This window comes from Anopheles ziemanni, chromosome X (assembly GCF_943734765.1).
Source record: "Anopheles ziemanni chromosome X, idAnoZiCoDA_A2_x.2, whole genome shotgun sequence".
Lineage (NCBI taxonomy): Eukaryota > Metazoa > Arthropoda > Insecta > Diptera > Culicidae > Anopheles > Anopheles ziemanni.
The window spans coordinates 11,285,538-11,336,768 of record NC_080707.1 but is presented as its reverse complement, the minus strand read 5'-3'; the positions used below and the strand labels follow the sequence as shown (position 1 = coordinate 11,336,768).

Sequence of the window (51,231 nt, the reverse complement as noted above, 5' to 3'; positions counted from 1 at the left end):
GGCACTACTGACAGGGGCGAGGCTGACCTTGCAAAGATATTTACCGTTAGATTCTGTAATACTTACGCCCATCGTGTACCAACCGCTCACGAAATTGAAAGTGCAAGTTTGTTTACCTCGTTGAATGTTTTGTCAATATTCATAATATCGTTGTTGATATGGATGCCTTACGTGCATCGTTACGAAATCTTAAAATGTCATACTATCCAGGACCTGATAAAATTCTGAAATACTAGTCACGCAAGGCAGCAACCTGGGATTCTCTTATTCTTATTTTACGTCAATAATATAGCCTCAGTACTACCTTGTGATAACTTGGTAGTTAAATGTATGCTGGCGACTTGAACATTGTCATCCCAGTGAGTACTGGTGATATTTTACAACATAAGGTTGTATGACGAATGGGGCGATCCTATCTTCCTGATCATCAGTGTTGAGAGCTGTGTTAGTATATTTCTCCCGCCCAAGACATCCGCTGCAGAGTTTAAACTACAAAAATGGCTCAAAAATACAACGTTTTAATGGGATTTGTGATGTAGGAGTTTGTTTGAACGATAAGTTTACTTTTTGACATCATTATGACGATTCGATTAGAAGAGTAAATAGGACTTTCAGTTTAGTCCGTACGATGTCGTTCGACATTGTCAGCCTAGTTTAATCCATCTTAGAATTAGGGTTGGTTGTGTGGTGCCCATCCTCATACCGTTGTGTCAAACGAATCGGGAAAGTTCAAAGAGATAGAACTAGGGTTGCTACTATTATTTTCAGGTGACCACATTGCTGCAAGATACCGTTTTGGATAAGGTGCCTCTTACTAGGACTCAGAACTGTAGATAATCGTCGAGTGTAAGCTAAAGTGATGCTTATAGTTTGTAGTAATGGTACTAAAAGGAAGGATCAATGCACCTCAACTCTTAACGTCAACATAAACAGAGCTTGTTTTATGCGTACTTCTTTTCTTGTGAAGCCTAAAGAGGTGGAATAGTATAAACAAAAAAAAATTAAAGTGAATGGAGACGCCTAGTGTATCGTAAGTGAGATCTAAAGTGAATGGAGACGCCTGGTGTCCCGTAAATGTGGTTCGGGCCTTATGACGACGTCTGGAAAAAATCTGCAATGCTAAAACCTTATCTAATTCAGCCCGTTTTTGACTTGCTTCGTCCAAATAGTAGTAGTATTTTTTATTTTCCTCAAGGAACCCCAACAAACGAAATAGCACACGACAGGAGCGATTCATCGAAATTAATCACTTGCATTTTAATCATTAGAGCACACCGGAGTGAAGCAACCGAATCGACCACCTCGATGGTACTTGTCATTCCCACTCGCTCAAGTAGCTACACAAACAAAATAAGCGGAACCGGGAAATCCTCCCGGAAGAGGAATCGATGGTGGAGAGGGTGGTGGGAGAGGTGTGAAGAATTATGATGCTGACCCACGTCCCGTCGGAATGCCGCCTTGTTATTACTAGTATTTAGGACGAAAAAGCTAACCTGGGAGGAGGGATACGGAATGATGATGGTAAATTCCTACGTTCCACAATCCATTCCATAAACCATATAAGCCGTAGCATACACACAACACCCACACAAAACCCGAACGCGAGTCCAAGTGACGTCCAAAAACGCACACATATGTTCGTGTCGACGGGTCGACGAATTTCTTTCTCCGATCCAACGGGCGAGAAACCTCGCACCCCTCGCTGTCCCTGTTCGTTGGATAGGAGCTACGTCCCGTACCCGAGAATCACACAATCCCAAACGGAGAGCTATACCGCCACGTTGTGCTACGGTGAAATATTAATTAGGCGTCCAATGCCAAACAGGGAACGTTGAGCGCGAGGCACCGCTTGACCGTTATTGGATTATTCTCCCTCCAAACACTTACCACTCCTTAAATTCCTGTTTCCTCTTTACGGTGTGTGTGTGTGTGTGGGTTTTGTTGTTTGTATACTCCCCTCCTCCTTCACCTTCTCGCGTTAAATGTACATGTAAAAGCGTGAACCACTGCCATGTTTCCCACGTTTTCCGTTTGTGCTACGCCATTTTCATGGGACACAGCATGGATTACTCTACTCTACTCCGCATTTAGGGTTCGTTTTAAAACGAAACGGCCCAGCAGGACGGTCAACTTATTTGCGGAACCGAAATTGAATCAACCTGCCGCCATTACGAAATTCGGGAACGCGCCCCGGCCTGATTGGGTCCTAATTACGGGGAAGAGATTTGAACACCGGACGCCGCCCGATCGGGGCTCCCCAGGTAGCACAAGCGCCATTTTCACAACAGAACATCTAAAATCAGAATAGGCGAAAAACTGTTGTCCACTTTCCCTACGGCAGATATTCTTAACCCATAAAATAGAAAAAGACTATAGACTATATAAAACCCCGAAATCCAGAGTCCATTGAGAACCACTGCTGTGAGCACTGGAGTGAGGAAACTGGGCGATAAATGTGCCCCTCGAATGATCACCCTCGTGGAAAAACCACCATACCGGTTCAGTTTGATGTTAATTGGCCCGGTTGGGTTGACCTTTTCGAACCATTTCGGTTGGAAAATGGACAAAACTCAGGTAGAGCAGGAAGAACGAAAAACGAAAACTTTCCAAGTGACTCAAAAGAATTCCTAAATAAATTTCTTTTAGCACCTTGATTATCAAGAAATTTCATCACAATGATTTGTCGATCAGATTTATTTGCAAAACAAATATTAATACTTTTTTATACCAAAAGGAAGAAATAAAATAAGCTAGCTAAAGAATATATTTGCCGTTTAGCAATTTTTGTAGCTTACTATTAAATTTATTTAGTGACAAGATTCTTCGCATCTCTTTTAGATCAAAATTTTGATTTTCACAATTTACTCAAACGATTTAACGCATGTCTGCTTTTTTCAAAAACTTCTCCTTTCAGTAATGTTCATTTATTAACATTGAAGAAGTAAATATATTGAACGCTTTGAAAATCTACAAGTAACAAATAAATGTAAAACAAATATGAAACAATTGTGACGCCTGAACCCTAATGTGAAAAGTGTGGCGAGGGAAACCGAAGAGAGACAGGGAGTGAGCCGGGACGCTCGGGGTTAACCGACGTCGCCCGAGTTCGAGGTTTTGGACGTTGCTTTGTTGATTTTACCATTTTAACGCTCAATTTAATTCAAATTCAAACCCACCGCAACGAAACGCTCCAACGAAACCGGGTTCAACGAGCGCAAGGGTGACGATGGGCCGTTTGTTGCTGTCGCTCCAACACCGACAACTTCTGTCAACCCCTTTGCGCACACCACTGCAGGGCAGCGATTGTTTATGACGAACCCGCAAATGCAACCTGGCCAACGTCGGTTGCTGATATTGCGAAACGCGCGTGGCTTTTCCCGACCATCGAACGTCAGGGTAATTGTGCAAACGATGATGATGATGGCGATGGTGATGGCGATGATGCTGACCACGCGGTGGTGAGGTTGTTTGTGGCTGGAACCAGGGTTTATTCTCTGGGCAGCCCAGGAAACGTTCGGGAACGTCCAGGTTGGGAAAAACTGAAACATCGGAGGGCGATGCTCACCTACACCACCACACAGTGGAAACATTACGTTGCAAAAGTTCGCCTGGTAGAAATAAAATCAAATAAATTCAGCCACAAATTAAGAAACACTTTAGGCAACAAAAATGAAATAATTTTATAGATAAACACAATAAGGTTTAGGAAATCAATTTAGGGATATTTCATACTTTTCAATTATATATTACTTTTTATGCTCTAATAGAAATATAAAAATTCATTATTTGCTCCACGACAAAATAATACAAACCAACACTGGTTAAAACCCAAAGGTACATTTAAAACAAACAAATCTGATTCCATATGACCAGTTCCGAGGACCAAGTTGACAACCCCTGTCATGCTTTTCAAACGCTATAGCTTGCCTATTTTTGAAGATTTTTTCAATCTATAAACGATTTCTTTTGATTACATTTGAAGATTATCTTTTGGCGTTTGTGGTTTTTTTATGCACCTCTCCATCATTCTGCAAGCACGGTGTAAAGCAAAACAGAGCAAGTCCTATTCAATGTTTATATTTGTGTAATGACGTAAAAAAGTAACTTCAAAGATCAAAAAACGAACATTTTCATAGTAACGCATTCTGCATACTCGGAAACTCGGAGTAAAACACGGAAACAGCAAAAAATCTACAATTTCCAGGTCAATCAGTGGCGTCATTTGTGGTTTTAAAGATGTTAAATTATGTTTAATAGATGGCTTAGTATATTACGCAAGTATTTCTAACGCTCACTTTACCTCAAACTCACATTTTTAATTTTGAAACAATATAAGGTCAAAAGGATTCAAACTCCGTTCAAATAGATTTCTTTTGCTAAACATTGAGCGAACGAAATGATAAAGATGTGCATAAACCAAAAAACGCTAAAAGACAGTTAATAAATAAACTAAAACGAAGCCATTGACAGATTATAAAAGTTTACCAAAATAGAGAAGTTATAACGTCTTAAAAGAGATATTAAAAGATCGTTAGAAAGCATTATCACAAGATTCCAAAGCAATGTATTCTAGTGTTAAGAAATTAAATACCCCCGTGGCTCCATCACCTTATCCTTCTGTGAAACGAGCGAAACTGTTCGCTTTTAAAAATACTCATAATGAATAAGAACGCTGTAAAACGGTTCGTCAAACTCTGGTCACTTTGAATTTGTGGAAATAGAAAACCCAGGAAATTCTAAAAGAACCAAAAATAATTCGTTTCTTTCATGTGCCATTATCATTTCGATTGACTTTTGCAGACTTGTTTCATGTTTAATGACAAACCGTTTCAGCACACTTCGGTACCTAAGCTCATTCTCTCGAAGAAATTCGCAAGCCCGGGAAAGTGCGTCACAGCCGGGCGTTTACTTTCCAACCCAACTCTGTAGAAGCATCGATCGAGGAAACGAGGAATCGGCAACTTTTCAAAGCAAGAAAAAAGAAAACAACCAAAATGTAAATAGATAAATCGCACGGTCAAGTGGGCTTGTCCTGGTCCCTTTTAACTTCGGACAATTTTGCATAATGTTACGCCGAGAGTAAAAACTCGGGGACCTCATCCTCGCACACACACACACACATACACTCACATCGGCTCTATACGGATGATTTGGAATGAAACATTTTCCCTCTACAATAATTTTCCTCATAGCCGAACCGCCATCGTGGGACAACTATGAAGACTATCAAATTTTACAACCACGCACCCAAAGATAACCCACATCATCCAACCTTTCCCCCTCCACTAAGTTCCCCCTTATGCCCCTACATTATTCAAAACATCCCAGAACCGTTCCGATTCCTTCCCTATTTCTTCCCGTTGTTTTGTGTTTACGTCCGAACGGGGGAAAAAAAAGTTTAGGTTGCAAACCTTCAGAGGGCGGAAAACGCTTTTCCATAAAATCTATCATCGGTTTGCCTATGTGTGTGTGTGTGTGTGTGTACTGTTTTTTGTCCTTGCTTCCCGAGGATGGTCTTAAAGGATGGTTTCCTTTCGGTGTTGAAGGATGGTCCTCCACCCAAAAAAAAAAGCCGAATCCGAACGAAAGATAAACACACCGAGAGAGACTATCTGATTGCAAGCATACACACATTCACACATCCAGCCAAACACAAACACGAACCGGGACAGGGAAAGTTTAGGGATGAATTTGTTCGGCCCCATATCACCGGTCCTCTTCAGGCAAACACCGGCAAACTCTTACACCAAGCGCGGCACAGTCAATTTATCTCGAAGCGATCCGTAAACAGGTCCTTTGCTGGACCGTGGCGTCCCTCCCTCCAGCGCATCCTTCGCTCCCCATCCCCTACTGCCTACCGCTTTTGCCCGAGAAAAAGCAGGAAACGAGGGACGATTTGTAGTAATTCAATCAGAGAAATTCATCCTCCCAGCTCCAGCTCCATATAGACAAGGCCCACCACAGCCTACGAAAGTGAGTAAGAAACTGTTTGAGTGAGGTGGGTGTGTGTGTATTTTATGTTGTCTTCCTTGACTCGCGAAAATCGTACTCGGAACGCACTAATGGATCTGTAATAATTCCGGGCTGGGCAAGAGGCGGCCCGGATCCATCTATCATTCGGGTTGAACTGCGAAGCCCATCCACCATCGATCGATCAGCGATCGATCGGAATTCCTCATCAAATGCACCCGGAAAACCCCTCCATCAATCACCGGGAGAAATGTTAACGCCTACCGCCTTCCGAACGAAGATGGTATGTGGATGCGTCTTAGGTGTTTTATTTTTGCATTAAAACAAGTTGATCCAAATATATTCCAACCAAAGGCATGGGAGAGTATGGCATGATGCCCCGGTGGGGTAAAATGCACCAGCACTGATTAATCTGTTTAAAACGAAATAAACTAAATGTGTTCACATTAGAGTCTATCTTAAGTTAATTTAAATCTACAATACGAGTTGTGAGAGAAGTTAATTAAGCATAAAATCATATAAGATTTCCCTACGGTAGTTTAGCCTATAACAAGTGTGAAAAACAAATAGAGGGCAGAATGCACTGCTGTAAATGGTAGGCAAAGCACTCCAGCTTACCATACTTATTTAGCATGGCACTGTCCCAAATAAATTTACTCAAATTTGTACGTATTTTGCATCTGCAACACACACCCCTTCACAGTCCTGCCAAGTCAAGAAAATGGCTTAAAAAAAATGCCACACAATATCAGCAATTATTTGGCAATCATGTGTAAAGCATTGGTTCAGTATTAGTGCTAAATAATTGAAAATATATCTAAAAACACATTAGAACGTGTTTCCCAAGCAGATGCACTCGAACTCGTGCTACGAAAGTAGCAAGAAAACTAGGTACACAATGATAGTGTTTTGTAGACTTTTTGATATTTTTGTGGCAGAAGGAGGCAGGTTAAAAAAAATCGATCTTTGGAAATTTAAGGTATTTTCCGTAAATGGTTAACGAAAAGTTTAATATGTTCCTCATAAGGGGGGCATTTTACCTCGTATTTCCTTGATTGGGAGTGTGATGTAGTCAAAAGCAAACAAATAAAAACACGAGACCTCCTTTTAGTACTTGAAAGCAAATGAAAATTGTATCCGTTAACACGAAAAAAAGGTAATTTAATAATACACGGTATACAATAAAGTTGTTATGTTTATTGCCGATTAAGAGGACGAAACAAAAATGGAGTGCTACTATTTCAATTGCAAAACATGGTAAAACAATCCAATCTCTTGAATGAACGTTGGAAAATAATACATCTAAAAGCTAAATGATTCATTTAGCATACAAACAAAACATATAGTCAAGATGTAGTATGAATTCCAAGTTAAACTACAAATCTATAAACGGAAATCACAATCCTGCTTATCGTGCTCGTTAATGTTCTTGGGTAACTTCAGTCAACCGACGGTAAACGATACTTTAATCTCTGACATTTGGGAAGCGGTGGAGATTGAGAAAAAAAACCCACAACTGAGAGATAACAAGAGACTTGGTGTACAACAAAAAATAAAAACCTACTAAACCCGAACAGTCATCGGGAACCAAGAGGTTCCAGCCATCGCTTCACTGGTAGTTTCGTCGTGTGGAACTAGCGAAACCATACCCAACCAAGTACAAGGGAGGATGAGGCAAAAACAAGATAGTGCGAACGTCTGAAACCTGTAGTCGCGGTGAAAGTAGGCAAAACCGTAACACCACACATCGAAAGCACACAAAACATTGGTCGGTCGCTGCGTGACATGATACCGCAAAGCCATTAATCACGTCCTGAGCAAGTGGGGGAGGAGCGAGTCGATGCCAGGGAGCGGGTGAACAGATCACAAGGATCGTGGTTAGTTTGGTGTGCTTTTTTAATAGCAACACCTACCTTGCGTATCAAAGTGTGATTTAGATTAAGCAGCAAGTAGTCTTAGTTCACGACTCGAAACAGAAAGAGAGACAAAAAGGGAGAGAGAGAGAGAATTAAAAAGAAAGAGAAAGTGCCTAAGAGTTTTGAAAAAATTAGGTATACAAATATATCGTACAAATGGATCACATTTGAAGAAGCTACCGGCTCACTTAGTTCCATCCATGTTCTTCTTATATTACATTCTTTATTTATTTTTCTCACTCTCTCTTTCTCTCTCTCTCCATCTCTGCATCTCTCTTTTATTCTTCTTGTCTCTCTCACTATATTATCTATTATTTTTTATCTTACTATAGGCTACAACTCCTAAATAATGGCGTCTATTCTTCGAGTAACCTCCAGCATCGAACCAATAATCACGATATTCCCGTTTATGTTCCACGGGAGTCAAAAATAAAAATTTTCACACAAATCTGTTCAACTTCGCAACTTTGGAAGCTGTTAAACTTCACCATCTTACCAATCCACTGTGTCGGAAAGATGACGGACGCTCGGAGTTGATGCTGTTCTACGCGCGAAATGGTTCCAAAGGCCTTTCGCACGCGAAACAGAAGTAGTTCCACTTCACGAGCTGCGCGTGTCGTAGTCAAAGCGAACGGGAGCAAAATCGCACATCAATTTGGTGAAAGCAATTTTACATCTGCCCCAAACCGTAACGTTAAACCCATCAATTACGTGTAACCCAAGCAAGTGTCCACATGATACTGTTCTGTTCATACGATTTATTTATCCATGCATGTTCTGTCATTTCATTATACTGGATTTCACTAAATTTCTCCCGATCTGTTCTGTCGTTGAACGTGTTTTCAGTCAATCCAAATTACCCATGGCAAGTTTCTTTTCTCATCTAAAACCATATTTCCATTAAAACTATATTTTAGTTTCAACCATATTGAAGAATGCAGAAAGAAATTTTAACAAGCGAATACAAGGACTTGTTTAGTTTTCAAAAACAAATTTAAAAAGATTTATGAACCATCGCTAACTTTCATTGATGTTTATATCACTTTTACATACAAAAAGTAAGAAGAAAGAAAGAAGTCCACCTCGAACCGGATGAAGGAAAACCAATCGCTCATGTGCATCCACATTCAACCGGATTAACAACAAGTTGAACCACAGCTGCTAATCTAATTTGAGGTGACTGATAAGATTGTTTTTAAGAAGTGGTAAAGTTGGTTGTTTATACATTCTGGCCTCTGAGGGCGAATAACATCGGCTGATCGTGCGCATGACACCTGATAACCTTCTCGGTAGACTGAAACAAAACAGGTAATGAATCTAACAAGTAAACCGGATTTCAAACCGCTTATCGACTAACAAACGGTGTTGGATTTCTACAAAAAAATACATCAGAAGCAAAATAAAAAGTAAGACCGAAATCTAAAACGAAAGTAGTCGGAAGACATCATTATCGGACGTTGTAATTCCATCACATCAAGCGACACTCATACGCAACATCTTAGCACAGCTTTCATTGTGTTTACAGCTCTGTGCCGTCCCGTTTGGTTTTTTGATCTCTTTCTTTTTTGGATTCTTCTGCATCTCACAACTGAGGTAAAAATGGCATTTTTGGCCACAAATATTGGTATGGTAATGAAGAGTAACTATCTAAGCATGCATATCAGCTCACATTAGTAAGTTTATTTGATGCTTTTATTGAAAAATCATCAATTTCCGGATAAACTTTTGGTGAAATATGAAAACAAAAACAGATAGAGATAAAACAGCATTCTCTATTTGTTTTTGTTTTCATATGTCATCTTTCATATTTCATATTCCCTTTCAATTAACAATCCAAATTTCTAGTTGGCGAAATTTTGACAAAATAATTTAGAAACTGCTATTTGATTTATTTGATTGTTGAAAAATTCAAAATGTTAAACAAGTTGAGAGAAGATAAAATGCTTTTTCTGTTATTTTAATATCCATATTATTGCCCAAATATTACACTTTCGACTAATCAGCTGTTAGAATGGATGGAAATTTCGTATCAGACCCAATCAGATTTACTTGCATCTATTTGGGCTACTTTTTACATAAAGAAAAAAACAATTTTCGAGCTCTTAAGTTTCAACATTCTACTACTAAACATTATATATTGCAAGAAACATTGCTTCAGATATTTTCTTACCCAGAGGTTGCTTTTATTATGACATGCGGCAAACGTCTATAGATTAAATACCAAGCAATTTGACAGCATCGAAAATTTTAACAAATTTCTCGAAAAATTCTCCGCTTAACATGTCATTGAACTAGAAAAAATCGAAAAAGACACTTCAAAAAGGTTAAAGCGCGTGCTTATTATACAATTTGTGTGATAATTGATATTCGTTCCATTAGGACCAAAATAGCATGCATGGATAAAAAGCCCCATTGCTTGCCCAATTGAATTTGAATAAAAACACCATAATATGCACTGGTAGACAACACGTTGTTGTGTGTTTGTACATTTAAACTATGTACATTTCTAGACAGATTTGCACATTAGTCTGTACGTTGCGGTGTATTGTAATGTTTGACGTTAGAAAATATGGTTCGGTGCAACCTTAGAAAATAGGAAGCGAACCTCGCAAACTTAAATTTTATTTGCTCACAACCCAAGTTCGTCATATGCGCTTCCTTTCACTCGCTGTTCGGCAGGCGAAATCGGCATCTAAGCTTCTCAGCAGCGCCATGTAACGATTACGACCCAGGTTACGGGTGCCGCCGATTGTTATTATTATTTGCGCTATCGGTTTATTATCTTTTGTTTCGGTTTGTTTTATGTGTTACTCTTTTTACTCCTGTTTTGCGTAACTCACCGATCCGAATGGCGTCCGGGAGTGCCGCACCGGGCTCGGGCAGGCCGACGAGCAGGACGAGCAGTGCGAGCGCCTGGCACCAGGCACCCCATCGTCCAGCCTCGAACATCGTTCGCTCGTGGTGGTCACTCACTCTCCCACTCGCACGTCTAACTCACGCGTCCTGTGCGCCTTGCCAGCGTCCTGTTTACCACCAACACTGTCACGCACGCACACACACACCCGCCTCCCCTGCCGCAAGTCAGGTCTCTCTGCACAATGCGGCACTCTCGCTGTATCTGTGTGGGTGATTGGAAACAAGTGGTGTTATTGATGCACTACGCCAGCAAACTACCAGGAACGCGGCTAAGCACTCAAAGCCGTTTGAATGATGCTGACGATAAAGGTGATTGCGTTGTGGTTGATTGTTGTGCTGGTTGCGTGCTGCTGTCTACGCTGTAGATGGTTCGGGTGCTTCCAAGTACTTCACCTCCGCCTCAAAGCTCCCATAGTTCTTAACCTATTGGAGAGTTAACCGAGGTGTAGGATGCACACACACACATACACACACACGCACACTCTAGCAAACGCCAAAGAACGTGCGCCAGAACGAACTGCTTCCTCGTGTAGACGTTCCGCAAACTACTGATGAGTTGATGACGTTCGGTTGGTTCCAGCGTCCAGCGGTTTTTCTCAGAGAGTTCTTCTCGGCAAACCCCCACCCCTCTTATACCGCAAACCGTCGTCTCGAGTTGAGCTTGCGTGCTGTACTTCACGTTGTTTTACTTTCCGGTAGTCCCGCTCCCTGAGCCTCACCCCAAAAACAACATAGTACGAGAGTCCTTAGTACACAGTGGAAGATAAGGACTGCATGCCCGCAGGTGGACGGTAATCACCAGAGGAAAACAAAAAAAAACGACACGGTAGTCAACAAACGGTGTACACTCACTTATTCGCCTCCTTTCCCCGTCCTGTACAAGCAGTTCCTCCACTCAGAGAGATTGAAGAGCACGCGAAGTCTGAGCGTTCCGTTACAGTTTCTTTTTTTTCTCACACATCCTGACATCACACATACACGTAAAAACACACTCGCACACACATAGGTAGGGCCATACACACATAAAAAGCATGCGAGAAGATTTAGTCGAACTGTCAAATTCAATGTTCTTGCAGGAGGAGGCAATGACACTGGGCTGACGTAGCCCCGGGGGACTCCGGGAGCATTGCAGCACCAGTTGGCAAACAGGGAAAAGATGGACGCACCAAGGAGTGCGGGGAGGCGTAGTACGTCACGCACACCGGATGCTGCCCCTGTACAGTGCTGCCGACGGAGCACACGACTTTGGTGGGAAATGTTTCTGGTGGCGAAGTAAGCACACGTTAAAGGCTAGAAGCACTCGCCCGAAAAACCAACGGCACTACCTTAGTTTATGTTCCAAACACACTGACACACACGCACACACGGAAGCAAGGAAGTCCTCGGTAATGACTGCAGCACGGTATTCGCTCAGCCTCGACGGTCTTCGGGGTTCCCTGCCGAAGCTTCGATAGCTGCGGCAACTGGCTGCTGACTGACTGCTGGTCGCACGGTTCGGTTCGGTTTTAAAAGCCACTCTCCAGGACACACTTACCACCAGCATCTGTCATCTCTGGGCCATAGCGGATGAAGCCGACCGCACTGCTGTCAAAGGGCGCTCGAGCGGGCGAGCTTTCTCCGGACACTCAGGGGTCGCAAACGGATGCTGCAAACTTGAGCTTTATGCGAAGGGATGCTGCCAAACCACCTCGGTCTCTGTTTATGTTTCCCGTTCGCGTTCGGAGGAGGAGTGGCACTCACGCGGGGTGCGTCACATGCAGTGCGCATTAGGGTGTCCCACTCTACAGCGTCACCCACACAGCGCTGATAACGCAACCGGAGATGGGTGACCCCGGACGTGAGCCGTCGATGTTTACTTGGATGCTGTGAGATGGGCTGGACCACTCTCCAATAAGCTACTTCGACCCAGCAGAGCCACTCACAACGAAAAAGCACAACAATTGAAAGGAAATATTTCATACGGTAAAGTTCAAGGAAAGTGCAACAAACACCCTGTAAGTTTGGGAGTAGTGAAATGTTTCAACCTTAGAAAACATCCTTGCCAGGAAAATGAGTTAAAATCGAAACGGTTTATAACATTTTCAGTAAAACAGTATCATTTCAAGTCTATTACTAAACCAATACACCAACGCAGTACAAAAACGTCGTTAACTTTACAAAAAATAACTTAATCTGATTGAACAGACAAGAGAACAGCATTAATGACTCTGTTAAATGTAATACCTGCAAAGCAAACTATATCATTTTCGGTTTCTTTCAAACCAACAAGCTCGAACAACAATAGAGAAATAAGTTTACAATCGAATGTAATGCTTCGTATAAAAGCTACGTATGAAGTAATTGCAGATGAGAAAAGAGATAATAAAATACTCTGGTACTTCTAAAACAAGATGTATTTTAAAACATATTTATTTAATTACTCTTTTCTCTTTGCTTCTTCAATATTTTTTTGTTAACTTCAGGTCTAGTTATGAACTAGACAGTAAATATATAAACCAACCAGCTTTTTTTAACTTTGTTATAGTTAACAGTCCAAATTTGCCTTATCGTTTAAGCTGTTGTGCTTAAAAGTTAATGCTAATGGTGTCAATCTTTAAGGAGCATTTATCAAACACACTTTGGCTCTCCGTTCTCGTCAAAACCGTAAGTATTACTTTTCATTCTTGCAGAAATGCATTAGTATTGTCCATTTTGTCATTAGTGACGTCTGGCTGGTTTGGTTTTTTTTCCGCTAACCCCTTCCCAGTAGATTAAAAAAGCTTCCGTTCTGTCGTGATGGATGAGTCTGTCCCGGCACTCACATGCAGCGGGTCGTTAACGTTCGGTGGTTGAAGAATTTGTTACATTAGGAAACTTTCTGTTGTCGTTTCTGGTGACACAACTACCAGAATTGCTCAAGCGGGGAAAAACATCACATCCCGAATGCTGGCTTTGGTGAACTGAGAAACTTAAAGCTTGCGAAGAAGCCAAATAATCAAGCTTTGGTTAGAAGCAAGGCTTTGAATAAGCGGCGGGTTTGAATAAGCTTTGGATAACAAGAAGCAAAGACATGTTCAATTCAATCGTCCTGTTAAACCACAACTCTATATACGATTCTGGTGAATAAACCATCAACAAGCTATGTCACTTGCTCTAATTTAACATCGAATGTAGTACAATCATGGCGAGGAAACTACCTTTCCGATCGCTCTTCCAAACCCTGACCCCCTTAATGGTCATTTCCTAATTGAACGATAGTTTTCTTCTCGCAAACAAAAATTAATGTAATTTTAGAATACTTGAACATACTGTTGTGGAACAATGGGACCGTAGTGCATAGAAAGGGATAAATAAGAAAAAAAAGTTCGTTTAAGCAGTCAAAAGTAACATTTTTTTGGTTAGCACATTTTGCGTTTGAACTGAGGTTTTAAAATTTATTTGAATTCTATTATTTATTATTATTTACTTATTATTTAGTATGAATTCATCTGCTTTATTCTTCTGCGCTTTATCGTTCCATTACCTATTTCGCCTTTGAAAACGAAAAAAATAATTAGGTAAATCTAAGAGAGACGTCACAATATTTTGCTGATTCTAGAATGAAAGATTTAAGTTGTGTCATTAAAAGTACCTATAGCATAAACTAGATCGAGTTCAAGGATTCTAATACCATTTAGGGACCTTTTTTTCTACTTGCAAATAAATAGATTAGTAGAAATATACCTTGATTATCTCTATTGAGTTGACGATGAATACATTTAGCAAAACATTTATGGCTTCAAGAAGTCTTGATTGAACAGATGCTTTTTAATGTAAGTAGTAGAAACTTAATAACCAATTTTTTAATGTTCAAAATATTGTTTAGAACACGCATAGTAAATTGAAACATTTGATTAAAGTAATCAACCAGGCGTCTCCACCACACATACCTTCTCTGATAAAATTGATAAAGTTCTTAGACGTGGGCTCCAAAGACCGTCTTCCATCGATCCAAATTGAGAAGTAAGCATTTTTCACTCATTTCTCTTTACATAGTATCTATCTGTTTATGTTGATTCTATACAAACGTTACTTTGTTATGAAGAAAATATTCAATTCTTTTGAAATAGATATGTGATGAAAAAAAGATAAACAGCGCTATCAAAATAATTTATAAATTAGGCAAGCAAACTTTTGTCTGAGCGAATGCACTGATCTTCCCACTGTGAAGTGCTGTGGAAAACTAGCAACAGCACATACTTCCGCAAACGGTGTCCGGAAATTGCACTCCTATGCAACTGCATGCAGCGCCGGCATCGCTGGTGAATTGTCGGTAGGGAAATAAGCAGCTAATCTAACTAGTTGCCCTCCCACATTCGCTCCAGGTGTTGAGCCCTCGGGATGACCGTCAGAGTGTGATGCGTCGAAAATTCCCATTACGCCGAAAATCCCCCATTCCCGAGATGCTCGCACGGATTCCGCGCGACTAAAAATAGGGACACGGACGGAACTGTGTTGCTTCATCATCATCAGCATCATCATCCTCATTCGAGTTCATCTCGTCAGTCCGGCTCGGTATTTGGCGTCGACTCGCGGGAGGCTGTACGCAAGCCGAACGCTTCACTTGAAAACGTGCGGCGAACAGCTGCCGCGCTCTACAGCTCGAAAAGGGTCGTCCCGGCGTCGTGTCTCGTGCTCCGGCGCGCTGTTGGTGGTAGGTTTTTGCTGCTATTTTCAGCCAGACCTTTGCGAGAGGATGAAGGCTGCCCGGCTCGGTGGTGGACGCTAGCGGCGGGGGGCGGTTGGTTCGGTGCGGTGTCGGCGGTGTGTTGCGCCGCTGTGCGACGATCGCGAACTGATCGCGAACTGGTGTCGTGTCGCACCGGTGGCCACGCATATCACAGTGTTTGTGAGCGGCCGGCCGTGTACGGCTGGTTTGTGTTTTGAACGCTTCTGCTCGTGCGGAAAGTTTTTCTGGTCCAGGTTGTCACCCTGTCCACGGTCTACGGGTACATCGAACACACACACAAAATGCAGCCGTGGAGCTGCGGAACGTTCCTGCTGCTGCTCGTGCTCGTCACGCCCGCCTGGATCGTCCTGGGCAAGCGGGAGATTCCCATCGGTACGTGTTTGCGTGTCTCTTTTCTCTGCAGCATGCTTTTTTCTAGAGAATACTATTATTCACAAGTGACAGCTCCAAGGCAATCAAACAAGAGGTGCACAAAGGTGTTCCCACGGTCCACGATAAACAGCTCCACGAATCGACCAGCTCCTTATCAAACGATGTGTGCACGCACCATCCCCTTCAATTTGGACGCCATATTGCCGAGTCCAAACGTCGCCATCAACAGTCGGAGTGTCAAGTGTCCGAAGTGTCAACGCAGTCAACGCGGAATGTGGACAACAAACGAACCGCACACAATCAAAGCCGCAACAGGCGTGTTTTCTTGTCTACCTAAAGTTGTGTGTATGTTTTCCCAGGTGCCATATTCCACAGAGATCCGGACAGCCGGGAACGATCGTATGAGTCCGAGGTGGCGTTTCGCTATGCGATCGAGCGCGTCAACATGCACGAGAAGAATTTTGAGCTGGTGCCGATCGTGCGCTACGTCTGGCCGGAGGATAGCTTCAAGACGGAGCGGAAGACGTGCGAGCTGGCGGCCGAGGGCGTGACGGCCATCTTCGGGCCCTCGACGATACTGACGGCAGGCATCGTCGGGTCGGTGTGCAAGACGCTCGAGATCCCGCACATCATAACGCACTGGGATCCGGAGCCGCTCGGTGGCATCGAGCCGGAGCAGCAGGCGATGACGATCAACCTGTACCCGGAGGCGGACATGCTGTCGCGCGCCCTGGCCGACCTGATCGTCGACTACAGCTGGAAGAGCTTCACCATCATCTACGACACGGACGAGGGTCTGATGCGGCTGAAGGACATCCTGCAGATTCACGGCCCGAGCGATGCGCCGATCACGGTGCGCCAGATCGACGACGATCCGGACTATCGGCCGCTGCTGAAGGACATCCAGTCGTCCGGCGAATCGCACATCATCCTGGAGATACGGCCCGACCGCATCGTCGAGCTGCTGATGCAGGCGAAGGAGGTCAAGATGCTGGAGGAATACCAGAGCTACATCATCACCTCGCTCGATGCGCACACGCTCGACTTCAACGAGCTGCGCTACTCGCGCTCCAACATCACCGCGCTCCGGCTGATGGACACCAAGAGCTTCGACATCAAGAACGCCGTGCACGACTGGGAGCAGGGCGAGGCGCGCATGAAGCGCCCGTTCCGGCTCTCACCCGAGCACGTCCAGACCGAGTCGGCCCTCTACAACGACGCGGTCAAGATCTTCGCCACCGCTATCCGGGAGCTGGACGCGACGGAGGAGATCTCGTACTGGCGGTTGTCCTGCGGCAGCAAGAACCAGCGCCAGTGGAAACATGGCTTGCGCATCGTCAACTACATGAAGGTGGTAGGTACATTGTATAGCACGGCCTGTACTGCCTGCTAGTAACCTCCCAGCTCAACCGCAGAAAACCGAATACGGCATCACGGGCCCTATCATCTTCGACGACTTTGGGCGGCGCACGCACTTCCACCTCGACATCATCGAGCTCAGCAAGGACGACGGCTTCAAGAAGATTGCCACCTGGGACCCGACACACGGCGTCAACTACACGCGCAGCGAGGGCGAGGTGTACTCGCAGATCGTGGAGTCTTTGCAGAACAAAACCTTCATCGTCGCGTCCCGCATCGGTGCACCGTTTCTCACGTTCAAGTATGTTCGCACAACGTACCGTGTCAGGACCAGCTGAACCAGAACCGTTTTGCTCTGCCTTTGCAGGGAGAAGAAGGAAGGCGAAATACTGGAAGGTAACAACCGCTTCGAGGGATACTCGCTGGAGCTCATCGATGGGATCTCCAAGATCCTTGGCTTCCAGTATCGCATGGAGCTGGTGCCGGATGGAAAGTACGGTTCCTACAACAAGATCACTAAAAAGTGGGATGGACTCGTGAAGCATCTACTTGACCGGGTGGGTTTCTGCATTGCTGTGGCCACAGATCCGCTGGGACAACGTTTCACAAGCATCGTGTGTTCTTTTCCCATCATATTTTGTTTTGCAGAAAGCAGACCTGGCCGTTTGTGACCTCACGATAACGTACGAGAGACGAACAGCCGTTGATTTTACGATGCCCTTCATGACACTTGGTAGGTAGCGTAATACAAAGAAAGTACTACTTCCTCCTGTCTAATTGTTGATTAGCAACAAATTGCTTGCATCTAGGGCTATTCAAACACGTTAGTATATTCTTAACTACAAGGACGTAGACAAATTGGCGAGAAGGCCGGATAGAAGCTGCATTGAATATATCGAGTCAGTCAATTCATGAGCGAAATAGGGATAGGAAAGAAATGATACACCTCAGCAAGGAGGTGCATTAGCTGCAAGAAATGAATGAACGTCAAAGATAGGGAAGTTTAAATCAAAGTGGCCAGAACGAGCTTTGAAGAGATCGAGATATGCTTTAAGGAAGTGTTAACTAGCATGTGGCGTATAAGATCATATAGTAACTTTGCGTTTTGTTACGGGCCTTCTCACAGGAATCAGTATCCTGTACGCCAAGCCAGTCCAGCAGCCGAAGGAACTGTTCTCCTTCCTTTCGCCACTCTCGCTCGACGTCTGGATCTACATGGCGACGGCCTACCTGGGAGTGTCGGTGCTGCTGTTTGTGCTATCGCGCATGGCACCGGCGGACTGGGAGAACCCGCACCCTTGCAAGCAGGACAACGACGAGGTGGAGAACACCTGGGACATGCTGAACGCGCTCTGGCTGACGATGGGCTCCATAATGGGGCAGGGTTGCGACATCCTGCCGAAGGCGATATCGACGCGACTCGTTGCCGGCATGTGGTGGTTCTTCGCCCTCATCATGCTGTCGTCCTACACCGCCAACCTGGCTGCGTTCCTGACGATGGAGCGCATGGATGCGACCATCGAGTCGGCGGAGGACCTGGCGAAGCAGAGCAAGATCAAGTACGGTGCCGTTGTCGGCGGTAGTACGATGGCGTTCTTCCAAACGTCCAACTTCTCCACGTACCAGCGCATGTGGGCTGCGATGGAGTCGGCCCGCCCGTCCGTGTTCACCAAGAGCAACGACGAGGGTCGGGACCGCGTCCTCAAGGGCAAACGGCTCTACGCGTTCCTGATGGAGTCGACCTCGCTGGAATACATTACCGAGCGGCAATGCGATCTGACGCAGATCGGAGGTCTGCTCGACTCGAAGGGCTATGGTATCGCGATGCCAGTCAGTGAGTAGTCCGGATCGGAGTACACTGATCCTGCTGAGGAGGCTTACAGGCTTGCTTATGTCATTTTAGATTCACCGTATCGCACTGCCATCAGCGGGGCCGTGCTAAAGATGCAGGAGGAAGGCAAGCTGCACCAACTCAAGCAGCGCTGGTGGAAGGAGATGCACGGTGGTGGTCGGTGCAACGAGTCCTCCAGCATGGGCTCGGCAGACACGGCGGAACTGGGCATCGGGCATGTGGGTGGCGTGTTCGTCGTCCTGGCAATTGGGTGCCTGTGCGCCTTCATCATCGGCATCCTGGAGTTCCTCTGGAATGTGCGCAAGGTGGCAGTCGAGGAGAAGGTGACGCCGTGGGACGCGCTCAAGGCAGAGCTGAAGTTCGCTCTAAGCATCTCCGTCACCTCGAAGCCGGTGCACAACACGCTAAGCGAGTCGACGGCAAGCGGCAAGAGCTCGTTGCGCTCGAAGTCCGAGTCCCGGCGTGGCTCGGAATCGGCCAGCCGTATCAACAACGTGCGCTCTGCCGCGAGCCTCATGAACATCGACAAGATGGGATTCAGCTTCGGCAAAAACTAGGATGCCCTTCCACGGAAGTGGCCTCCCTTTGGAGCCTATTTGTAAATGAGTTATCGTGTGGCGGTGATTGACCCGTTGTGCTTACAATAAAACTAGAAACCAATCATCAACGTAGAGGTATCGCAAGTATAGACCTAACCACATGTTTAGCAAATGCACATTTTTATTTAAATTAGTAGCACATAAGCAAGCACAATAAAGAGTATTCTGAGGCGATCCAAGCGTGGACCAACCGTTACTCCACTACGCCGCTACCCGTTACCCGGGAGCGCTATATAAGATCGCACGTTCGCCATTCGGTCCTACTGGTTGAAGTATTTCTCCAGCTCGGCGCGCATCTCTAGTGGGCTCGTCGTCGGCCCATACCGGCCCACCGGCTGTCCGTTCTTGTCCACCAGGAACTTGGTGAAGTTCCACTTGATGGCGTCGACCAGCGTGCCGCCCTGGCGCTGCTTCAGGAACTGCCACAGCGGGTGCGCCTCATCGCCGTTCACGTACACCTTCGCAAACATGTCGAACTTCACGCCACGGCCCTCGGCGAACTGCTTGATCTCCGCATTGGTGCCCGGTTCCTGGCCTCCGAACTGGTCGCACGGGAACGCCAGAATGCGTAGGCCTGTAAGGGAGAAAGAGCGGAGTGCTTCTGAATTCCACAACATAGAAGTTACAAATGACGAACGTAAGTAACTATATTTTCTATCCAGGTACTTAACAAACTAAAATCTTTGAATCCTTAATTTGAAATCGAAGTAGCTTTTAATGATGACATGTATAAAAGATCTAAAGCGAGAAGTGATCAACAATACCGAAGAATTGGAACACAGAAAGGGACTAAGTGAGATGTTAGTAGCTGGTGGCGTATCCACAGAAGAGTTGTCACACAAACAAAATTGCTGAAGCAAGAAGGGAAAGTGGCTTTAATAGTGTAGCCAGTACCAAATGAAGATTTTAATGATGTTGATGAATGGTTGAATAGCTGTCGAAGGATTCGTTCAAGGATGCAGTTAGCCAGACGCAAGAACATAGGCCCGGCTACAGGGATCACCTCTATTTTCTACTAATCAGTCTTCAAAAATTAAAAGACACATTCCTCCTGTCCCATAGGCATGGACATCAGTGCCTCGAATTACTCTCTCCTCAAGGTAATCTGGCAACAACAGGTCAAGATTTAATTTATAGTCTTCAATTTTGACTACATAATGTACTGATGATGTACAGGAAAATCACGGTGACATCTGCAAACAGGGTTATGTTAGAATATTTCAAGACCTTTTACATGTCATTGATTCACATTATAAAAAGGAAGGGTCACAGTACCTTACCCTACGGAACTCCCAAGGTATTTATTAACGGACTAGATAAGGATCCTCCAAACAAGGCCCTCTGTGTTTTCTCTGCAGTGTGTGGGAGGAGCCATCTGATCCATCTCAAGGGGTTCTGGTTCTTAAGGAATGCTCTTATTACCCCTCGATAACAGTGGTCTGTTGCTCAGTAACCAGTCAACCCTTGACATTTGAATAAACTTTCTTCCATATTGCAAGAAAGCTACCATGTTGAAGCTGTATCTGAACTCTGCTAAGCTACACAAATACCAAAAGTACTAGAATCAACCAGAAGTTACTGCGAGGTGCCACAGAAAAGTGGGAATGAGAGCTTAATCACTCAATTGTAAAACAATTATAGACATAGTGTTCAACGCCGTTGGAAATGTATAATTTCGGCTGGCAAAGGTATGTGCCTCTCCCCAAGTCCTAATGCTCCTAAACTTTCCTTCCCGCCGTAAGCCACTCTTCACCGGAGATGTGGCTGGTGCTTAGTTCAAATAACTTCGAGGCGCGAACCTCGAGTCACACATCGACTTCAAACTCGTAAACTAGTTCCGACAATGTCGGAGGGCTGCAGTACGACAACGGGCGCGCGACGAACAAGAAACGGTAGTAGTACTCAGCTGCCAACGCTTTCGACAGGAAGGATTTGATTTGATTAGGGATCGGCAGCACATGTAATTAACACCCGTGGGCAAAAGTTTCCACACCACCACCACCGAAGGATCGAAGCGAACCGGGGGTCGAAGAACTCCACCGGACGGTACCGATCGGTGGTGGGCTAAAACTTCGCAAAACCAAAAGTTAAACACGAGTACCCTCCCCTCAGCCTATAGTCCCCTATATCTCAAGGCCTCTAGCCAAACTCTTCGGAGGGCTGTGTAAAATTTAATCGCACTCATTTACGTTCGAAAAACCCGCCCCGGACGAATGCGAAACTTTTTCCCACCGAGCTCAGTCTCTCTCGACATCCTTCGCATCCTCATCCAAGTACCAGGGTTTTCGGGAAAACGTTGTGAAAATTATTCAACGCACAAAACCAAGCCATAGGGTGCGGGTCCATTCGCCGAGGTTTCCTTTCCACTCCAGCGGCTTTTGGGCCATCTCGGTTGCTCTCATTAAACCGTTCAACCCCTCCCCAGGGAGGTGGAGGGTGGGGGGCATATTTCGCCCTATCGATCGCTTCTCGCTTTTCCGGCTGGAAGTGGCCGAATGGGATGAATCGCACTTAATCACCGTAGCGGAACACTCCAATAATTTAGGAAAGGGCGCGAACAACAAAGAAACTATGGGAAAAGTACAGCCGTCTGGCATCGGTGTGGGTGTGTGTGGTTGTGAACATTCGAATTTTCCACCTCAATGCACCTACGAACTGTGTGCGTGTGTGTGTGTGTGTGTGTGTGTGTGCGGCTTAGAAGTCATAAAATCACAGCCCACACCTACCTCACACCGTGCCGTTGCCTTCTGGAAAAGTCCAAAAGAAATAATCCAAGCTGAACCCCCTCTCCCTCGCCCCAGGCCACCCTTCGATAGGAGGAAAAACAAAGGGGGGGGGGGGGGAAGGAGCGGAACAAACGCCCTCGAGCCCCCGTACATAAATCCGCCGGAAAAACCATTGCAACGAAAACGGTTCGAACATTGGTAATAAATTAGAAATTCGTGAGAATTTCCCGGCTCCTGCACAGTGGGCATATTGCCGGAGTTAATTTTGACGTCAACCCATTTTGGCGTTATCAAACATCCTACGGGTTCAGTACGAACTGCACAACACATACGTGAAATGGAAAAGTTTCAGTGGATTGAAGGTATCGAAACTCAGTACTCATAACAAATAAAAGTTAGCTGTCAACCGATTATCTTGGATGGATAAGGCTGGTGTCAAGAAATTTTTCAAATTCTAAGAAGATTAAATTAATATTATGATTTTTCCTAGATGAAAACCACAACTCTAAGCTTATTAAATCCCACTTTGTTTGACAGATAAAATTGTGCGACAGCTTGCAGCTGTCAAATTCCATACATTTTCGCCAGTCAAAAACCTGACGCGGTAAAACACTGACACCAGTCTAAACAAACGATGTGCAGGATTAAATCATATAGAGCCTTTCAACGATCATTTGAAATAGTTTCTACCGTAGACTCCATTCAGAGCTGTCAGTTGACCCAAGCTGTCAGACAAAACATTCATGAAACTTAAAAAATAAATCTCTAAGCTGGCTTCGATAAGTGAAATTTTAGTTGCGTAACTAAAATTGCTCACTGATTTGCGTTAAGATATTCTAAGTTGGGCTTGACATTAGTTAAATTAACGTTTGTCAGGTACTATTAACACGTTGACTGCCAAGCGTTGTTAGCACACTTTTTAGTACAATCTTTTTCAATAAAATTTGTTTATAACATTTATTAAAAAAACGATTTTTGAAGGCTAAGCGAAAACTTTATATGCCACGTGTGATCTATGTTTCCATGAGAAACCAGGTTACCTGTCATCCTGAACTATGCGCGGGACAAACCCGACTGTGCGGTGCACAGTGGATACCTTATGGTTTGTCATTGCCGGTAGAATTCTTCATCCCACGAAAACCAGGAGGGTGGATGTGCTCCGAAAGCGGCAATAAATTACCGTAGGGAAAACCGGAAAAGCGAACCCCCGGAACGAAGGAAGAATCGATGGCGTTGAATAGGACGTTACACCGGTCGATGCTGTGTGTTGCGAACGGTTCCGCCTGACCTCAGCACGAACACCTCGCAGCTGCGGCTTTGGTGGAAGGCCCGATCCCTCAAGGGAGTAGATTTAAAGCACGTTGAAAAATCAACCAACATCGCACCGGGCGGGGGCAGAATTGGAACACAGATGCACACGGTGAACTTTAAAGCTTACCCAAGCTGTAGAGGGTGGGGGGCTGAAATAGTTACACCGGTGGGAAAAAGGGAAACCACCACCACGGTTCGAAGGAAAGAATAAAAATGGCAGAAATAGAACTCAACCTCACCACGGCACAAACATCGGAGATATCGCTCGAAGCCGTCCGATGGGATATTCCAAATGTTAGATGCCAGTAAAATCCAATGAAAACCGGCCCTCGTATGTGCACAGCCTTCCGGTGCCGAGCAACGATTGGTTTTCCCCAGCTGACACTTGTACTTTTGCGACCAGCGTCGGTGTTACGGCTTTCACAGACGAGTTTGTACAACGTTCTGCAGCCATACTATGCCTTGTTGCTGCCTGGTCAGGGATTGCAATTTGATCATTTTGAGAATGGAAGCGGAAGCGGAAGCGAGACTACGTTGAACTTCATACCGAAACTTCCTTCATAAAAAATAATAAACAGTTTGATGTTTAGATTCTACCATTTCAATGAGAGTGAAACCCACACTACACGAAGTCGTATAAAGTTGTATGAATTGCATCTCATATTAGTATATTTCGAATCGGAATCGCATTATGCATAGACATTGTACGAGCAATGTATATTCTTCGTTGCATATGATGCCGATTAAGAATGTAATACGATTTTCTTTATGCAAACATATAGATGAACGAGCAATGTACGGGTAATGCATATCGTAAGTCGCATATGATGCCGACTTTGAAAAATATACGACTAAAAATATACATTTATAACAATGTACGGTTAGCGCCTCCACTTTTGTACGTATAGGCATTATTTTAGCATCATTTGCAATTCAATCTTATTGCATAGAAGTACGATTATTTCAAGTTGATATTAGATTTACAAACATATGTGTTGTGTGAGAATCAATTTAAATATCACAAAACAAAGAAACGACGGTCGAAAAAAGGGAACATACAGGCTACATACATCGAATCAATGGTTTCTTGGATCAAAATTAATAAGAATGTGGAAAAAAACTCAAATAACTAATGCAAACATAATATTTACAGTTACAGAAAAAAGCAATCTAAGTAGGAAAACAAAAACACAGGGTTAACACGTTACGTACCAAAACAAAGTACTATCAACAGACGAGTCTTGCATTTTTTTACAAACGAAGAAGAGCGTTAAAGAGAAGGTAGAAAAAAAATAACCTACAATTAAGCTGTAACAGTTAGCAATTCAAAACTAACCATATCATACACAGACCAAAAAATCAAAGTATAATGAACAAATATACTAAAAGAAAGCCGTTTGCGGTTTAGAACAATCTTTAGAAATAAATAAGTATAATGTGTTAAAAAAGCGATCAAAATGACCGTTAAAAAAGCAAAAGTGTAGTGAAAAATTGTTGAAACTTCCTGCTTCCTGCTATACAAACAAATACTTGGGTTACGACATTTCTCCATTTGTTCTAAATTGATGTGTGATGTTCTATGTTTGGTTCCGCTCGGGAAAACTTCACGACACGCTGGACAATTATTTGTTCCGGTCGTTGATCACACCTGGCAACACTTACCCTTCGTCTCGGCGTACTCCCGGTACAGCTCGTTAAACTCCTTGTAGTGCCCGTCGGTGTAGCCGCAGTTCGAGGCCACGTTCACGATAATCAGCACGTGACCGCGGTACTTCGACAGGTCGACCGCTTTCCCATCGATGTCGGTCGCGGTGAAATCGTACACCGACCGGGCCGCCTTCCCGTCGGTCCCGGTGGCCGGGGGCTGGCTGGCGTTGCAGGCACCGGTCCTGGAAGAAGCAGAAGAGGATAATCCGTTGCTGAAGTGCGTAATCCCTCGGTTGTTTGCGAATCGGTCGCTCGTAAAGCTTCGTTCGCGCTGTAAAGCAGCCGAAATCTCGAGTGCGCTGCTGCCCAACTCCCCGAACTCGAAACGCGCTCTAAATTTTAATCTACTCCCTCGTAGATGTTTGCCTTAGTGCGCACTCAGCGAGAAATGAACCACCGGCCTAGAGAAAGCGCGCTGTATCCCCCATCCTGCCGTCGATGTACCATAATTAATTTACGAAGGCCATCAAGAGCTTCGGCCGCCACTTGCGGTCTCAGACACAATGCCGTGGCAGATCGTCGAGGACGTGCATCCAATTCTGGAGCCATCGACAGTGGGTTGGAACCGCTTCCTATAACGGAAACATCAAATTTAATCCAACCGGCAGTGTAGCGATAAGAACGAGCAAAGGCAGAGGAAAAAACTACATCCCCGTTTCGCAACGACGGTAAACACCCAATCCACACCGAGGCCGCTCTCTCCGGGCGCCGGCTAATGGGTGTTAATTAATTTTCCCTCCTCAGCTTCCCCACTCGCCTCGTGAAAGATTTCCAGCTAACTTTGCTGTTTGTTTTTTTTTTTTTTTTTTTTGGTGGATGTGGCCCGATAATGGATCGCCGGTCGAGTCCCACGGCGACCCAAATCAACGCGAACGCCGACAGACAGCGAGGTCCCAAAAAATTCGCCCATCTCGATTACCCGGTGAAACGGTGTAGGCCAGCTAACCACATTAGGGAGCACTGATTTGCCCGTAAAGTGTGCGAATCAATGCGCGTAATCAATGGAACACGCTTGGCACGAATAGATTACGGAGAAAGTAATGTCGACGTGGTCGTCGTCTACAAGAAGCACCGACCTATCCTTTCAATGGGAGCCTAATCCTATCCTTTTTGGATGATTTATTGTTAGGATTTTAAATTTGGAACTTCGATTTTGATGGTTTTGGGAGAGTAACAAATTGTTCATCCGAGGAAAACTTTACCATACGCAGATTTTACTTGATAACTCGAGAGAAGTCTCACCAGATTTACAGTTGTTGACACCTACCTTAGCCTCAAACCCACCCATGATTGAAAAAGTGCATTCACGTATGTCTCTTACGCTTCCGAGTTTGTCTCTAACTCATCAGCGTTTGTCTCGTACTCATCTGATTTTTTCTCCATATCTGAATTTTGTCCTAAATATGTTTTAAATGCTTTGTTGCTTCTAAAAGATTGGTTATTTAGAATGCACGTAACAATGAAGATTATTTGTCAGTATTGCAAATTATTTTATAGAGCTTTGAAAGGAAACTAGGCAAAATTAATAGAAAGTAAAAATTTTGATACTGACCCAATAAGACAACGATTGTAAACAAACAAAAAAGTGACGTTTAGCAGCTGTGAAAATACCTTCATATCCCGGAATTCATCACTTCTCTTTGGATTGCGAAATGCGCAAACAAAAATGTACTAAAAAGATTGGTGAATAAAACATGTTGTTAGGCACAAGATAGTTTTTAAGCATAAAATAATTGTTGTTTATTGTTGTTGCAGTGTAATTATTTAGGAAAGACATTTTTATTTTTATGTTTTAGTAAGATACAAAAGCTGGTGAGCTGGAGACAAACTCAGACGCGTTAGAGGCAGAAGCTAACGAGTTATTTCAATATATGGCGCATTAGAGACACCTGCATTCGAGATCAACTTTAGTGGCAAGTTTTATACAGCCCAAACAAAAAGTATATTTTCTAAAAAAGTTAGATCATTCACTTATTTAGTAAACAACTTTACAAAGTTGTCAAATCTAACACCACATAAAAAGGAAAACTATAAAACGAACCAATTTGGTCGTTAAAAAGAAGTAAGAAAAATCCAAAACCCCTAAATATTACAAATCGTCCAAAGGTAGGCTCTGTAAATAAGTTTATTTGTATGTTATATATTCAATCCATTATAAACCAATTTTTCAGTTTGAGGCCTTTTTATTTCAGTGTAAATTAAGTGGTTTAATTTTTTTTTTCGTTATGTCTATGCTTCCTAGAAGGTATGTTCAAACTGATTGTGAAATTTGTTTTATTTAACATTCCTATCCGAACCTAACATTCTTAACGCTTCTCACTAGTGATTTTTTATATCACAGTGAGTAGCATATAGCAGTAAGTCATGTTTTGTCATTTTTTGTTTCTCTCCACACGGAAAAAACCTTGTCTATCGTTTGTTTTCTGCCTGCTTCCGGTTGAATTAGAAGCGGAGGTGGATGATTTCGTGTCAGGTGTTCAGGTTCCCGGGTAGAGGGGAAAAGAAAGCACGCGGCAGTCACGCAAAGGATGGGCACAATTAGTAGTGATTCCGTTCGTTCGTGCAAGGGTTTTCTTGCTTTCGTTCTGCCGTTCTACTACTCCGCCTCACCAATCGATAACATACGAATCGTGTCACTTTTCGAACGGTACTGAAGATCATGCAAACTTCCGCTGACTTACCCGGCGGGCGACGACAGCAGATTTATGGCAACTATAGCGGTCCCGAGCAGCCCAGCGGCGGTACGACGGCTAGCGAGCAGGCGGCGACCTAGAAAAAACATTTTTCTTCCACCTTCGTCCGGTCAGCCAATCGAAGTCTAACTATTATGGAAGACTAGAATGTAGAGAGAGACAGTAGAAAAAAAATAGAAACACAATTATAACATTGCTCCAGTTGCGAGTAAACTTAATTCTAATGTTTAGAATATAGGTTTTCTTCTCCCCGTTTATTGCTCTATTTCAGGTTATGTACATGAATACGATAGAATAAAAGGATATTTATTTTAAACGTAATAGATTATACTAATTGCACATTCAGACTAAAGCCTCAAGTAAATAAGATGAACAGGTTAAATATAAACCCGATAAAAAGTTATCTGTCATAGTATGTTTGTTTTACCACTGGAAAGCTAAATGTAATGTAATGTAAAAAGAATGTAATGAAAAGAAAAGATAAAAATTTGATCTATTCTAAAAGAGAAAAAGATCACTTCTTCATTACACGAACCGTAAAAGCTACATACGGAAAATAAATATAAAGTCCAACGAACATCAATGTTTAAGATCCTACTACGAGAAAGTAGTCATAGTTCATCTATAGCATCACAACTCAAAGGGATTTTCCTTTATTTCAGATAGTTTTCACCAATTTCCATTTCAATTGATCAAAAAAAATCGATTTACATGTTTTGTTTTTTTTTTAGTTTCATTACGGATTTGCAAAAAAATATGGATCACGTGATTACCCGGACGTTTTCGATGCGTTAAGCTGTTATTTCACCTTATTTCTCCTCGTGTTTCCATAACAGATGTGTGTGTGGTTTATTTTCTGGCACAATATAAACATTCTTTAATTAAAAAAAACACGGTCTTCTATGGTTGGGTAGATTTTGAAATACATTTTCTGACTTGTGTGATAATAAATCGAGTAAAAATGTGATAATAAAACGAGAAATAGTATGATAATAAAACGAGATAAAGCAAAATAGTTAATAAAAAGAAGCGCAACTTTAAATTAAACACGCCGTAAAAGCTGCACATTGAAAACAATTTGTAAGCGAACAACGAACATAAAGATGTCAGTTCCTTCTCGCTTGCCCGGCTTGAGAACTCAAGCTCCCACTCCCACACAATCTCCCTCTCCTCCCCGCCCCCACCCTTACCGTAAACCCCAGTGCATCCTTCCACCGGGTGCAATTACGTTCATTAAAAAGCATTTAAAATCAGCTCAGCTGAAGTCACTAAAAAGCAGGTGGACGCCCATCGGTCGGCTCAAGTTATAATGGAAAATGACGTCCGGGTCCTTCGGCACGGGCTGGCCATGGAGGAGGAGAAGGGGAGGGGCTGGGGCGGTACTATCCTGGCCGTTGATGCCGGATGATGCTGCCAACGACGGTAAGCAGGTGTGCTGATGGTTTCCTAATGGAATATCGAGTAATTGCACCCAGCAACACCGCCCCCCGCCCTCCTTCAGGCCCCCGTTGCAAGCAAGCAATTCGAAGATGGTTCTATTTTTGTTCCCACTCCCGCTCCGCCTCCATCCGTGCCCTAGTTCCACCGCTTCCAGTGGTTTCTTATGCGCCCTGCACAACATTGAAACAGTGGATCGTAAAATGGAAACCATGGGAAATAAAATAAGAAGTCGAAACCGGGCTGAGTACTTTAAGTTTCGTTTGAAGCACGAGAGCAATCTTTAAAATAGCAACCGTTTGCTTGTGGAAGACCCGTGCAGGAAATGAAGCGAGAGAAGAAACAAAACAGTACGCTGGCAGTCAGTAGGGCGCGCGCTGGTAAGAGGTGGAGTTACCCGGAGCTGCCACTCCATTCCTGCCGTCATTCCCCCCGCCGACACTAGAATCCAAAAAAGAGTCATTTTGACCCCAACGCAATTTTCAATTTTAATATCTTGTAATCAGTTGAATATTTTTACAGAAAAAAAGGCTTTTCTTAAAATCGGAAGCTACAGCTAAAACAAAAATTTCAGTTTTTTTTGTTCTACCAATACCAGAACCAACTTAAATATCCCTAGAATGCTTTTTAGGGGTCATTTTGACCCCTTTTTTAAAACGCTATAACTTTACTATTTTTGAAGATTTTGCAATTCCGTAAACTGTTATTTTTTAGTATATTTGTTGACTATCTTTTGACGTTCTTTTGGTTTTTAGATGCATTTCTTCATCATTCCTCTTGCTCGATGCAAAGTTTAGAGTTAATAGAGTTTTTCAGCTTTTATTTAGTCAAAATATATAAGAAAAAGTATGAGCTAGAAAGTTAGTATGTTGAGGAACATTTCAAAAACAAAATAATATTTTTACAATTACAAATGACGTCATAAGTTGGCCTCACACATAAAAAATAACGCCGATTCCCGTAGTAACGTATGCCGTATAACGCTTCGAAACGCTCTGGTACGGAATAACGGAACAAACAACCTATGGAAAATTTTAAAATCCGCAACGTCAAGACCAATTCGTGGCGTCATTTGTTATCTTAAAAATATGAAATATTGTTTTAAAGAAGGCCTAATATATTTTTTTGAATTTACATGAAACATTCTGAGAAAAAAAAATAAAACTGAAAAGGATTAAAATTCGATTCACATCGATCTTTTTTGCTTAACACCGAGCTAGTGTAGTGATGAAGTAGTTCATAAAAAAAATTAAAAACACAAATAGATAGCGAACAAATATACTAAAAAGGAACAGTTCACGGATTTGATAAATTTTCAAAATAAAAATAGTGAAGTTATAGCGTTTTAAAACTAGGGGTCAAAATGACCCTTAAAAAGTATTCTGGCAAGATTCCAAAGCAATCTACTCTAGTGTTAAGATGTTCGTCCGCAACTTTCATGCCCGTTCCTGCGAGCGTAACGGCAAAAAAAAAACAACGCCCCATCTCCAAACTCCATGGCCTCGAGCCGCTCGGAGACGCTTGTTCCATCGGACGAAGTTTTCGTTCCGTTTTCTTGGGCAACTTTTTAAGCCTGCCTTCGCTCGCCAACCCTCTACCCGCCCGTTTGCACTCAACCCTGCGAAACGGTATTCGTAACCTCCGACCTCCGCCATCTTGGAGCGAGGCAAGGGGGGGCCGCGCGGCGCGGGGATTGCACATGGATTCGGCGATGCAAACAATTTCGCCACTGCTGGCACCGTTTTATTGATCGTTAAACTTTTCCCGTGCATTCCCCCCCCTCCCCCCCCGCCCCCCTCTCCCACCCTGCCCGAGGCAGGTTTGTTGTTTTTCCGCGCTCCTGTTCCGATTGCTTCCAGCGTGAGTACTTTCCCGGGAACGGAGAGATGAGCGCGTGGGAAAAAAGGGTTTTTTCAAGCTGGCAAGGGAAAGAATGTGCTCCTACGCGAACACGGGGTGCTGGGAAAATGCATTTCCCGGGTGCCACCTGGGCAGCCACGCTGGTTCCCGTAATCGCCCGCGGGTTCGAACTGTGTAAAATCACCGCTTCAGGCACCCCCGAGGAGGCGCTTTTAGTTAAACAGCAAGCTCAGCATGAGTCGGCAAAACAAACAGTGTTCACCTTCGAACTCCAACCGGGACAAACTGGTTTGCATTTCCCAACGTGCTCAGGTTCTTAAGGAGCATATGTCACTGCACTTACATCACCTTACATTCTGTACTAAAATAAACCAAAAATGAAGCATTTGGCGAAACGATTCAGTACGAACGTTCTCTTCAGCAAGTGCAAAGGTGCAGCTCAAGGGATGTTTAATTAACACGTTGACTGCCATGGCTATCATAAGTTCTAAAAAGTGTTTGTCCCATAAACAAATTAAAATGCAACATACAAATTATGGTTATATTTAATATCAATTCTTTGGGAAGCTAAGTCTTTGCTTAGCCTTCAAAAATCGTTGGTTTGATAAATGTTATAAACAAATATTATTGAAAAAGATTGTACTAAAAAATGGTCAACGTTGACTGCCAAGCGTTTTTAGCACACTTTTTTAGAACAATCGTTTTTAATAAAAGTTGCTTAAAACATTTATTAAACCAACGATTTTTGAAGGCTAAGCAAAAATTTTGCTACTCAAAGAATTGACAAAAAATATTACTATAATTTTTATGTTGCATTTTCATTTGTTTATGGATAAAAAACTTTTTAGAACTTTTTAGAACTGTCACCCACTTTTGGGTGACATGGCAGTCAACGTGTTAAGACATCCGGAAGCATTACATGTAACAAACGAACACAACCCTCTTTAAAGGATGAACATTTTGAAACGAAACTTAAAAGAAAATGTTTGGTTATAAAATGTATTCAAATAAAAGTTTTCGGCGAAGCAAGCGAAGACTAAACTATATTTTTGTAATCGCTGTAGCTCACTTCTATATTAGTGTAAAGGGGTGCTGCTGTCACCTACGAAATGGGTGACGTGAAAGTCAACGTTTTAACAACAGTTAATTGAATTAAAAACCAAGTAACCAAGCGTTACCTACGTTACCAGGATTTTTGAAGGATTTGAAGTTGCTTTGAAGGATCGTAAAGAACATAATTAGCTTACAATAGTAAATAAAAATTAGTAAACTGAAAGAAATCAATCTGGTTCTCGGGACATGATCGGGTTGAGTGGATAAACCCCTAAACAGGATCGACAAAGAGTTTGTTTTTCTTTAAATGCAACAGTGTAAAGTCGTGAAATCGTTGGCCTTGCCGAGAATAAATAAGGACACAACCGTTTTAATTAGGAGTAAGAAGAAGAAGAAGAAGAAGTAGAAGAAGAAGAAGAAGAAGCAAAGCTCTGCAAGCTGCACATTCGCTTGCACACGCAATGCTTTACCCTCCAACCGAAGGCAAGGGATAACAATCTGGTCGTATGTGCCCTTCCAGGACAGCTTCTCCCTTGTGTGGAAACTACCTGAGTGTGTGGAGACCTTCCAACCGAAAAACAACCGTCCTTGCGCAAGGCAGTCTCGGAAGTCTCACTCACACACACACACACACACACACACACACAGGCTGCAGGTAGCAGAAAAGCGTCGACCACTCGGGCAAAAGAGGGAAAAATGTGGGAAACCAAACCGGGATAAGATCCGGAGCGCGAAAAGAGCGTGTGAGAGGAAAGTCGAGTTGGAGTGGGAAGGAGATAGAAGATAGAGGGCATTCGTGTTGGAGGAAAGTAGGGGGGCGCAACATAGGAAGACGAACGTTACGAGGCGCTGAAAATGCGGGCATTCGGATGGAAAGTTTTTCCCAAGCCTGTCGGAAAAGCCAGCCAGTGGAGAAATTTCCTGCTAACGTGGAAATCTGCACGAACTGTGGAGAGATTTCCCTCCTTAACCCCCAGTCGCCACCACCCCGCGGGGCATCCCCGTTTGCTGCCTTTCTTTGTCACTTGGGGGGGATGGTTGGGATTTGGTTTTTCCCTCTTTTCACCGATTCAAAGTAACTTGTTTTCCACCGAACACAGAATGAACATTTTATACACAAGAAGATAACCGAAGTTAACACTCGACACAACTGAAGTAAACCAACCTTACTGTGAACCTTTGCAACAAACAACGCCGATATTCGAGCGGGAAGAAAATGTCTCACCCAGAAAATGGTTGAATATCTGCGTCCATGAAACAATTTTCCAGCACCAGGTGGGGGGGGGGAAGGAGGAAAGCTCCAGCTTTTCAATGCCATGGACGCCCCCGCCCCCGCCCCCCCCCCCCCCCCCCCCCCCCCCCCGCCGTGGCAGCGACAAGGACGAAGGATGCTGTTGAATTTCCGAAAGCCGAAATCTCGGCGGCCGCTCTCCCGAAATTTTCCGAAAGAGCGAACGCCCGAACGCCCGAAATGTAGGCCGAGTTCACGTTTGCTGGAGGGAAGCATAACTTCCTGACTTTGCCTTTGCATGTCGACGGAGGAATGTGTGGGGGGGGACGTTGGAAAAACCTTTGCAACTCAAACCGCCCGCCACTCCGAAATCGAAATTCGCACGTCAACCATCAAGTGCGGAGGAAAAACCAGTACCACCGCGTGCGTGCATGCATTCGTGATTTTCGCCTTCTCCATTCAGGTTTTTCCTTTTGCGTCTTGCCATTTCCGGGGGCGGAATGGGAAATCCTGTACCTTGGAGCCGTCTCTGCTTGCTACAGGATGCGAGCTCCCTTTTTTCCCTTCAATTTAGGACTTCATCCCCCTCTCCTCCACCCACTCTTCCTGGCTCTCTCTCTCTCTCTCTCTCTCACTCTCGCACGCTCACCGCGGGGAGCGTGTTAAAAATTTGTTACACCATATTTCACACAAGCTGCCTCTACACGTCGACAAATTCGATTCGATGCACGTTCCTCGTGTAACAGCTTCCCGAGCGCCGAGCCGAAATGAGAGCCGAGCGTGAGAGACGGGGGAGGGGCGAGAGGAAACAGAGCCGAAGGTCGTGGAAAACTCTCCACAACGTCATCGGGGGTAGCACGAAAACGGGGCCCAGAAAAATCCCAAACCAGCTTCAACGCGATTGCATACTATCAGGCTCACTGCACGTACCAAAGCTCGACGCGAATGAAAAGGGTAGGCAGTGGTGGAGAGAGAGAGAGAGAGAGAGAGAGAGAGAGAGAGAGAGAGAAGATTTTAAAAAAGAGAAAGAGAGATAAAATGATGGCAATGTCCTGTGGAGAGCGTTCATCTCGTGACATGATGCTTTCCGAGCAGTAAAGTAAAACAGTTTTGAACGCTCCGGAAAATGTGTGTGAAAATGTGAAAACTCCTGAGTCCTGCGAGTCCTGGAGAGTCCGCCTCATCGGCAGCATCTGCAGCGCCTCTCCAAACGCCAATGGGTCGCTCTCGCAGAAGGCGAGGACTGGCGTCGGATTTGTTGCGCTCGGGAAAAGCGTTGTCTCGCGCGTCCCAACCCGAGCCGGAAACCATCCCCCCCCCCCTCCCCCTGGCTGAACCATCTCCTGTCTGCTACATCCTGGCGGGCGGGCTATCTTCCCGCCTTCGATGACTATCAACAACCGGAGGGCAGCTGGCGCGTTGCACGATTGCGCTGCCGACGACGACGACGACGACGACGACGGTCGGGTTGGCGCTGGTGCTCACGTATTTCCCGATCTCATTTCAGTCGCGTACGGGTGCGAGTCTGGACGTGTTAACGTGGCGTGGCGATACACTGTACAGCTGCGTGTTAACACTGCGCGCACCAAAACGGAAGGAGATCGACTGCCTGCTGCTGCCTACTCCAACGAAACCTCGCCTGTGTAACGCTGGCTTGTGTGCGTGTGTAGGTGTGTGTGTGTGCGTGCGTGTGGGTGTGGGTGTGATTAGTAGTGTGAGGCTTACCACTCCCCCCCTCCACCCACTCAACCCTACCCGGGAAGATCGAAAAGGGAGGTCGAGTGTGGTGCCCGTTCAACAGGCTTCCGGAAGTTCCGGTTGCGCAGACCCTGTCATCCGAAAGCCTTGAAAGTCTAGAGCATCGCGACCAGAGAGGGCTTTCTTAGGAGGAGTTTGCCCATGCGCCCGTACCCAATCAACGATCGCGTACCGTGACCTGTCTGAGCCACGCATCAAACGTTACAATCAACCGAAGGTCGAGATCCAAACAACAGAGACGTCGCAGACCCGCATCTCCCCCCGGACCGGAGTTCCCCGTGTGTGTGTGTGCCCGTGCTCGCGTGTGTGTGTGTGTACTAGAGTGTGCGTAAGCGAAAAGCGATGGGCTCGTTTCCGGAGGTGGTGGAGCTGAACGTCGGCGGTACACCGTACGTTGCCAGCCTGAAGACGCTGCTGGCGGAGGAGGGCTCCTGGCTGCAGGAGACGTTCGGCGGCGTGAGCGCCCCGTCCGACCTGCCCGTCGACTCCCGAGGCCGCATCTTCATCGATCGCGACGGGTCGCTGTTCCGGCACGTGCTGGACTACCTGCGAGATCCGGTGCGCTACGCCCTCCCGGTGGGCTTCCTCGAGCGCGACCGGCTGCGCAAGGAGGCCGACTTCTTCCGGCTGGCCGGGCTGCAGGAGCTGCTGGTGAAGATGGCGCCCGGCTGCATCACCGTCGGCTACCGTGGCAGCTTCCAGTTCGGCCGCGACGGCCTGGCCGACGTCAAGTTCCGGAAGATCACGCGCCTGCTCGTGCACGGGCGGGTCGCCCTGTGCCGGGAGGTGTTCGGCGACACGCTGAACGAGTCGCGCGACCCGGACCACGGCGGCTCCGACCGCTACACGGCCCGCTTCTTCCTCAAGCACGTGTTCATCGAGCAGGCGTTCGACATGCTGCAGGAGCAGGGCTTCCGGCTCGTCGGCAGCTGCGGCTCCGGCACGGCTGGCTCGGTCTCCGAGAACCTCAAGCCGGGCGTCGACACGGAGGAGAACCGCTGGAACCACTACAACGAGTTCGTGTTCGTGCGCGACTAAGCGAACGATGCAGCACCAACACCTCCTCCGTGGAGCACCACCTTTCCACCCTTGCAACCTATGAGGTGAGACTCCCAACCAAACCTCTCGCATCACGCAACATGATCTCCTATCCAAATCGGTTAGGTTTTTCCATAGCGGAAGTTCTGGTACTGGCTAAAACCCTTCTCTGGAGTTCTCTCTGATCTACAGGGATCCAAGGGAAACCTTATCTATAGGGTCTACTAATATTAATCTTCGCTAATCTCCCTAAACGGTTCCAACAAGTGGTTGAGTTCACGATCCTCACGAAAAAAGTCTTAGTCTCGATTTAAGTATTAGGTAGAGAAAGCCTGTCTGACCATCTTTATCGTCCACACAGTTCTGATAAAATGTCAGTCTATTCTCATTCAATCAAGAGAGTGTCCATAGCGCAGCGGTAGCGCGAAGAAACACCACGCCAGAGGTATGGGATCGAATCTCGAGACTGACGCACCCTGTGGTTTTTATAGAGAACGGCTACCGATCTATTATACACCGTCTTTCAGTCACAGTAAACTCTCTTCGGAGAGGAGACCTAGTCCCATTTTGGGGATGTTGTGTAACTTTAAATAGACGGCCATATAGACGTCGCGCTTGTCATAATATCATCGAAGATGGATCTTTTCGCACGTTCAGTTAACACGCAGTATCTTATTTTCTGATTGCCCCAGCTGTCATTAGTTCCAAAAAGTTGTTGTCCCAAAAAGATATATAAATACAACATAAAAGATATGTTAATTATGAGAACCAATTCCTTGGGATGCTTAGATTTTGGTAAGTCGTCGAAAACCGGCGGTAAAATAATTTTGGTAAACAAATTTCGCCAAAATTTGTTGTACTAAAAAGTGTGCTAAAATGCTTTTAAACGCAACAAAAAAAAAAAAAGTCTGAGTCTTGCTTCAAGAAATAGGCAAAACATTTCCCTCAAAACCACATATTTTTTTGACAGCACCTTCTACTGATTTCCTAAATCTTTATCAGCAAAGGAAATCTGGTATCATGTAACGTAATAGCCAAACCAATGAGTTAAAATATGAAATATTTACAGAAAGCATTGTTGGAATGATACGTCCAACTTTTCATTGACAGTAAAAACTTCAAGGCAATCGCAAGAAGTTTAGTTGAGTAAAAAAATAAAACTATTTTAAAACAAAGTTTTATATAATTTGGTGTAAGTTTGAACCACCGTTATGAACGCGCCACATTTAACAAGACACTGCTGAAATGACGCTTGGTGTCCCGTAGTTCGAGAGTAGAATTTTATAAGCGGGATTTTAAAGTAACTTTAACTTTCCAATTAACATTTCAAACAGATTATTTTACAACTTTCTGTCTATGAAAAGAATAAAAACCAACAAAATCGAACAGCGAGATGCACAGCTATGTGAAAACACGTTATGCAAAACGTACGTAGAATGTGAAGATATTACTCCGAAATGGCAGCATCAGCGAAAATTGAATTCAACCTTCAAGTCAGGCAAAACTAAACCGAAAACGAAAGCGCGAAAGGAGGGAAAGCAAAAAAAAACCCGGGGAGGAAAACAGCGCAACCAAACGAGGAAAGCAAGACGAAACTCAACCGAGATCACAATCCACCCTCGCCCTGGAAATGCGAATTTGATGCGCGCACACCCGAACCGAATGAATGAATAATGGAAATGGCTATGGTCGCCACCATCCGTTTGCTCGTTGCCGCCCCCGGCACCAACCCACCCCCACCACCATCCCCATCGAGTTGCCTGCCAAAATCTGACGTTCGGGCGCTGGAGTGGAGGCCTAGTGGGCACGCGCACTCGATGGCCGTTGGCTTCCGCAGGCGGTTGACCCTTGGCACGCCTTACGCTTTCTGAGGGTTAGAGTGTGGGGAGGGGGGGAGGTGTAGGGTGAAGACGATCGCAAAGTAATGGAGAGGCCGGGCGAAAGGAAAGTTGCCGGAAATAATTCCCCACCAGCCGGGAACCGTCGACCTCGGCATCTTCAGGCCCGAAACTTTTCTCTCCCGCCGTATTTTCATGTTTTCTGCCTCCATTCCTTCGACACTCCATGCGCCCCATTACTCCACCACCATCCACGTTTCCGGCCTGGGAGGACATAGGGGGGAGGGAGGGAAAGGAGGAGTATAAGCTGAGATTTTCGACCCGAAACAGCCTCCTCGGTAGTGGGAAGCGAATCCGATGCTCGCATCATGGACTGATAAAGCAACGAAACGTTGCAGTAGATGCAATAAAACATCGCAAAGGCAAGGGCTAAGGCATACAAACGAAAGAATCGAGGCCAGCACGGTACTTCCCACAAGGATAATCGATTTCACATGTTTGTGTCTCCCCTTCGCGGTGGTTTCCTTTCTCTTACGCGCTCCATCACTTTTTCCATCTCAAGTTACTTTAAAACAACTTTTTAATTTGTCTTCTTTTACGCGTGAGTTAACTTCTCCATAGTTCCACTGCTTATATTGTTTCAGTTTTCGTTTCTAACTTGCTTGTTTCTATTGTTTCAGCTTTCGTTTCGTTCACTTTGGATATCAAAACTCCTCTAATTTATTTTCTACATTCAACTGTCTCACACCTTCGGTAAATGTGCTCAAGTGTAACACATTCTCATTTAATGGTTAGATCTTCTGCTATCGTTCGTAAGTTTAGATATTCTGCAATGCAAAACAAGAAAGAAAGTGTGTTTTAATTGGTATTCCAAACAAAATAGCAAATACAAATAGAGGATAACTTTTTTTTAGTTGTTTGTCAACGTAATCATGGACGATATTAAAGACGCGCAAGTGAATCTGATCCAGTTTGCCGTTCCTATTTACAAATACTTTTAGAAGTAAAACATTGCAAAAGGAACTATTTGTTGTATAAAAAGCGTTGTTGTTAAACAACATACTCAAAAAATAAACATACAACAAATAACAAATGAACTTCGAGTGCATTTCGAATGAATTTTGTTCAGAAATAAGAGTACAACATTGCATAAGGAACAGTTTGTCGTCAAAACATCATTGCTATTGTATCAAGAGATGAAGTAAAAACAAAACAGCAAATAACAATTAACCTTCGAGCATTTTTCTAATAAGTTTGTCCAGAATTCAGAGTACTTGCTATAAATATCGGAGTAAGAAACGTCACTCGATGCTGCGAGGCTTTTCATTTCCTTTTCTGGTTTTAGGTTTGGGTACGGAAAAGCTTGTCCCTCGATTGTGCCCAACTTAATCTTCAACAGAGATGATTTAAGGGAAATAAAAAAAAAGGGAGCAAGTGTGCTGCACAGTGGTTCACACTGACGGATGCATACCCTCGGGGGAGCTGTTTTTAATATAGATTTTTGCAGTAACCGATTTCCATGAACTATACAAAATACACACAAACACACATATGCTGTTTACTGCTGAACGTGTGCTCTGGTTTTAATGTGAGGATGCTATGAACCGCCATTTTTTTTTTCATTGTGTTTCTCTTTTTTCCTACCTTCCCTTTCATATACCACTCCCCCTCCAGGCATCTATTCATGCAGGAAGATTTACTTGAAAAGCGTTGAAAAATCACCACCACAGCTCTCCCCCCTTCCTTCGGCGTCCAAGAGAAGGGAAGGAAAAACCCCAACGAAGACCCCGAGGTCACCATCATTATAGTTGAAAATTAAGGTCACGGTCGACTTTTCCTGTTTCGCCACACCCCTCCCATAAGCTCTGGTGACTAACCCCATCAACCCTGCGCCGCACCACCCACCAAACAACCCGCTCCTCCTCCGTCGTTCATTTGCAGTAATGGAAGATAAAAAGGTCCCGGCTGTTGTTTTTTTCTTTTCACCGGGCACAAACTCGCCCGGGTTGTTAATCCCAGGCCGAAAAGGGAAGACATTTTGAAAAACTGTGCCTTTGTGGTGGGGGGGGAGAGAAAAATAGAGAGAAGAAAAAAGGGTACCGACGCAATACGGATGAAAAATGAACGCTTACGTTCGGTCGAATGATTGAGTCGAACCGTTTTCCAGCCGAAACTCGGTTTCCTCCCCCCCCGGTGTTTGATACATTCGAGCCCTTTTTTCGGGTGGAGGAAGGGGAGAGGGAGAAGGGGGGTTTCTGATAAATGTTTTAGCTTTTCGTTTTTAGCTGTCATCCACTAAGCTGTTCCCTTGTTTCCTCTTCAGGTTCGATCATCATCTAACAATCAATTCGCTCCCTTAAGCTGTTGTCGCTTGTTCGTGTTTTTCATTTCTTTATTTTGTCCGTTGTTCAGTTTCCTCCCCCGGAGTGAACCTCGTTCCCTCAACATCAAACTATCATTTGAGCATCATTAACAAACTGTTTGACATCCCTTTTTTCTCGCTATTCCTATTTGTTACAGGCAGACACTCTCCCGGACTCAGGACACGAACGGACACAACCAGGACGATGCAGGCCAACCGAGCGCCCGGAGGCAAACGCAGATGCAAGCCTTGGATGGCCTTCCTTTCCTTCCGACCCCCGACCCCCGGCCCCAACGTTGGCAAGCGAACGCGAGCGAGCGAAGGCGTGCGATCGAGGTGAATTTGACGATTCGAACTTTTGCAGCCCCTTAAAGTTGGTCCCACTTGAATTGATCTCGGGCGCCCGAAGCTAGAAGGCGAAGGAGGAAGCATATTTCTCGCAGATGGCAGATGGGTTCCGGCCACACGCCGGAGGGTAGGGAGGATTTTTGCGTTCGAACAAAAACAACCACCGGGCTAGCGAACAACAAGCTCACCCAACTCCCACCAATAACCAGGCTAGTACGTACTATTTCCCCCCCACCTTTATGCAAATACCAATACCAAACAGTTTGTAGTCGACTGACGAGAATCCGAAGCCGCACAAAGTACCAATCGGGGAAAAAAACAATCATTTGCTGGCCCGAAACCCACCGACAATTAGGAGCAGCACCAAACACTAGACAAACCGTTCGCTGGACAACGGTCTCTTTACACCGATCGAACCGGAATACGTGGACGTGAATGGTGTGGGAGTTTTCATGAGTTTTCCCACACAAAAATACAAAACAGTTACAGCGCAGAGAAACGCAAGAAAGCAAGCGGAAAAACACGCACACAATTAGAACCCCCGGTAAAGGGAACAATCGACATGTCATCAATCATTAGAAAACATAACCAAACCAGCATACCAGATGGAAGTATGACGATGTTGGCAACAATTTGTCAAGGGTGATTGTTAATTATTTTTCTTCCCGCCGATGTGGACATAGGCGCACGGTTTGGGATTTTCCAGGCTAGGAAAACTGCAAAGGAAAAGCTCGAAGGAAGTAATGAAAGCGATTGAATAATTATAAAACACAGAAGGAAAGTAAAATGTAAAACAAAAGGCGAATTTATTCCACATCACGATATTCATGTCCCAGAGATACTTTAAACTCAGCAAGCAAGAAGCAAGCATCCATGGACAAAGTGTTTAATTAATTCAATCAATTGGTATATTGGTTCACACTCCGCTTGACAATTCTTCCCAAAAACCTTCAATAATTCACTCTGTGTGAACAGGAGTTGACGTTATAGATGAAAATTTACGAAAACTTTTCTGTAAACCAATCTGTTTATTGGAGATACACATTATGAAAGTTGTATCACTCAATGCTAAACCCAAGGTTCAGCTAGTATTTAATACAGGATACTTGTTTTTTGCAGAATCGACACAATATTTTGCACATTTAGGTGAATTGTAATCCATGTTTACCAATTGAGGGATGGACTGGCTGATAATGCAATTTTTCATAGGCCACCAATCGGTTGCCTGACAGTAGCAACGTCATGTAGCGTAGGCCTCTCATAAGCCGATGCCATCACCCGGTAGATTTTTATGAAGATGTACACATCACGTCTGCTCCGCTCAATCGTCCTAAGTGCTGCTGGTAGCGGCACAATGCCCACCCCCTACAAACATATAGACACGAGACCGAACATCCATACCGGACGGAGCGCACAAATGGCTCGGTGAGATTAATGTATTTCCAATGACGACGCCGACGAACGACGATATCGACACGACGCAATAACACGTCCGCCGAAGGAAGCGGGGTTTTGGAAAGTGGTGTCGCCAACCCAGGGGGGGAGGACACAACTGTCAAGTAATGACAAGTTTATGGCCAAAACCGTAGCACACCGGCACCACTAGTGAGAGAAAAAAGTGTGTTAGTAAAAAGGGAATGGACACTCCATAACTTTTTACCATTTCATAAACACACGAACACACAAACATCCACACAAACACACAGGAAACAGGACGACACGATGTTGATGACACGGAAACGAAACAAACACATTTAAGAAAAAAAAACATACTTGAAGCGGGTAGAAGCGGGTAGCAAAAAAGCAGTCATGATTAAGAAGTATCTAGAATTTAAAGGAATCGAAAAAAGAAAACGTAAGAAAGAATCAACTTGCAGCCGTTTAAAAAAAAATAAAGAAGAAAAAAAAAGTCAACCAGTGGGAGCACAAGATAAAAACTTTAAGATTATGAAGAAAAAAACAACCACAGTGAGATAGAAACAAGAAATTAAGCTTAAAGATGAATAAACATAGTGTAGTAGAGCGGTAGAGCGGTGGAGCAAAACCTGCGGAAACAAGCAAAACCAACCACAATAGAAGGAAAAAGCAACAACCCATTATCAATGTATGAATCTATTTAAAAAGGAAACTAATAATAATATCAAAAAACTTAAAACACGGGGAACACGAGGAATGAGGAAAGCAAAAGCCAACCAAAGCATCACCAATACGAAGGAGTGTTGTTCAGTTTTCGGGCAGTACCCGAAGAAAGAAAAAGTCCGTGCGTGGAAAACTCGCCGGTGAAAAACAATACCAAGCAGATATATTAATGCAGCAAGCTGAAACGAGGGACGGAAAAGAGTAAATGAACACATGCACACAGTATAAGGCCGGAGTTTGGTGAAAAGCGGAACACGCCGTTGGAATGTTTGCGTCGCACAATGGGGTCGAGGGGTTTTTTTTTTGTTGTGTACGGTGAACGGAAAATTCACCAACTTCCAGTTGCGCGAGTCGCACTCGGGGGAGGGGGGCTGAGATGGAAAACGGGAAAACACGACGGGTGCGGAAAAATCGATACGCTCCGTGCGCTGCCCGGACTTTCGGAAGTGCACGGGAAAAGCGAACGTATTTTGATCGTGCGCTCGCTCGGGAGTGAATTTGTTCCGCCTCGAAGATGTAGCAAAATGTGGATGCGAGGGAGATGGGGGAGGGACGGCAACCAGTCGCGGAATTATGACGAAGAGCAGACGAATGTGCTCCGGTTCGCGCGCGCGGATAAAAATAGCGCCCGGCGTCAAGATGAAAAGATGCGATGGGAGGGAGAAAACGGGCACCGGTGCGGGAAAAGGCAGAAGTCAAATGTAGCGAATTATTTACGGCTTTCCGATGGAAACGGGTCGTGGTTTGGTCGTGGAGGGCCGTGGGAGAGGCGACCCCAGCGAAGAAAGGGGGAGGCGGCACATAAACATAAACATATAAAATTTAATCGCGGATCGTGCAAAACCGTGCCACGCTTCGCTTACTTTGGAAGGATTTTTGCGAGAACATGAGATCGGTTTTATGAACGATAGGATTTTTGTCAGCCCCCCCCCCTCCCCCTCGCACCTCTACCCCCCACCATCCACCCTTTAACCCACTCAGTGTTGGTAGAATAGTTTTCCGACCATCGATTGAAAACTGAACGCGCGCGATGAGGAAAGGAAAGCCCTACCCGTTCACTTACACACCCGCTGTCCTCGCGGTCAAGTGGAAAAACATACCCCAAACCCTCGCTTTTGATCTGCATCGATGGAAAAGCGGGCGATGGTACGCTTTGATCTGCCATCTTCGATCCGATCGCGGGTTTTTCTTCTCCCGAATTTGCGCTGCAGTAAACAGTTATATTTTTATAGCCCACTTTCTTCGGAAAATGGGTTTCGGAAACCACGTGCAACCACGTCTCCGTGGCACGGTACCAGGAAAAGTGTTGTTTTTGACCCGCGTATCAACATCTGCTGGTTTTGAAAGGTTTGAACGATCGCCTTGAGCAAATTTTCAAACGGTCTCCCGCTGGGCAACCGAATGCTTCAATCCATGTGTGAAACCGGTGTGACTGTGAAAACCACACACGTACGGTTGAAACCCGCCCCCAGCCGGGAAGCATTTTCCACTCTCAGCGGGGACGCACGGAAAACCCAATCGTGGGAACGCAACGCATCACCGTGCGCGATGAAACCGGGCATGCCGGCAAGATATCAAAACAAATCATGAAAAGCGAAACAGTTTAATTACACCACGATTCGAAGAAAGAGAAAATGGCGGGGGGGGAAGGAAAATTCGTGGGGTGGTGAAAACTCGAATGGAAAAAAACGCGGGGTTATGTGTGAAAAAAATTTCGAAAGAAATCAACCGAAAGGCGATCAAGATGACGATGATGACGATGATGATGCTGCGGCAGATGGTACTTCACATATAACTACTACTACCACTACTACAACTACAACTAATAAACTACCAGTGCTACTATTAAATGGTAATGGTAAGACAAAATTATACTTGTCACAATAAAACGGTATCCGCCACACGGAAGGGTGTGCTGAACGAGAACGAGCGACGGTAGTAACGATGGGTGAAAGGGAAGAGAAAAAAAATTTAAAAATTTACCGATAAGAAATCCCAACAAATCCAGAACTTAGTAGTGAGAAAGAAAAATGCAACATGCATGAGAATAATAATATTAGAGGTAATAATAATTATAACATAAATATAATAAATGACAAAAGAAAGAAAACTCAAACAAAATGATCATTGAAATATATCTCTAACCAGACGTAAGTTAAGGGTGGGTAATGCAAGTTATAAACCAAAAACCAAGCAGGCAAAGCGAAAGCAAAGGAAAAGAATGGTAAATCAGTGGCCGACGATGGGAAAACGGCACGGAAAAGCACCGGTAAGCGAAACGGAACGAGTGTATGAAGCGCAAATGTTGTGTTTCGCGGTGGAAGTGGATTGGAATGCGTTTTGGGAAACACGACGATCGGAATGGAACCCCGGGTGTTTCTAAAACAACCCGAAATGAGTACGATGTGCAAGAAGATTCTAACCGGACATGGAGATGATGAAACAAAGTGAGAAGCGAAAAAAACAAGCGCACGATAAATAAATCAACCAATGGAAAATGGAACGAACTGTAGGCTGAACTGGGTGAAGTGAAAAGATCTCGAACCAGGTAAAAATAAAAACAAAACAAAACCACGGAAAAAAATGTCTTTTAGTTGTTTGGGAAGTGCGAAAGAGGGGTGTTTGTGTTTGTGTGTGCGTGTATGTGTGGTGGGAAAGCAACGAAAGAACAGTCCGAAATCCCATACGCGGTGCATTAACTTTTTCGAGCTCTCAATCCGACGGCGGAACGAGCCCTCGCCGCCGAACAACTCATTAATCATCCGAATCTGAGCCATCTGACAGCATCGTGCCGGAAACAGGGATGCACGCGCAACAGGACGTTGAGGGAAGCGGTTTGCTACCAACAGGCGAGCAACAGGCGTCTTCAGGCAGCTCGGTGGAACCGGTCTCCTTTATCGAAACGCAACCAGCTGTCATGGTTTATGCAAAGGGCGAGCGTCTATCGGTAAGTCGTACGAGGATGGTCGGCCCTCTCGTACAGGTGATGGTCCCGTCTCATTTGGGATTCGAACCGTAACCTCTTACAACGACAACGTCAATGCGTCACCTAACTAACTTAACCGTTTGACGAGAGTTTGTAATCCTCTTTAAGGCTCAGCTAAATCTTGGAAGCTACGCTCAATCTATATAGCTCCATTCCGATCACGAGTTTGCCACGCCTGTTTACCACATCCGACTTTCCTTTCGTTACAATGAGTATTTTACAGAAAAAAAAGTTACCAAACCCTTCGAATTGCACTTCCCAGGATGGTCCTCTGTCGATGATTCTTTTTCGATATTTCTTAACGAACCAGTTTGGGGGTCTGGTTTGGAAGGAGTTTGAGGCACTATCCCTACCGCAAAGCCAATATGTGATGTACCACAGGCTACGCACACAAGCGCACGCTCCGAGCGAACGACTTCTTCAATTTGCATGGAAATGAGCAAGCCGTCGTTTGGAGCTGGAATGCTTTCGGTCGTCACACGTTCGCGAAACGATGGTTGGTTGGAGTGAACAATGCGAAAGGGAAAGGGAGATATCAAAAGGAAAGAGAGAGAGAGAGAGAGAGAGAGAGAGAGAGAGAGAGAGCAGAAGAGTCAGGAGTGTAGGAGGTGGGCCTGAAACGTACAGATGAAGTTAGCCCACCGGAGGGAGGAACTTTGGGTCTGCGGGGACTTCCTGTCACGGCGGAACCTCATCAGGAGCTCATCAAACATGACAGCTCCACGGGCACGGTCTGACATATATGCGAACGAGTACATCGAATTTTCCCATCGCATCATCAAACCAAAGCGCACACACACACACACACACACATGAACACTCATATATGTCCATGGAGCGACAGCACCGAATGGGGCATGACTGACAAAGTGGTCCTCGAAAGTGGGCACCGAGGGGGGGGGATCGAGTATCACGGCAGCAGCCTGGTGTGCCGCTCGTCCCGAAAGGTGAGCTCTTATTTATTACCCACGATGCAACGGACCCTGGAGGGCAACGGGGTTGGAGCGTCGTCGGGTCACTAACATGCTGATGACAATAGGTCCTTGTCGATGCGAGCGGCTGAATCTCCTCGGAAAGGTTCGCGGCAACGGTCCACCGAACAGACATATGACATCGAGGTGCAGGCCGTACGCTGCGCGAACCGGAACATAAATGCGGCCTGTGACATCCACCAGGTCTTGACACAGCTGCTGCCAGCAAAAAACAAAACAGCACATCACATCCAAACACACACACACACCGAGAGTAAGGTGGAGAACAAATGGGAGCTAGCGATAGAACTGGTTTGAAATGTTCAACTAAGTTGACCGGTTTAGCAAAGAACGAATATACATGGTTACCTTTTAAAAGTCCTCTACGATTATAGTTAATTTTAGAAATTAGTAAATGGAAAAATGTTAAACCAATGAAACGGATATTGAAACGTAAAGGATATTTAAGGTCATCATGAGATAAAGACGTGATCTCAACTTACTCGACCTGTCAAACTTTCATATAAAAAGTAAACAACACATTGGAACAGCGAAAAACCTCCATACCGCCTCGAGGCAACGCTACAAAACGACGCGTCAAAGCTCCGCGCGTTTACGAAACGACGTGGACTTAATTCTTGTTTACTTTTTGGACGGAGTTTTGACAGTTCGCACCGAGAAGCTGACAGATTGTGTCGGTTATTCGCCATTTTTTTTAAATGCAGTGACTAGATACACCTGTGTGGTTACACAAGTCAAGTTCGCGAGTCGCCAACGCTCATCGAGCACTGTTGCCCCAGCCTACTCTAAGCACTGCTGCAACGCAATACGACTCAACGTGACCCAAAAACTGCTCCGGTTCGCTTTGATTGCAGGTAGGGCTTTAAGGATTCCACGCTGCCCGGTTCGACAACCGTCGAGGACGCATGTGTGTGCACGGTGCCCATCACGGTGATTGTGATGGAGTGTGAATTCAATTTTGACAAGCCCGGTCAAGTTTCATCTCCCGTGTTGCTTCATCAGACGCTGATTTTGGCCATTTATTTTTTTTTTCTTCTTCTATCTAGGTATGTGAGTGCGCGTGTGTTATTACTAATAAACCAGAAGTACGGTTGGATGGATGTGAAAATACAATTTCCTAGATTGCTACCGGTCATATTTCTACACGACAAACACCGGAGGAGCATCTTGGATTGGTAGAACAATGTGGGAATGGATAACAGGAGAAGCAGAGAAGCAAGTAAACTAACAATGTCTAGCATGAAAACAACGCTACAATGCCAAGTTCTAACAGGCGGAAATCCCTCAAGCTACTTCGTTGCATGCTGCACCTGGATGTGATTCATTGAGGTCTGGTATTCCTGTGTCAAACTAGTCAAACTCAAGCCACTATCCGTCGTCGATGTCGTGGCTCTCTCGTTATGCTTTTGGCTATGTTTCTTCTTTATCCAACCGGTGTGGTATTAGGTTCGCAAGTCGTTAAATGGCAACACTGAGAAGGCCGTGCCACAAGGTTGGGCATCGGATTTGGGAAGTCGTGAAACGTAGGACCTGATGCGCCGTTTGGCACAGAGTACACCTTGTTTGACCGGAGAATAGGTGCAGCATTATCAAACTGACGTGTAGTGAACCTAGATCGGCCATAGTAGCTTCTGGCAGCCTGCAGCAAAAGGGACCTATGATGGCAAGGATGTAACGGGCTCCGACCTGGGCAGAACAACTTTCCGTGGGGGTTTGTTTTTCTGCCATCATCGCAAAACAACACCTTAAAACGAGTGTACTCTAAACATTCGATCAACAGGCAACGTTCCACGACCCACGGTAACCTCCGGTCGCTCAGTGCATGGCGTGACTGTTCATTGGAAAGCACCGAAAACCGACTCGCGAGTGAGTGGGAACAGTGAGGCATCGTCGAAGCAAGAAAGAGTATCATTCCGTTCTATACCGAGTGCTTTGGGAGATAAGAACATACCATGACGTGCTGTGCTAGAACAACAACCTCGCGAAAATATGTTGTTTGCAGGCAGCTGTAACTGGACGTGGCCTGTCAAAGGCAGTCGCTGGTAGAATTGTCTGCAGCTGTACCATCTTCCAAGGGATTTAGAATGCTTTCACACGGAGCGATTGTATGTTGTTTACGTACTCACTCTCTCAAGAGATCACACTAGATCACGCACAAACACCAACCACACGATTCAAACCAACACTGTTCGGTCGATAGAAAGCCGACTTCCGAATGCGGTTTAATCTGACGCGCGTCATTACAAACCACTAACAGCTAGATTCGCAACCGTCAGTCACAATCTCGTTTCCGAGATGTTTACTTGTTTGCTTGCCTCTCGAGTACGCTAGGCTTCGTAGTGCGCGTCGTCATGCCGGTCGATTCTGTCTGCAGTCTTGAAAAAGAGGCTGGAAGCGTTGTTTCGCGTGGAATTGCTCTCCGCCTGCTGAAGATCTAGTTCCTTCAACGTTTGGTGACAATAGACCTGTTAAAAGAGGTTAAAATGGGTGAAGTGTGCATCCTGTTAATCGTGTTAGCGCTAATACGATTCAGCCATGCAACGGCAACTACGACTCCTAAGGAGTCCCCCGATTCCATACTGGATCGTCTTGCAGCGATTGAGAATAGGTAAAGGCTGGAGTCGCTATAGAGTAAACATCGCAGAACTCTTCTTATTCAATTCTGACCTACTGCTGTTTCAACAGAATCTCGCTGAGGGACGAGGAGCTGGGTAAGATGCTCCAGTTGCTGATCACCAACCAGGAAGAGATGCTGAGACTGCTCCGACAGCAGGAACCGTGCTGTAGGTCCTTTGCAGCAACCGACGGAAATCAGCAGCTCAGTGGTTGGTTGAGGTTGACCGGTTATGCTCCTACGCCGGGAGATCCAAACTCGGAGGGATTCAAGAAAGCTGGCGCAGGCACGGTTGCCGACGCCCCCGCTGCCTATCGAGCTGGTCGCACCGTCGACGCGTACCCGCGCAGCTGCCGTGAGATCTCGGAAGGGATGTCCGGCGAGGAGACCATCTATCCGAATGCCGGGAAGGCTGGACCTGGGGAGCCGCTCGAGGTGTACTGCGATCAGGACTTCGAGGGCGGCGGATGGATAGTGATCCAGAACCGGTTCGATGGCTTCGTCAACTTCAACCGCAGCTGGGAGAAGTACCGGGACGGGTTCGGTGACATCGGCACCGAGTACTGGCTCGGGCTGAGCGAGATCCACCGGCTTACGGTGGCCGTCCCGACGGAGATTGCGTTCGTGGCTGAGTCGTTCCGGGGCGAGCGGCGCTGGGCGCGCTACAGTCTGTTCGAGATTGCCGACGAAGCGGACCGCTACCGGCTGAAGAAGTTGGGCGTATACTCCGGTACGCTCGGCGACGACTTTACCTACAACGAGGGCATGGAGTTCACAACGTACGACCAGGATCACGACCAGTTCAACGACGTTAACTGCGCGATCCGGACAATGTCCGGCTGGTGGCACCGTAGCTGTACCCGCATCAACTTCAACGGCCTGTACGGCAACGCGCTGGGCATCCGGTACGCCTTCTGGCACGACTGGCTCCATCTGCAGGGGCTCAAGCGCACACGCATCATGATCCGAGAGACAAAGAGGCGCCACAAGTAATCACACTCGAGCTGAGCTATCGATCTGCAATCATCTCGTATGGCGTTCAATAAATGAGGTTCCGGCCCCTTCCAATCAACCGACTGAGTAGCAATAGGCTCCAATCGATGGCAAAAACAACGATAAACCTACAACTCTCTCCATCTGAGTTTTTCTTCCCCAAATCGACATAACAAATGTACTAAGAAAGGATACCCTTCCCCACCGAATTCCACCGCCAATCCCACGCTGTCTGACGCCAGTGGGACAAACGTTAAACTCTGACGTTGCTCGCTATCAACCCCATCCGGTTCAATGCGCACTCCGAATGACCTTCCCGCTCATTAGAGCAGCGTACGTACACGTAATCTCGGCAAAGCTAGAACCACACCACGAATGTTTCTTTGTCCTCCACCTCACCGCCGTATAGTAGTCATGTGATGTCATACATGTGTGTGTGTGTGTGAGTACACC

The 51,231-nt window shown here is 45.2% G+C and overlaps 4 protein-coding genes across 4 annotated transcripts; 3 read left to right on the top strand and 1 right to left on the bottom strand.

Moving 5' to 3' along the window:
- The first annotated feature begins 15,791 nt into the window (after positions 1-15,791).
- LOC131291055 (glutamate receptor ionotropic, kainate 2-like) lies at positions 15,792-19,650 on the top strand. Its single transcript, XM_058320243.1, has 7 exons — positions 15,792-15,882; positions 16,242-17,236; positions 17,298-17,542; positions 17,609-17,798; positions 17,890-17,974; positions 18,368-19,075; positions 19,145-19,650. Exons 1-7 carry the CDS (start codon positions 15,792-15,794, stop codon positions 19,648-19,650), a joined length of 2,820 nt encoding a protein of 939 aa, XP_058176226.1.
- Positions 19,651-19,829: 179 nt separating this feature from the next.
- Positions 19,830-28,218, bottom strand: LOC131291307 (glutathione peroxidase-like). Its single transcript, XM_058320505.1, has 3 exons — positions 28,118-28,218; positions 25,392-25,618; positions 19,830-20,266 (listed from the first exon to the last, which is right to left on the bottom strand). The coding sequence occupies exons 1-3, from the start codon at positions 28,216-28,218 to the stop codon at positions 19,953-19,955; spliced, it is 642 nt and encodes a 213-aa protein (XP_058176488.1). The 3' UTR covers positions 19,830-19,952.
- A 7,592-nt stretch (positions 28,219-35,810) lies between these two features.
- Positions 35,811-36,506, top strand: LOC131291305 (BTB/POZ domain-containing protein KCTD8). The gene has a single exon (XM_058320503.1). The coding sequence runs from the start codon at positions 35,811-35,813 to the stop codon at positions 36,504-36,506; it is 696 nt and encodes a 231-aa protein (XP_058176486.1).
- Positions 36,507-49,654: 13,148 nt separating this feature from the next.
- On the top strand, positions 49,655-50,778 carry LOC131291053 (ficolin-3-like). The gene is made up of 2 exons (XM_058320242.1): positions 49,655-49,779; positions 49,857-50,778. The coding sequence occupies exons 1-2, from the start codon at positions 49,655-49,657 to the stop codon at positions 50,776-50,778; spliced, it is 1,047 nt and encodes a 348-aa protein (XP_058176225.1).
- The last annotated feature ends 453 nt before the right edge of the window (positions 50,779-51,231 follow it).

Coding starts and splice junctions, on each gene's coding strand:
- LOC131291055 (XM_058320243.1), top strand. CDS start 15,792: ATGCAGCCGTGGAGCTGCGGAACGTTCCTGCTGCTGCTCGTGCTCGTC. Junction 17,237..17,297: donor TCGTCAACTACATGAAGGTG/GTAGGTACATTG, acceptor GCTCAACCGCAG/AAAACCGAATACGGCATCAC. Junction 17,543..17,608: donor GCACCGTTTCTCACGTTCAA/GTATGTTCGCAC, acceptor CTGCCTTTGCAG/GGAGAAGAAGGAAGGCGAAA.
- LOC131291307 (XM_058320505.1), bottom strand. CDS start 28,218: ATGTTTTTTCTAGGTCGCCGCCTGCTCGCTAGCCGTCGTACCGCCGCT. Junction 25,619..28,117: donor CTGCTGTCGTCGCCCGCCGG/GTAAGTCAGCGG, acceptor TGCTTCTTCCAG/GACCGGTGCCTGCAACGCCA. Junction 20,267..25,391: donor GGAGTACGCCGAGACGAAGG/GTAAGTGTTGCC, acceptor TCTCCCTTACAG/GCCTACGCATTCTGGCGTTC.
- LOC131291305 (XM_058320503.1), top strand. CDS start 35,811: ATGGGCTCGTTTCCGGAGGTGGTGGAGCTGAACGTCGGCGGTACACCG.
- LOC131291053 (XM_058320242.1), top strand. CDS start 49,655: ATGGGTGAAGTGTGCATCCTGTTAATCGTGTTAGCGCTAATACGATTC. Junction 49,780..49,856: donor CTTGCAGCGATTGAGAATAG/GTAAAGGCTGGA, acceptor CTGTTTCAACAG/AATCTCGCTGAGGGACGAGG.